The sequence below is a fragment of the Daucus carota genome, chromosome 5 (genome assembly GCF_001625215.2).
Source record: "Daucus carota subsp. sativus chromosome 5, DH1 v3.0, whole genome shotgun sequence".
NCBI classification, from domain to species: domain Eukaryota; kingdom Viridiplantae; phylum Streptophyta; class Magnoliopsida; order Apiales; family Apiaceae; genus Daucus; species Daucus carota.
Genome location: NC_030385.2, coordinates 21,368,994 through 21,441,082, shown reverse-complemented (window position 1 = coordinate 21,441,082; position 72,089 = coordinate 21,368,994). Strand labels below are relative to the sequence as shown.

General features: G+C 37.9%; 4 protein-coding genes and 1 long non-coding RNA gene across 5 annotated transcripts; 3 read left to right on the top strand and 2 right to left on the bottom strand.

Annotated features, from left to right (window-relative positions):
* The first annotated feature begins 33,291 nt into the window (after positions 1-33,291).
* Positions 33,292-35,286, top strand: LOC135152800 (uncharacterized). Its single transcript, XM_064093909.1, has 3 exons — positions 33,292-33,519; positions 33,805-34,493; positions 34,605-35,286. Exons 1-3 carry the CDS (start codon positions 33,292-33,294, stop codon positions 35,284-35,286), a joined length of 1,599 nt encoding a protein of 532 aa, XP_063949979.1.
* An 8,081-nt stretch (positions 35,287-43,367) lies between these two features.
* LOC135152975 (uncharacterized) lies at positions 43,368-49,168 on the top strand. The gene is made up of 15 exons (XM_064094443.1): positions 43,368-43,590; positions 44,183-44,511; positions 44,606-45,397; positions 45,476-45,643; positions 45,724-45,852; positions 45,936-46,064; positions 46,595-46,759; positions 46,843-46,956; positions 47,057-47,137; positions 47,238-47,746; positions 47,820-47,997; positions 48,089-48,235; positions 48,326-48,463; positions 48,543-48,740; positions 48,816-49,168. Exons 1-15 carry the CDS (start codon positions 43,581-43,583, stop codon positions 48,960-48,962), a joined length of 3,234 nt encoding a protein of 1,077 aa, XP_063950513.1. The 5' UTR covers positions 43,368-43,580; the 3' UTR covers positions 48,963-49,168.
* Positions 49,169-50,023: 855 nt separating this feature from the next.
* LOC108203278 (protein FAR1-RELATED SEQUENCE 5-like) lies at positions 50,024-53,267 on the bottom strand. The gene is made up of 5 exons (XM_017372076.2): positions 53,246-53,267; positions 52,071-52,977; positions 51,713-51,971; positions 51,062-51,619; positions 50,024-50,716 (listed from the first exon to the last, which is right to left on the bottom strand). Exons 1-5 carry the CDS (start codon positions 53,265-53,267, stop codon positions 50,123-50,125), a joined length of 2,340 nt encoding a protein of 779 aa, XP_017227565.1. The 3' UTR covers positions 50,024-50,122.
* A 426-nt stretch (positions 53,268-53,693) lies between these two features.
* LOC135152623 (uncharacterized) lies at positions 53,694-57,046 on the top strand. Its single transcript, XR_010291981.1, has 3 exons — positions 53,694-54,045; positions 55,668-55,851; positions 56,762-57,046. It is a non-coding gene; the product is annotated as an uncharacterized LOC135152623 (long non-coding RNA).
* Positions 57,047-69,872: 12,826 nt separating this feature from the next.
* On the bottom strand, positions 69,873-71,237 carry LOC135152799 (uncharacterized). Its single transcript, XM_064093908.1, has one exon. The coding sequence runs from the start codon at positions 71,235-71,237 to the stop codon at positions 69,873-69,875; it is 1,365 nt and encodes a 454-aa protein (XP_063949978.1).
* Between the last annotated feature and the right edge of the window lie 852 nt (positions 71,238-72,089).

The window sequence follows — 72,089 nt, the reverse complement described above, 5'->3', positions numbered from 1 at the left end:
GTAGCTTCATTTTCGGTTGTTTAAAATTAGAATCAAGTTTTAGTTTCATTCTTGACTCGTTTAAGCATGTAAACAACTTGTTGCTTCATTCTTGGCTAGATTGAAATTGGAAACAACTTGTAGCTTCATTCCAGTCTCGTTTGAAGTTCAAAACAACTTGTAGCTTCATTTTCGGTTGTTTAAAATTTGAACCAACTTGTAGTTTCATTCTTGTCTCGTTTGAGCTTGTAAACAACTTGTTGCTTAATTATTGGCTAGATTGAAGTTGAAAACAAATTGTACCTTCATTCCCAACTCGTTTGAAGTTGAAAACAACTCTTAGCTTCATTTCCGGTTGTTTCAAATTTTCAACTTGTAGTTTCATTCTTGACTCGTTTAAGCATGTAAACAACTTGTTGCTTCATTCTTGGCTAGATTGAAATTGGAAACAACTTGTAGCTTCATTTTCAGTTTTTTAAAATTAGAATCAACTTGTAGTTTCATTTTTGACTCGTTTAAGCATGTAAACAACTTGTTGCTTCATTATTGGCTAGATTGAAATTGGAAACAACTTGTAGCTTCATTTTCGGTTGTTTAAAATTAGATACAACTTGTAGTTTCATTCTTTACTCGTTTGAGCCCGGAAACAACTTGTTGCTTCATTATTGGCTAGATTGAAGTTGGAAACAACTTGTAGCTTCATTCTAGACTCGTTTAAAGTTGAAAACAACTTGTAGCTTCATTTTCGTTTGTTTAAAATTAGAATCAACTTTTTGTTTCATTCTTGACTCGTTTAAGCATGTAAACAACTTGTTGCTTCATTATTGGCTATATTTAAATTGGAAACAACTTGTAGCTTCATTCCAGACTCGTTTGAAGTTGAAAACAACTTGTAGCTTCATTTTCGGTTGTTTAAAATTAGAATCAAGTTTTAGTTTCATTCTTGACTCGTTTAAGCATGTAAACAACTTGTTGCTTCATTCTTGGCTAGATTGAAATTGGAAACAACTTGTAGCTTCGTTCCAGTCTCGTTTGATGTTCAAAACAACTTGTAGCTTCATTTTCGGTTGTTTAAAATTTGAACCAACTTGTAGTTTCATTCTTGTCTCGTTTGAGCTTGTAAACAACTTGTTGCTTCATTATTGGCTAGATTGAAATTGGAAACAACTTGTAGCTTCATTCCAGACTCGTTTGAAGTTGAAAACAACTTGTAGCTTCATTTTCGGTTGTTTAAAATTAGATACAACGTTTTGTTTTCATTCTTGACTCGTTTAAGCATGTAAACAACTTGTTGCTTCATTATTGGCTAGATTGAAGTTGGAAATAAATTGTACCTTCATTCCCAACTCGTTTGAAGTTGAAAACAACTCTTAGCTTCACTTCCGGTTGTTTCAAATTTTCAACTTGTAGTTTCATTCTTGACTCGTTTAAGCATGTAAATAACTCGTTGCTTCATTCTTGGCTAGATTGAAATTGGAAACAACTTGTAGCTTCATTTTCAGTTTTTTAAAATTAGAATCAACTTGTAGTTTCATTTTTGACTCGTTTAAGCATGTAAACAACTTGTTGCTTCATTATTGGCTAGATTGAAATTGGAAACAACTTGTAGCTTCATTTTCGGTTGTTTAAAATTAGATACAACTTGTAGTTTCATTCTTGACTCGTTTGGGCCCGGAAACAACTTGTTGTTTCATAATTGGCTAGATTGAAGTTGGAAACAACTTGTAGCTTCATTCTAGACTCGTTTGAAGTTGAAAACAACTTGTAGCTTCATTTTCGTTTGTTTAAAATTAGAATCAACTTTTTGTTTCATTCTTCACTCGTTTAAGCATGTAAATAACTTGTTGCTTCATTATTGGCTAGGTTTAAATTGGAAACAACTTGTAGCTTCATTCCAGACTCGTTTGAAGTTGAAAACAACTTGTAGCTTCATTTTCGGTTGTTTAAAATTAGAATCAAGTTTTAGTTTCATTCTTGACTCGTTTAAGCATGTAAACAACTTGTTGCTTCATTCTTGGCTAGATTGAAATTGGAAACAACTTGTAGCTTCATTCCAGTCTCGTTTGAAGTTCAAAACAACTTGTAGCTTCATTTTCGGTTGTTTAAAATTTGAACCAACTTGTAGTTTCATTCTTGTCTCGTTTGAGCTTGTAAACAACTTGTTGCTTCATTATTGGCTAGATTGAAGTTGAAAACAAATTGTACCTTCATTCCCAACTCGTTTGAAGTTGAAAACAACTCTTAGCTTCATTTCCGGTTGTTTCAAATTTTCAACTTGTAGTTTCATTCTTGACTCGTTTAAGCATGTAAACAACTTGTTGCTTCATTCTTGGCTAGATTGAAATTGGAAACAACTTGTAGCTTCATTTTCAGTTTTTTAAAATTAGAATCAACTTGTAGGTTCATTTTTGACTCGTTTAAGCATGTAAACAACTTGTTGCTTCATTATTGGCTAGATTGAAATTGGAAACAACTTGTAGCTTCATTTTCAGTTTTTTAAAATTAGAATCAACTTGTAGTTTCATTTTTGACTCGTTTAAGCATGTAAACAACTTGTTGCTTCATTATTGGCTAGATTGAAATTGGAAACAACTTGTAGCTTCATTTTCGGTTGTTTAAAATTAGATACAACTTGTAGTTTCATTCTTTACTCGTTTGAGCCCGGAAACAACTTGTTGCTTCATTATTGGCTAGATTGAAGTTGGAAACAACTTGTAGCTTCATTCTAGACTCGTTTAAAGTTGAAAACAACTTGTAGCTTCATTTTCGTTTGTTTAAAATTAGAATCAACTTGTAGTTTCATTCTTGACTCGTTTAAGCATGTAAACAACTTGTTGCTTCATTCTTGGCTAGATTGAAATTGGAAACAACTTGTAGCTTCATTTTCAGTTTTTTAAAATTAGAATCAACTTGTAGTTTCATTTTTGACTCGTTTAAGCATGTAAACAACTTGTTGCTTCATTATTGGCTAGATTGAAATTGGAAACAACTTGTAGCTTCATTTTCGGTTGTTTAAAATTAGATACAACTTGTAGTTTCATTCTTTACTCGTTTGAGCCCGGAAACAACTTGTTGCTTCATTATTGGCTAGATTGAAGTTGGAAACAACTTGTAGCTTCATTCTAGACTCGTTTAAAGTTGAAAACAACTTGTAGCTTCATTTTCGTTTGTTTAAAATTAGAATCAACTTTTTGTTTCATTCTTGACTCGTTTAAGCATGTAAACAACTTGTTGCTTCATTATTGGCTATATTTAAATTGGAAACAACTTGTAGCTTCATTCCAGACTCGTTTGAAGTTGAAAACAACTTGTAGCTTCATTTTCGGTTGTTTAAAATTAGAATCAAGTTTTAGTTTCATTCTTGACTCGTTTAAGCATGTAAACAACTTGTTGCTTCATTCTTGGCTAGATTGAAATTGGAAACAACTTGTAGCTTCGTTCCAGTCTCGTTTGATGTTCAAAACAACTTGTAGCTTCATTTTCGGTTGTTTAAAATTTGAACCAACTTGTACTTTCATTCTTGTCTCGTTTGAGCTTGTAAACAACTTGTTGCTTCATTATTGGCTAGATTGAAATTGGAAACAACTTGTAGCTTCATTCCAGACTCGTTTGAAGTTGAAAACAACTTGTAGCTTCATTTTCGGTTGTTTAAAATTAGATACAACTTTTTGTTTTCATTCTTGACTCGTTTAAGCATGTAAACAACTTGTTGCTTCATTATTGGCTAGATTGAAGTTGGAAATAAATTGTACCTTCATTCCCAACTCGTTTGAAGTTGAAAACAACTCTTAGCTTCACTTCCGGTTGTTTCAAATTTTCAACTTGTAGTTTCATTCTTGACTCGTTTAAGCATGTAAATAACTCGTTGCTTCATTCTTGGCTAGATTGAAATTGGAAACAACTTGTAGCTTCATTTTCAGTTTTTTAAAATTAGAATCAACTTGTAGTTTCATTTTTGACTCGTTTAAGCATGTAAACAACTTGTTGCTTCATTATTGGCTAGATTGAAATTGGAAACAACTTGTAGCTTCATTTTCGGTTGTTTAAAATTAGATACAACTTGTAGTTTCATTCTTGACTCGTTTGGGCCCGGAAACAACTTGTTGCTTCATTATTGGCTAGATTGAAGTTGGAAACAACTTGTAGCTTCATTCTAGACTCGTTTGAAGTTGAAAACAACTTGTAGCTTCATTTTCGTTTGTTTAAAATTAGAATCAACTTTTTGTTTCATTCTTCACTCGTTTAAGCATGTAAACAACTTGTTGCTTCATTATTGGCTAGATTTAAATTGGAAACAACTTGTAGCTTCATTCCAGACTCGTTTGAAGTTGAAAACAACTTGTAGCTTCATTTTCGGTTGTTTAAAATTAGAATCAAGTTTTAGTTTCATTCTTGACTCGTTTAAGCATGTAAACAACTTGTTGCTTCATTCTTGGCTAGATTGAAGTTGGAAATAAATTGTACCTTCATTCCCAACTCGTTTAAAGTTGAAAACAACTCTTAGCTTCATTTCCGGTTGTTTCAAATTTTCAACTTGTAGTTTCATTCTTGACTCGTTTAAGCATGTAAATAACTCGTTGCTTCATTCTTGGCTAGATTGAAATTGGAAACAACTTGTAGCTTCATTTTCAGTTTTTTAAAATTAGAATCAACTTGTAGTTTCATTTTTGACTCGTTTAAGCATGTAAACAACTTGTTGCTTCATTATTGGCTAGATTGAAATGGGAAACAACTTGTAGCTTCATTTTTGGTTGTTTAAAATTAGATACAACTTGTAGTTTCATTCTTGACTCGTTTGGGCACGGAAACAACTTGGTGCTTCATTATTGGCTAGATTGAAGTTGGAAACAACTTGTAGCTTCATTCTAGACTCGTTTGAAGTTGAAAACAAATTGTAGCTTCATTTTCGTTTTTTTAAAATTAGAATCAACTTTTTGTTTCATTCTTCACTCGTTTAAGCATGTAAACAACTTGTTGCTTCATTCTTGGCTAGATTGAAATTGGAAACAACTTGTAGCTTCATTCCAGTCTCGTTTAAAGTTCAAAACAACTTGTATCTTCATTTTCGTTTGTTTAAAATCAGAATCAACTTTTAGTTTCATTCTTGACTCGTTTAAGCATGTAAACAACTTGTTGCTTCATTATTCGCTAGATTGAAATTGGAAACAACTTGTAGCTTCATTCCAGACTCGTTTGAAGTTGAAAACAAATTTTAGCTTCATTTTCGGTTGTTTAAAATTAGATACAACTTGTAGTTTCATTCTTGACTCGTTTGAGCCCGGAAACAACTTCTCGCTTCATTATCGGCTAGATTGAAGTTGGAAACAACTTGTAGCGTCATTCCAGACTCGTTTGAAGTTGAAAACAACTTGTAGCCTCATTTTCGGTTGTTTAAAATTAGAATCAACTTTTTGTTTCATTCTTTACTCGTTTAAGCATGTAAACAACTTGTTGCTTCATTATTGGCTAGATTGAAGTTGGAAACAACTTGTAGCTTCATTCCAGACTCGTTTGAAGTTGAAAACAAATTATAGCTTCATTTTTGGTTGTTTGAAATTGAATCAACTTGTAGTTTCATTCTTGACTCGTTTGAGCCAGTATAAAACTTGTAGTTTCACTATTCACTCGATTGAGCCCGAAAACAACTTGTAGCTTCATTATTGACTCGATTGAAGTTGGAAACAAATTGTAGCTTCATTCTAGACTAGTTTGAAGTTTTTTTTGTTAAATGACTCGTTTGAAGTTGAAAACAACTTGTAGCTTCATTTTCGGTTGTTTAAAATTAGAATCAACTTTTGGTTTCATTCTTGACTCGTTTAAGCATGTAAACAACTTGTTGCTTCATTATTGGCTAGATTTAAATTAGAAACAACTTGTAGCTTCATTCCAGACTCGTTTGAAGTTGAAAACAACTTGTAGCTTCATTTTCGGTTGTTTAAAATTAGAATCAAGTTTTAGTTTCATTCTTGACTCGTTTAAGCATGTAAACAACTTGTTGCTTCATTCTTGGCTAGATTGAAATCGGAAACAACTTGTAGCTTCATTCTAGACTCGTTTGAACTTCAAAACAACTTGTAGCTTCATTTTCAGTTTTTTAAAATTAGAATCAACTTTTAGTTTCATTCTTGACTCGTTTAAGCATGTAACAACTTGTTGCTTCATTATTAGCTAGATTGAAATTGGAAACAACTTGTAGCTTCATTTTCGGTTGTTTAAAATTTGATACAACTTGCAGTTTCATTCTTGACTCGTTTGAGCCCGGAAACAACTTGTTGCTTCATTATTGGCTAGATTAAAGTTGGAAACAACTTGTAGTTTCATTCCAGACTATTTTGAAGTTGAAAACAACTTGTAGCTTCATTTTCGGTTGTTTAAAATTAGAATGAACTTTTTGTTTCATTCTTGACTCGTTTAAGCATGTAAACAACTTGTCGCTTCATTATTGGCTAGATTGAAGTTGGAAACAACTTGTAGCTTCATTCCAGACTCGTTTGAAGTTGAAAACAAATTGTAGCTTCATTTTTGGTTGTTTAAAATTGAATCAACTTGTAGTTTCATTCTTGACTCGTTTGAGCCTGTATAAAACTTGTAGCTTCATTATTCACTCCATTGAGCCTGAAAACAACTTGTAGCTTCATTATTGACTCGATTGAAGTTGGAAACAAATTGTAGCTTCATTCCAGACTCGTTTGAAGTTTTTTTTTGCTAAATGACTCGTTTGAAGTTGAAAACCACTTGTAGCTTCATTTTCGGTTGTTTAAAACTAGAATCAACTTGTAGTTTCATTCTTGACTTGTTTGACCCTGTAAACAACTTGTTGCTTCATTATTGGCTAGATTGAAGTTGGAAACAACTTGTAGCTTCATATCAGACTCGTTTGAAGTTCAAAACAACTTGTAGCTTCATTTTCGGTTGTTTAAAATTAGAATCAACTTGTAGTTTCATTCTTGACTCGTTTAAGCCTGTAAACAACTTGTTGCTTCATTATTGGCTACATTGAAGTGGGAAACAACTTGTAGTTTCATTCCAGAGTCGTTTGAAGTTGAAAAACAACTTGTAGCTTCATTTTCGGTTATTTGAAATTAGAATCAACTTGTAGTTTCATTCTTGTCTCGTTTGAGCCTGTAAACAACTTGTTGCTTTATTATTGGCTAGATTGAAGTCAAAGACAAATTGTAACTTCATTCCAAACTCATTTGAAGTTGAAAACAACTTGTAGTTTCATTTTCGATTGTTTAAAATTAGAATCTACTTTTAGTTTCATTCTTGACTCGTTTAAGCATGTAAACAACTTGTTGCTTCATTATTGGGTAGATTGAAATTGGAACAACTTGTAGCTTCATTCCAGACTCGTTTGAAGTTGAAAACAACTTGTAGCTTCATTTTCGGTTGTTTAAAATTAGATACCACTTGTAGTTTCATTCTTGACTCGTTTGAGCCCGGAAACAACTTGTCGCTTCATTATTGGCTAGATTGAAGTTGGAAACAACTTGTAGCGTCATTCCAGACTCGTTTGAAGTTGAAAACAACTTGTAGCTTCATTTTCGGTTGTTTAAAATTTGATACAACTTGTAGTTTCATTCTTGACTCGTTTGAGCCCGGAAACAACTTGTTACTTCATTATTGGCTAGATTAAAGTTGGAAACAACTTGTAGCTTCGTTCCAGACTCGTTTGAAGTTGAAAACAACTTGTAGCTTCATTTTTGGTTGTTTGAAATTGAATCATGTTAGGTCCAAAGTATCGTAGAAGGGGGGGTTGAATACGATACTTACTACAATTTAAAATTCTTTCGAATCTTGCGGATAAACAAATTGCAGTTCTGTAATGGGTTTCGTGTTCCGGATATTTATTGGGTCGATTTCTGAGGATATGAAAATATTAAACCAACACACAATATTTTCCAAGGTATATCTGTATATTGATAAATACCTCGAAGGGTGCTATAAATCCAAACCCGAAGGTTGGCTACAATGGCTACTACTACTTACACTCACAAACCCTAGCTTCTAAATATATATATAAGACAAAACTAAGCTAGAGTTTATCTGTGTGTAGTAGTGTGCAAGGCACAAAGCCATTCCACCATAAAGGTGGTGAAGAGTGTTACAAATGATAACAAAATCCATGGGTATTTATAGACTTGTCATTAACTAACCCTGGTTAAGTCTTGAAATGGCGCCACTTGAATTTGCGCCAACTTTATCCACTGAACTTGCGCCTACAGTGGTGAAGTTGCGCCAGTGTCTTCATGCATGCCAAAAATAGAGATTTCTTACTTAGATTATATACATATAAATCAAGTTGGCGCCTCAAGAGAGAGGATGGCGCAACTTGATTATACATATATATAACCTAGGGTTTGTATCACTAGTTGGCGCTTGGGAGGGAGTTTGCGCCCCCTGTACACTCATACAAGGGACTTAGAATTTCTAAGTTGTTTTAAACTTGCGCCAAGTGTGTCTCAGTCAAAACCTGCGCCTTGACTTGTGGTCAATTGTTGCGCCATATTGGGCATCAGGTTGTACTGATAGTTTTACTTAGAATAAAACTATCTTAACCAAACTTGAGCCCCAACAGTGGTGACTCCCCACTGTTATCACTCATTGGACTTCTTCTAGGTCAAACCTTGCGCTTCCAAAGCTTCTCTGTATGTGTACTGGAGGTGTTGTACATCTGCCTTAGCCGATTTTCATCACAGTCGATACATATATATATGCAAAGCCATGCAAACCCTAGAGTGCCCTAGACACCTGACATCATCATATGCATGCATAATATATATAATATAATATATTATGTTGTTATTTTATTAATAAATAAAAGTATATATAAATATATACACATATATATATTTTATTTATATGAACATATAATAATATATGTACATATATTTAAATATATTCTCATATATTTAAATATATATAATATATAATTATATGTAAATACAAATGTAAATATATATATATATATATATATATATATATAGAGAGAGAGAGAGAGAGAGAGAGATATAGTTATTTATAAATATAAATATAAACATAAATATATATAAAGAAAAGTATATATAAATATATACATATATATAATATTTATATAAACATATAGTAACATATATACACATATATTTAAATATATTTTCATATATTTAAATATATATAATATACATATAACTATGTGTAAATATAAATATATAAATATATATATAAAGATATATATAACTCTCTCTAAATATACATATATTTATGCACATAATATAATATATATATATATATATACACTTAATTATATAATTGCTTATGTAAAATATAAATACATATATTATATACATATATATTTATTTAAATATATATACATATAAATATACATATACATATGTTTAAAAACATATATACATATATAGTATGTATACTATATTTAATTAAATATACATATATACAAATATATAAATATATTTATACATATATAAATATATAAGTGCACACATATAAAAATGTCACTTCCTGATATGGCTTTTTGTGGAAGCTTGACATATGGCATTTGAGTAGTAAGCTTTGGTATAGCTTGCAGAGGCAGAGCATTTGGCTTGGCTTGGCTTTGGAACAAATGACTTGATAACTTGATCAATTTCTTCGATTGATAAATACTTTGCAAAGCTCCGTACGTGCTGACGCTTAGTGCACTGGTCTGGTTCACAAGCGACTAACACTGAAGTCACACATTGTACCTTCTTTGTCAACAAACATTGATCAGTCGGTTCCGGGTTAGTTTATGCTTCAGTTTGTTGATTGTAAATAACCAACCAAGATATATAAAAATATCTTGCTTCAGGAGTGGCACTGAAATCTTTCGAGTACTTGAACAACATCTTCATTGCTTCCACAATCTTGAATACTTCAATCTTTATTCTTCACTGAGGCATGAACATATTAATGAACTTCTTCCAGTGAACTTATTCCTTCAAGACTGTAGATGGCTTCTTCAACCTTTGTCTTCGTATCTTCCGATTCCGGTGCAGGTGTAGTGTTATTTACTTGTCCTGTTCTATTGTTGAGTTATCATCCCTATGTAACAGATAGGGTTGTCTTTACATTTAGACTTACAAATCAACTTGTAGTTTCATTCTTGACTCGTTTGAGCCTGTATAAAACTTGTAGCTTCATTATTCACTCGATTGAGCCCGAAAACAACTTGTAGCTTCATTATTGACTCGATTGAAGTTGGAAACAAATTGTAGCTTCATTCCAGACTAGTTTGAAGTTTTTTTTTGTTAAATGACTCGTTTGAAGTTGAAAACAACTTGTAGCTTCATTTTCGGTTGTTTAAAATTAGAATTAACTTTTGGTTTCATTCTTGACTCGTTTATGCATGTAAACAACTTGTTGCTTCATTATTGGCTAGATTTAAATTAGAAACAACTTGTAGCTTCATTCCAAACTCGTTTGAAGTTGAAAACAACTTGTAGCTTCATTTTCGGTTGTTTAAAATTAGAATCAAGTTTTAGTTTCATTCTTGACTCGTTTAAGCATGTAAACAACTTGTTGCTTCATTCTTGGCTATATTGAAATCGGAAACAATTTGTAGCTTCATTCTAGACTCGTTTGAAGTTCAAAACAACTTGTAGCTTCGTTTTCAGTTTTTTAAAATTAGAATCAACTTTTAGTTTCATTCTTGACTCGTTTAAGCATGTAACAACTTGTTGCTTCATTATTGGCTAGATTGAAATTGGAAACAACTTGTAGCTTCATTTTCGGTTGTTTAAAATTTGATACAACTTGTAGTTTCATTCTTGACTCGTTTGAGCCCGGAAACAACTTGTTGCTTCATTATTGGCTAGATTAAAGTTGGAAACAACTTGTAGCTTCATTCCAGACTCGTTTGAAGTTGAAAACAACTTGTAGCTTTATTTTCGGTTGTTTAAAATTAGAATCAACTTTTTGTTTCATTCTTGACTCGTTTAAGCATGTAAACAACTTGTCGCTTCATTATTGGCTAGATTGAAGTTGGAAACAACTTGTAGCTTCATTCCATACTCGTTTGAAGTTGAAAACAAATTGTAGCTTAATTTTTGGTTGTTTGAAATTGAATCAACTTGTAGTTTCATCCTTGACTCGTTTGAGCCTGTATAAAACTTGTAGCTTCTTTATTCACTCGACTGAGCCTGAAAACAACTTGTAGCTTCATTATTGACTCGATTGAAGTTGGAAACAAATTGTAGCTTCATTCCAGACTCGTTTGAAGTTTTTTTTTTTGCTAAATTACTCGTTTGAAGTTGAAAACCACTTGTAGCTTCATTTTCGGTTGTTTAAAACTAGAATCAACTTGTAGTTTCATTCTTGACTTGTTTGACCCTGTAAACAACTTGTTGCTTCATTATTGGCTAGATTGAAGTTGGAAACAACTTGTAGCTTCATATCAGACTCGTTTGAAGTTGAAAACAACTTGTAGCTTCATTTTCGGTTGTTTAAAATTAGAATCAACTTGTAGTTTCATTCTTGACTCGTTTAAGCCTGTAAACAACTTGTTGCTTCATTATTGGCTACATTGAAGTGGGAAACAACTTGTAGTTTCATTCCAGAGTCGTCTGAAGTTGAAAACAACTTGTAGCTTCGTTTTCGGTTGTTTGAAATTAGAATCAACTTGTAGTTTCATTCTTGTCTTGTTTGAGCCTGTAAATAACTTGTTGCTTTATTATTGGCTAGATTGAAGTCAAAGACAAATTGTAACTTCATTCTTGGTTGTTTCGACACTCGTTTGAAGTTGAAAACAACTTGTAGCTTCATTTCGACACTCGTTTGAAGTTGAAAACAACTTGTAGCTTCATTTTCGGTTGTTTAAAATTAGATTGAACTTATAGTTTCATTGTTGACTCGTTTAAACCTGTAAACAACTTGTTGCTTCATTATTGGCTAGATTGAAGTTGGAAACAACTTCTAGCTTCATTCCAGACTTGTTTGAAGTTGAAAACAACTTGTAGCTTCATTTTTGGTTGTTTGAAATTGAATCAACTTGTAGTTTAATTCTTGACTCGTTTGAGCCTGTATAAAACTTGTAGCTTCATTATTGAGTCGATTGAGCCCGAAAACAACTTGTAGCTTCATTATTGACTCGATTGAAGTTGGAAACAAATCGCAGCTTCATTCCAGACTCGTTTGAAGTTGAAAACAACTTGTAGTTTCATTTTCAGTTGTTTGAATTTGGAATCAACTTGTAGTTTCATTCTTGACTCGTTTGAGCCCGGAGACAACTTATAGCTTCATTATTGATCTGATTGAAGTTGAAAACAACTTGTAGCTTCATTCCAGACTCGTTTGAAGTTGGAAACAACTTGTAGCTTCATTTTCGGTTGTTTAAAATTAGAATCAACTTGTAGTTTAATTCTTGACTCGTTTGAGCCTGTAAAACTCTTGTTACTCCATTATTGGCTAGATTGAAGTTGGAAACAACTTATAGTTTCATTCCAGAGTCGTTTGAAGTTGAAAACAACTTGTATCTTCATTTTCGGTTGTTTAAAATTAGAATCAAGTTGTAGTTTCATTCTTGACTCGTTTAAGCCCGTAATCAACTTGTTGCTTCATTATTGGCTAGATTGAAGTGGGAAACAACTTATAGTTTCATTCGAGAGACGTTTGAAGTTGAAAACAACTTGTAGCTTCGTTTTCGGTTGTTTAAAATTTGAACCAACTTGTAGTTTCATTCTTGTCTCGTTTGAGCCTGTAAACAACTTGTTGCTTCATTATTGGCTAGATTGAAGTTGAAAACAAATTCTAACTTCATTCCCAACTCGTTTGAAGTTAAAAACATCTCTTAGCTTCATTTCCGGTTGTTTAAAATTTTTAACTTGTAGTTTCATTCTTGACTCGTTTAAGCATGTAAATAACTTGTTGCTTCATTCTTGGCTAGATTGAAATTGGAAACAACTTGTATCTTCATTTTCAGTTTTTTAAAATTAGAATCAACTTGTAGTTTCATTTTTGACTCGTTTAAGCATGTAAACAACTGGTTGCTTCATTATTGGCTAGATTGAAATTGGAAATAACTTGTAGCTTCATTTTCGGTTGTTTAAAATTAGATACAACTTGTAGTTTCATTCTTTACTCGTTTGAGCCCGGAAACAACTTGTTGCTTCATTATTGGCTAGATTGAAGTTGGAAACAACTTGTAGCTTCATTCTAGACTCGTTTGAAGTTGAAAACAACTTGTAGCTTCATTTTCGTTTGTTTAAAATTAGAATCAACTTTTTGTTTCATTCTTGACTCGTTTAAGCATGTAAACTACTTGTTGCTTCATTATTGGCTAGATTTAAATTGGAAACAACTTGTAGCTTCATTCCAGACATGTTTGAAGTTGAAAACAACTTGTAGCTTCATTTTCGGTTGTTTAAAATTAGAATCAAGTTTTAGTTTCATTCTTGACTCGTTTAAGCATGTAAACAACTTGTTGCTTCATTCTTGGCTAGATTGAAATTGGAAACAACTTGTAGCTTCATTCCAGTCTCGTTTGAAGTTCAAAACAACTTGTAGCTTCATTTTCGGTTGTTTAAAATTAGAATAAACTTTTTGTTTCATTCTTGACTCGTTTAAGCATCTAAACAACTTGTCGCTTCATTATTGGCTAGATTGAAGTTGGAAACAAGTTGTAGCTTCATTCCAGACTCGTTTGAAGTTGAAAACAAATTGTAGCTTCATTTTTGGTTGTTTGAAATTGAATCAACTTGTAGTTTCATTCTTGACTCGTTTGAGCCTGTATAAAATTGTAGCTTCATTATTCACTCGACTGAGCCTGAAAACAACTTGTAGCTTCATTATTGACTCGATTGAAGTTGGAAACAAATTGTAGCTTCATTCCAGACTCGTTTGAAGTTTTTTTTTTTGCTAAATAACTCGTTTGAAGTTGAAAACAACTTGTAGCTTCATTTTCGGTTGTTTAAAATTAGAATCAACTTGTAGTTTCATTCTTGACTTGTTTGTGCCGGTAAACAACTTGTTGCTTCATTATTGGCTAGATTGAAGTTGGTAACAACTTGTAGCTTCATTCCAGACTCGTTTGAAGTTGAAAACAACTTGTAGCTTCATTTTCGGTTGTTTAAAATTAGAATCAACTTGTAGTTTCATTCTTGACTCGTTTAAGCCTGTAAACAACTTGTTGCTTCATTATTGGCTACATTGAAGTGGGAAATAACTTGTAGTTTCATTCCAGAGTCGTTTGAAGTTGAAAACCACTTGTAGCTTCGTATTCGATTGTTTAAAATTAGAATCAACTTGTAGTTTCTTTCTTGTCTCGTTTGAGCCTGTAAACAACTTGTTGCTTCATTATTGGCTAGATTGAAGGTGAAGACAAATTGTAACTTCATTCCAAACTCGTTTGAAGTTGAAAACAACTTGTAGCTTCATTTTCGGTTGTTTAAAATTAGAATCAACTTGTAGTTTCATTCTTGACTCGTTTGAGCCCGGAAACAACTTGTTGCTTTATTACTGGCTAGATTGAAGTTGGAAACAACTTGTAGCTTCATTTCGACACTCGTTTGAAGTTGAAAACAACTTGTAACTTCATTTTCGGTTGTTTAAAATTAGATTCAACTTATAGTTTCATTGTTGACTCGTTTAAACCTGTAAACAACTTGTTGCTTCATTATTGGCTAGATTGAAGTTGGAAACAACTTCCAGCTTCATTCCAGACTCGTTTGAAGTTGAAAACAACTTGTAGGTTCATTTTTGGTTGTTTGAAATTGAATCAACTTGTAGTTTTATTTTTGACTCGTTTGAGCCTGTATAAAACTTGTAGCTTCATTATTGAGTCGATTGAGCCCGAAAACAACTTGAAACTTCTTTATTGACTCGATTGAAGTTGGAAACACATCGCGGCTTCATTCCAGACTTGTTTGAAGTTGAAAACAAATTGTAACTTCATTACAAACTCGTTTGAAGTTGAAAACAACTCTTAGCTTCATTTCCGGTTGTTTAAAATTTGAATCAACTTGTAGTTTCATTCTTGACTCGTTTAAGCATGTAAATAACTTGTTGCTTCATTCTTGGCTAGATTGAAATTGGAAACAACTTGTAGCTTCATTTTCAGTTTTTTAAAATTAGAATCAACTTGTAGTTTCATTCTTGACTCGTTTGAGCCCGGAAACAACTTGTTGCTTCATTATTGGCTAGATTGAAGTTGGAAACAACTTGTAGCTTCATTCTAGACTCGTTTGCAATTGAAAACAACTTGTAGCTTCATTTTCGGTTGTTTAAAATTAGAATCAAGTTTTAGTTTCATTCTTGACTCGTTTAAGCATGTAAACAACTTGTTGCTTCATTCTTGGCTAGATTGAAATTGGAAACAACTTGTAGCTTCATTCCAGACTCGTTTGAAGTTCAAAACAACTTGTAGCTTCATTTTCGGTTGTTTAAAATTAGAATCAACTTTTAGTTTCATTCTTGACTCGTTTAAGCATGTAAAAAACTTGTTGCTTCATTATTGGCTAGATTTAAATTGGAAACAACTTGTAGCTTCATTCCAGACTCGTTTGAAGTTGAAAACAACTTGTAGCTTCATTTTCGGTTGTTTAAAATTAGAATCAAGTTTTAGTTTCATTCTTGACTCGTTTAAGCATGTAAACAACTTGTTGCTTCATTCTTGGCTAGATTGAAATTGGAAACAACTTGTAGCTTCATTCCAGACTCGTTTGAAGTTCAAAACAACTTGTAGCTTCATTATCAGTTTTTTAAAATTAGAATCTACTTTTAGTTTCATTCTTGACTCGTTTAAGCATGTAACAACTTGTTGCTTCATTATTGGCTAGATTGAAATTGGAAACAACTTGTAGCTTCATTTTCGGTTGTTTAAAATTAGATACAACTTGTAGTTTCATTCTTGACTCGTTTGAGCCCGGAAACAACTTGTTGCTTCATTATTGGCTAGATTAAAGTTGGAAACAACTTGTAGCTTCATTCCAGACCCGTTTGAAGTTGAAAACAACTTGTAGCTTCATTTTCGGTTGTTTAAAATTAGAAGCAACTTGTAGTTTCATTCTTGACTCGTTTGAGCCCGGAAACAACTTGTTGCTTTATTATTGGCTAGATTGAAGTTGGAAACAACTTGTAGCTTCATTTCGACACTCGTTTGAAGTTGAAAACAACTTTTAGCTTCATTTTCGGTTGTTTAAAATTAGATTCAACTTATAGTTTCATTGTTGACTCGTTTAAACCTGTAAACAACTTGTTGCTTCATTATTGGCTAGATTGAAGTTGGAAACAACTTCTAGCTTCATTCCAGACTCGTTTGAAGTTGAAAACAACTTGTAGCTTCATTTTTGGTTGTTTGAAATTGAATCAACTTGTAGTTTTATTCTTGATTCGTTTGAGCCTGTATAAAACTTGTAGCTTCATTATTGAGTCGATTGAGCCCGAAAACAACTTGAAGCTTCATTATTGACTCGATTGAAGTTGGAAACAAATCGCAGCTTCATTCCAAACTCGTTTGAAGTTGAAAACAACTTGTAGTTTCATTTTCAGTTGTTTGAATTTGGAATCAACTTGTAGTTTCATTCTTGACTCGTTTGAGCCCGGAGACAACTTATAGCTTCATTATTGATCCGATTGAAGTTGGAAACAACTTGCAGCTTCATTCCAGACTCGTTTGAAGTTGGAAACAACCTGTAGCTTCATTTTCGGTTGTTTAAAATTAGAATCAACTTGTAGTTTAATTCTTGACTCGTTTGAGCCTGTAAAACTCTTGTTGCTTCATTATTGGCTAGATTGAAGTTGGAAACAACTTATAGTTTCATTCTAAAGTTGTTTGAAGTTGAAAACAACATGTAGCTTCATTTTCGGTTCTTTAAAATTAGAATCAACTTGTAGTTTCATTCTTGACTCGTTTAAGCCCGTAATCAACTTGTTGCTTCATTATTGGCTAGATTGAAGTGGGAAACTATAGGAACAATCGGATCTTGGCCCTGCGTTTTATGATACTAATTAAAAGTTCGAACAGAATAGTAACCTTAATCGCTACGGCGCAAGCGATTCAAATCCACATCTTCTACTGTATTCCCTTATACTCCTTGGATGAAGTGCGGCCTTCGATCTCCCAAGGTGTGCCTCTCCTTAAAGATCCGAAAACCAAAACCCTAGTTGTCTCCTTGAGAAAAACGTCTGCCTCTCTCTGACTCTATGATGAATTCGTTTTGGTGTGTCTTTCAGCTTTAGGAGAACGAGAATATATATAGGCTACAGTAGGGATAATGGACCATTAGGTCAGGCCTTCCAATGACATTCTGGGCCAGGCCCAATGTCATTAAATATTGATTCAATCCACTAAAGAATTAATATTTGCACTACCTTTCCTAATTCCGTAAATTAATTATTTAATTCGGCTCCCATATTAATTGCTTATAAATTCCCCATGTTTAAGATATCGCATGTCCATTAATTAAATTAATTTCTGACAATTAATTTAATCAAGATCTTTTATCCTTGATCATCCCACTCTGTATATAATGTCATTGCCCAATACATAAATTCGTAATTTACAATAAATTACTTAACTTATGAGTCAAGGCATGTGCATTAAATACAAGTGTCAATCACTATATCCGGATTAAGAACTTAAGCATTAATAACATCATAGAATCTTAGTTCTTTATTGTCAGAATTAAGGAAACAATTATTCTACTATTTTGATCCCGTTCAATATACACAAAGTATACAGATATTATTCAATAGTCAAGATAAACTATTTCCAAATAATACTTCAGCCGTTCCAGTGGTTTGTCTAACACCACCTCGACTGTGAACCTTTATTATATTATATAAGGAACTCGACAATCTAATCTTCTGCTATCCCATTTGATACTAGATTGTCTACAATATATAATATACAGACAATGTGAAAACATGCATTCAAGATTCTCAAATAATTGTTATATACTTCAAACGAATATTTCAGTATAACCCTAACAGTCTCTCACTTATACTCAATATATTCTTTGAGTATATCAGTGTTAATTACAAGCAATCCACTACCAACTATAATAACTATGTGACCAAGTATCTGACTCATATCGCTTCCACGTGCTCCCGAAAAGCCTTAGCTGGTAAGCTCTTCGTGAAAGGATCTGCCCGGTTATCCTTCGATGCTATGTCAGCCACAATGATATCTCCTCGCTTAACGAACTGTCGTATGAGGTGATACTTACGCTCTATGTGTTTCGCTGCCTTATGGGCCTGTGGTTCCTTGGTATTCGCCACAGCATCAGTTTTATCACAATAAATCGTGATTTGCTGTGGCAGATTAAGAACCACATCCAAATCCAGCAGGAAGTTTCGGAACCATATAGCCTCTTTGGCTGCCTCAGAGACTGCCACATATTCGGCTTCCATGGTTGAGTCTGCGATGCATTTCTGCTTCACACTCCTCCATATTACGGCTCCACCTCCCAAAGTAAAAACACATCCCGAGTTGGACTTTCTCTTATCCTTATCAGTCTGGAAATCCGAATCGGTATATCCCAAAGGCAATAAATCAGAAGACTTGTAGACCAACATATACTCCTTAGTCCTTCGCAGGTACTTGAGTATTGCTTTTACAGCACTCCAATGTTCCTGTCCTGGGTTTGACTGGTATCTGCTAACCATGCCCACGGCAAAACAGATATCAGGCCTCGTACATAACATTGCATGCATTAGGCTCCCACATGCCGAAGCATAAGGAACTGCCTTCATGTTCTCTATCTCCTTAGGTGTCGAAGGACACTGCCTTTTTGATAGAGTAACTCCATGTCTGAAGGGTAAATTACCCTTCTTGGAGTCCTGCATGTTAAAACGAGCTAATACGTCATCTATGTAGGGCTCCTGAGATAAAGCCAACATCCTTTTCTTGCGATCCCTTATAAGTTTGATCCCAAGGATGTATGCTGCTTCACCTAAGTCCTTCATTTCAAATTGTTTGAACAACCATGCCTTTATTGAAGACAACATCTTAACATTGTTTCCAATGAGTAAAATTTCATCAACATAAAGCACTAGAAAAACCACTGCATTTCCCTCACATCTCTCATACACGCATGCTTCGCTTGGACATTGATCAAATCCGTACGACTGGACTGCCTGATCAAAGCGAATGTTCCAATACCTAGAAGCTTGTTTAAGTCCATAAATAGACCTCTTCAGCTTACACACAAGATGCTCTTGGCCTTCTTTAATGAATCCCTCTGGTTGCTGCATATAGATGGTTTCCTCAAGATTTCCATTAAGCAAAGCTGTCTTGACATCCATTTGCTAAATCTCATAATCGAGATAAGCTGCTATAGATAAAAGAATACGGATTGACTTAAGCATGACTATTGGCGAAAAGGTTTCCTCATAATCGATACCTTCTTTCTGAGTATACCCTTTCGCAACAAGTCTTGCTTTCGAGGCTTTCACCTTTTTGTCTGATCCCCTCTTTTTCTTGTAGACCCACTTACATCCAATAGGTTTTACACCTTTGGGTGGTTCCACGAGCTCCCAGACCTGATTAGAATACATTGATTCCATCTCAGAATCCATTGCCTTTTGCCAAAGACTTGCATCTTTGTCTTGTATTGCCTCTTCGTATGTCCGGGGATCATCATCATGTTCACCAGAGACCAAGTCCGAAGACTCTCCCAAAAATATGAATCTGTCGGGCTGTCGAACAACCCTCCCACTACGACGAGGAACTGGTGCGGTATTAGTGACCGGTTGCACAGTCTGCTGTGGTTGTTCTACTTGTACTACAGGTTCATTATTCGCCCCTCCCACTAGTTCCTCTAAAACGATACTACTCATGGGTTTGTGATTCATTATATAGTCTTCCTCTAAGAATCTTGCATTGGTGCTAACAGTGACATCCCGATCCTTAGGACTATAAAAAAAAACCTTTTGTTCCCATGGGGTAGCCTACAAACAGCTTTACTTCTGTATGAGATTCTAGCTTAGTCGCGTTCTTGTTCAGCACATGTGCTGGACAACCCCCACTACTAGAAAAACTGCCTACAACAACGGCTAAAAACCGATGTCTAAATTTTTTTTGACCGATGTCTACGCGGGGATGTTAAAAGTGTATATTTTAGACATCGTATTTTAACCGATGTCTATGATTCAATTGCACATCATTCATTTTACAAAATCTGATGTCTGTGACTCATTTTTATAAATATATTACATGATAATTTTATTTATATTAATATAATATGAGTTTTAAATACCATATAATATATAACCTATAAGGTAAATTAGACATTTAAATCGATTATCAATCAAAGTTTGATGTTGAATGGTTTATAAGACAACAGTCCATACTCTTATGTGATGTCAAAGATGTTCTATAACAAGGACATTACAAACAAAACGATATTGTTATATATATATAACATCGGCTACTTAGGACCAAATTTTTTTATGATATTTCCACAGTTTTAAGACATCATATATATAAAGAGTTTAGTTGTTGTAAAGCTGTTTCACATCACATTTTTAAAGGTAACTGATGTAATTGTTTTTATTTAACATCAGTTCTGTTTTAAGACTCGACAATGTATGTTCTGTTATACATCAAATTTGTTTAAGGAATTGATTTAGTAGCCTGCTTTGCATATCATTTAGTAATATATCTACTGATGTCTTTCTCATTGAACACATCGGTTTTATATTATTTTTTGATGTTTTTTTTACATATCCAGATCATGGTTTCCTCTGTATTTCAAGCATTACCATCCAAAAGGATCACACAAAATCCACAATAGCTTTGCAATCCACAAAAGTAACAACAACCATCACAAAAGCCACCAAAATAAGGTATATACCAATTACCAAGTCAAATCCACAAAAGCTACAACTAGCTAGAAGCTGACCTTCAATCTTAATTAACGGAGACCATCTAGACCAAAATAAGTACCAAACATTGTACGACGCACGATACCATAACAAATACTGCTGCTATTACCAAACATCTTGCTATGTACCAAAAATCAAAGTTTTGCAGCTTTCAAGTCAGTACATAATAATTCGGAACCAATTACATGAAGTTTTCGATGAATTCAAGGGTCTCCAAGCGCACCTCTTCAAGTACATCCATGGTATACGACCTTCGAGTCTTCGCTGCCCACTGAAATGTAACAGCAACATATATATAATTTATTACAGTTGTGCGCATTACAAAAAAAATGATCACATCATATAAGTTTATATATATATATATATATATATATGTGTGTGTGTGTGTGTGTGTGTGTATTACCTTGCAATGAAAAGCCATTTCCGTATCGGAAATTATATCTCTCATATACCGCATGACAACATAACCACATTCAATGCCCCCGGGCTGTTTAGGGCATCCCTATGCATATATTGTTTGAAATAGAATGTAGTCAGTGCTAAAATGGAAAAAAACTTAACTAGCAAACAAATTAATTGACTAATACTTACGAGAAGATTAACTACTCTAGGGATTCTCTTTTGCCTTCCAGTTTGAGCATTGTAAGATTCTAGCGCGCTGCATAAGAGAATGACACTTAGGACACTCAGATTCATCAGCATATATACCCCTATATAGTATGCAATCATTCGGACAAGAATGAAATTTGATGTATTCGAGGCCTAAGTTGGACGGAATTTTTTTTGCTTCATATGAATTGGCAGGCATCACGTTATCTTTAGGAAGAAAAGAGCCAATGGAAGATAGCAAATCAGAAAATGCAGTGTCGCTAATTCCAAATCTAGCTTTCCAGTTATGTAATTTTAGCATGGACTCTAGTTTGGTGTAGTCACAAACCTCCTAAACTCAAAAGATTCATTGTCGTAATCATATGACTTATATGCTGTTTCACAGACATTAACCGTTTCCGATATATCAACATCAATGTTTGTGTCAAAATTCGGAACTAAAGTAGGCAGAGGTGTACTACCAACGGATGACCTAGTCGTCCCAATATCGTTTTCCCCGTGCCAAATCCAATTGACATACCCTAAACTAAAACCATTTTCGAAGATATGTCCCCTTATAATTTTTACAGAAAACTGTTTGAAGTTAGCACATCGTGCACATGGGCAGGATATTCTCTTGGGATCTTTTGAATTCTCTTGAGCATATATTAAGAACTCTTCTACCCCAATTTTATAATCTAAAGAATCCTTTTCTTTGGAAATCCACGTCTTATCCATGTATATGAATAACCAAAAGCTACCTACCTACATCATTGTAATTAATTTAAACACACAAAATTGAGCAACAAAATAAATAAATTTAACAGAGAAATCATACAAATAACAGAGTAATACAAGAAAATAAACATATCACAGAGCACATAATTAGGACTGATTTCAGGGACTACAAACAACAGAGAACTTTAGGGGTTCTATGGGGACTTTAAACAAACATTTTGAGCATGCAGCCATAGATATACACATATAGAGATATATACACACCAAATAAGTACCAAATTCGAAGCAGCTGCAAATTCAAAGAGAAAGAGAAAGAGAAGAAAACTCGAAATACCTGAGTAGACAATGAGGCTCGAACCAGCTGCAAAAACCCAAACTCGAACCTCGCAAGCCAAATCCGTCGAAACCCACTTTAATTCTCGAAACCCACTTCAAACCCTAAAATCTCAAGCTCCAGATCTATTGAAGATAGAAACAAAAGCAAGTAAAATAGGTTGAATTGAAGTATCAAACAAAGAAACAAGCAAAAAATTAATTGAAAGCCATGGTTCTAGGGTTCATACAAGATAGCTAGGAAGAAAGGGGAGAAGAGCTCACTGTTTGATGTCTGAATTGAGTTATATGTTTTTAGTTATATGTTTTAAGTTATGTTTTTAATTATTTTTGATTTATTTTGTCTGAATGCTGTTATAATGTAAGCGGGAGTCTGAAAAAATGTTAAGGGGGGAATGTTTTTTTAACACAAAAGCGGGAAAAAAAGAGGGAGGCGCGGGGATAAAAATCTGGAAATGAAGATTTCACATCATTTTATAATCGAACCGATGTCGAAAAAACTAAAAGACATCATCTTTACAAGTATTGATGTTAAAACCATTTTTAACATCGGTGTTTTTTGGCCTGATGTCTGAAATATAATGTCTAATGCTATAATTCTAGTAGTGCCCATATCCGAATGTGTCTCAGACTCGGTTTGTCCCCGGTCCACAATTCTAAAGGGGTTTTAGGAACCGACTTAGAAGGTACTAAGTTTAGAAGATAAGATGCTGTCTCTAAGGCATGTCCCCAAAATGACTTGGGTAAATCCGAATAACTCATCATCGATCTAACACTCTCTAAAAGAGTCTGGTTCCTTCTCTCTGCTACACCGTTCTGCTGGGGTGTGCCTGGTGCAGTCAACTGGGATTCAATCCCATTCTCTGATAAATATTTCCTGAATTCCCCAAGCAAGTATTCGCCACCACGATCAGATCGTAGTGACTGGATACTTTTATTACGTCGCTTCTCTGTTTTAGCTTTGTACTCTTTGAATTAATCAAAGCACTCAGACTTACGGCGCAACAAATAAACGTACCCATATCTAGAATAATCGTCAATAAAAGTGACGAAATACTCATAACCACCTCTTGCTTGGATATTCATAGGTCCACATAAATCAGAGTGAACCAATCCTAACACTTCTTTGGCTCTATTCCCCTTTGCCTTGAAAGGCCTATTGGTCATTTTACCTTCCAAGCAGGATTCACAAACTGGAAATGGCTCCACTGCCAATGAGCCTAAAGGCCCGTCTACTACCAGTCTTTGAATCCTCCTCAAGTTAATATGACCTAATCTCAAGTGCCAAAGATATGTTTGGTTCAAACTAGAAGGTTCCTTTCTTTTATTAGAAGTAGAAGATGTGTTGTTCAATACCCTATGTTGTAGTTGCAGTGCGGGTTGACTAGGATTAATTATATACAAATTGTCTTGCAATATACCATAACATATAATCCGTGTATTCATCATAATAGAAACATTAAGATCCAAACAAACATTATAACCATCCATAGCAAGTTTAGAAACCAAAATCAAATTCCTTCTAAAAGAAGGTACATAAAGACAATTGTTCAAAACCAAAATCCTATCAGCATCAAAAGATAAATGAATAACTCCTACTGCAACTACTGCTACTTTCGTAGCATCTCCCATGAACACGTAGATCTCACCATCTCTAAGCATTCTGGATTGCTGGAACCCCTGCATAGAGTTACAAACATGATCAGTGGCTCCAGTATCTACACACCAAGTGCTCGTAGATATAGCTGCTACAAATGTTTCTGTAACTAAAGAAAGAGACATACCAGTTGTAGGAACAATCAGACCTTGGCCTTGCGTTTTATAATACTAATTTAAAGTTCGAACAGAATATTAACCTTAATCGCTATAGCGCAAGCGATTCAAATCCACGTCTTCTACTGTATTCCCTGATTCTCCTTAGACGAAGTGTGGCCTTCGATCCCCCAAGGTGTGGCTCTCCTTAAAGCTCCGAAAACCAAAACCCTAGCTGTCTCCTTGAGAAAAACGTCTGCCTCTCTCTGACTCTAGGATGAATTTGTTTTGGTGTGTCTTTCAGCTTTAGGATAACGAGAATATATATAGGCTACAGTAGGGATCATGGACCATTAGGTCAGGCCTGCCAGTGACATTCCGGTCCAGGCCCAATGTCATTAAATATTAATTCAATCCACTAAAGAATTAATATTTGCACTACCTTTCCTAATTCTGTAAATTAATTATTTAATTCGGCTCCCATATTAATTGCTTATAAATTCCCCATGTTAAAGATATCGTATGTCCATTAATTAAATTAATTTCTAACAATTAATTTAATCAATATCTTTTATCCTTAATCATCCACTCAACCTTATAATTATGCAAGAACAAATCTGCCTGTAGGACTAAAGCATAATTATCTTTATGAGCTTTCAAGAGGACATCATCACCCGAATATATTTTTCGGACACGGTTTCCTTCTATAGTCAATATCCCACTCTGTATATAATGTCATTGCCCAATACATAAATTCGTAATTTAAAATAAATTACTTAACTTATGAGTCAAGGCATGTGCATTAAATACAAGTGTCAATCACTATATCCGGATTAAGAACTTAAGCATTAATAACATCATAGAATCTTAGTTCTTTATTGTCAGAATTAAAGAAACAATTATTCTACTATTTTGATCCCATTCAATATACAATACAAGTATTATTCAATAGTCAAGATAAATTATTTCCAAATAATACTTCAGCCGTTCCAGTGGTTTGTCTAACACCACCTCGACTGTGAACCTTTATTATATTATATAAGGAACTCGACAATCTAATCTTCTGCTATCCCATTTGATACTAGATTGTCTATAATATATAATATACAAACAATGTGAAAACATGCATTCAAGATTCTCAAATAATTGTTATATACTTCAAACGAATATTTCAGTATAACCCTAACACCAGTATCGTTTGTCTTCTTAGGAAGAGGACAATCCTTTTTCCAGTGACCCGACTGCTTGCACCGGTAGCACTTCCCCTTAGGCTTTTTTACACCACCTTGAACTCCCACTGCCTTCATAACTTTCTGTGTCTGAGCCTTTTTCTTCTTCTTATTGCCTTTCGGCTTAGAGGAAGAACCTTTCTCAGCCACATTCACTTGAACACTCTGCTGAAACAAGCCTTCAGCTGCCTGAAGTTCTGTCAGCAGTTCCGCAAGACTATACTGCCTCTTGTTCATGTTGTAATTCAAGTGGAACTGCTCAAAACTCTTGGGCAAGCTCATAAGGATAATGTCAATCTGGGTTTCCCCATCAAGCTCAGCACCAAGGATCTCTATCTCATTCAGATGTGACATCATCTTGAGAACATGATCCCTTACAGGTGTACCTTCGGCCATCTGAGTGTTCATTAAAGCCTTCATGGCCACTTGCCTAGCAGCCCTATTCTGATCTCCAAAAAGTTCCTTGAGATTAAAGAGCATATCCGAAGCAGTGGCCATAGCCTGATGCTGATGCTGCAAAACACCCGACATTGCTGCCAGAATGTAACATCGCGACATCTCATCAGCCTTTATCCACCGCTTATAATACTCTTTCTCCTCATCAGGAGTATCAGCAGCGGGCTGCTCAGGCTTGGGTTCATAAGTGCAGAACTTGTACTCCTCAGCAGTCAACACAATGTCCAAATTACGTTTCCATTCAATATAGTTAGGTCCGGTAAGTTTGCTATCCTTAAGTATGGTAAACAGTGGATTAAAGCCCATTTTATCCTGAGAATCATGCATGAAAAAATCACATTACACATAAAGAAGGGTGCATTAAAAATTAAGACCTATTGGTTCCTCTATCAATTATTAAAATTAAATGCACTAACGTTTAAACACCATAAGTTTCTGGTACGTCACGATGGGTGACATGTATACCACCTAAATTTGTTTAAACGTTACTTCGGTCCTATTACTAAACAATAAGCCACGTTGGCGTGGTCTATATTATTTTTCATAGCTAAGTGTATACCATCATCAAATCTTAAATTATCCGAAACCTATGGAACTTGGTACGCCACGATGGGCGGCATGTATACCTTCCAATATTCTTTGAATAGAATACTTCAATTCAATATTCGTGTCTGGTTTGATTTTTAGGAAGTGGAGGAGTCACATCGGTCTCACTTAATACCCATAAGCCTTAGAAATCGCCCCAAATCAGAGATAAAGAAAATTCGTATCTATTCATATTAATTTAAGAAGTTTGTTCCAGTAATATCTATAACATTCTAGACACCATAAATTACATGTCACGATGGGTGACGTATACATAATTTATATCTGTCTTTATGTTAAATTACTTACAAACAATGATGGAAACCATGGGATTTAATATCATATTATCTCCCTCTCCCACTTAGAATTTACTTTGAGGATTTTAATCTAGATGCATCGCCCTATGTTAGTTCTTCGAAATCCACATGCATACTATCATGGTCATAGCAACACAAAGAACACATAACATGGCAGCATACTATCATGATTAAAGCATTAATGAAAAAACATCCCTATGTCCATGTCATTCTAGCATGCGAAGGGTTAGTATCACATGGCATAACAACACAGACAAGAAACACATAATAACAATAATCAAGGATATGTAAATCATAATTGAACACATCCACTATTATGGCCCCCGGAATAACAGCTTCGAGCTCATCCTTCGAAAGATTCCAGAAAACTTAGAGAGCCCGTTTGGAGGCCTAAACGGCCTCAGAATGCCTCGAAAAATTCTGAAAAACAGCCTCAAAATCATCCCAACCGGACTTGACCGGGTTGTAACTAGGTCCGTCTCGTTCTGCCGTCTCCGAAAAGTGCTCGTTCGCCCAAATCGGACATCGTATGCAAAAGTTATGGCCAAAACAGTGCAGCACCCCCGAAAACAAATCGCAGCAGCGGAAGATCTCTGTTTCTTGCAGCCCCGTTGATCAAAAAATTATATACAAATTGTACAGACGAACCAGCCTATTCTATTACATCAGATCATAATCTAAAACAATTACAAATTGAATAACAAGATTAAACTATCACGATCAACCCTCGTGATTTACAACAGCCACGATAAACCACGTGGAATCCAAACATAACAGAATTAAAACACGGCCATAATAGTGGACAACGACCTGCATCACAGAACCACTACATACATGCATATATAATCATGACATGGACTACATATCATAAAACGCAGAACTGCAACCTGGCTCTGATGCCATTGTAGGAACAATCGGACCTTGGCCCTGCGTTTTATGATACTAATTAAAAGTTCGAACAGAATATTAACCTTAATCGCTACGGCGCAAGTGATTCAAATCCACGTCTTCTACTGTATTCCCTGATTCTCCTTGGACGAAGTGTGGCCTTCGATCTCCCAAGGTGTGCCTCTACTTAAAGCTCCGAAAACCCAAAACCCTAGCTGTCTCCTTGAGAAAAACGTCTGCCTCTCTCAAACTCTAGGATGAATTCGTTTTGGTGTGTCTTTCAGCTTTAGGAGAACGAGAATATATATAGGCTACAGTAGGGATCATGGACCGTTAGGTCAGGCCTTCCAATGACATTCCGGGTGTGACAGCCCTCAAATCCGGGGGTCTGGATTTGGTGCCACTATATGAAAAACAATTTAAAACCTATATATTTGAAAGAGAGTAAAAACAGAAATTTAAAAACCTGGATATTTTAAATATGATTTACAGTTTTGAAAACCTGTATTTTTTAAAAGATGAAAAAAAACAAAGATTTGAAACCTGAAAGGTTTAATAAAAGATTTAAAAAAACAAAGTTTAACCCCCCAAAAACAGGATCTCATACAGGTTACAACATTGAAATCAGAAACTAAAACTATCAAATATAATTACAATTTAAACTACATTATCAGCTAAACCTCGATAAGAAGAGTAACTGATAACCAAAGAAAGAAATCTAGTTTCCAACTGAACTGAATTGCACAACTACAACTGCAACCAGCCTTAAAGACATCTTTCTAGATATTCTACTTTCCTGAAACTCGACCACTTACAATCCTTGCCTATCATTACCCTTACGCGCAGTCTTAAGTGAATCATCTTTATCCCTAGCTGAAATAGTTAGAAAGAATAGCAAGAATGAGCAATAATGCTCAGCAAGTATATAATATCCAAATCAACAATAGTTTATAAGCAATATGTAAAACATGGCACTGATATCAAGATTCTAACATGCTTTGACCGTTAACCAACACAATATGATTTAAACAAAACAGTTTCTCCTTTATGGAATTGGAACCAGATAAGACGCTACGAGCTAAGCTGGGTGATCAGCCCACGACATAGCTCCGAACCCGCATATCCAATACGAGTTCTCAAATATAAAGGATCCTAGGCACACTTTGGCCTTTAATAATTCAATTGGGACCGGCGCCTCGGTCATAAAACATTTTCATCCAATTCCCTTTTTAAAACAGATAAATCAAATGATTTTTCATTTTAAAACCAAGGTTCAAAATCTATAAGAATCAATGATTCTAAACCAAATATTCCTTTAACACCTTAGTATTAGAGTTCTACTAATTAAGTATTCTTTATCAAGGGTATAGGTTACTGAATCAAGTGTATCAATGTATTTTATAATAATGGCAGGGTAGGTTGTGATATGGGTCTGAAATTGGCCCTAAAAGTTATTGGGTTATTTTGAGCCCGGGTCTGATTAAAGGCTAGAATATAAGGCCCGGATTCTGGGTTTATCACCCAAAATTCGTGGCTAGCAGATTGAGGTTATAAAAAGCCCGTTGGGCATCCATGTTTGAGAAACATGGGCTGCCCAAACTCAAGGCACGAGCCCCCAGCCCGGTCAGGGCCCAGGACTCGAATCCTAGTCCTACTAGGAGTCTGACTGACGAGACCAGGACTCCTAGAGTCCTACAAGAACTCTGAATTTCGTGGATAACTATCTAGAGTCCTAGATAACCTCCAGTAGCTCAAGATAAGGATCAGAGATCAGTCCTATCCTATCTCTGACTCAAACACCTATTTCTACTAGGACTCTAACACCAGGGATCCTACTTCTAATCAGTCTCTAACCCTGAGACATCTATATAAAGGGCTCTACCCCTCCAAAATAGAACTACGTTTTTTGACTTGATTCTTCACCCCGCTGAAGATACGTAGGCACCTCGTGAGGACCTGTCTGAGTTCCAACTCGCGAGATCAGTCAAAAAGCACGAAGCTCACCCCTCAATTTTTGATCCATAACATTTGGCGCCGGCTGTGGGAAGAAGACAACAACCATGGTGTCCACCAGATTACGCTCAGAAATTCATGCACCTTCAAACGGAGACAACACCGCAAACCAGGATCCACCCTTGTCTCAGGTCACCGCTGGAACCTCAAATCCCATCACCACCACACCACCAGTCACGTTGACCCTTGCTAGCAGAGGCACAACCACCGCTGCTCAAACCTCGATTCCTATGATTTTTGGCACGCTGCCCCCTATGACTAATGTTGTGGCCACAGCCACTGATCATGGGACTCATTACTCAACCGTTGTGACGACCACAAGAGGACCAACAGATGAGTATGTAGTTTATACGAACGATTTTTTAGAAGATTCAGAGAGGGACTATGATATTCCCCCACGATGGAGGAGAGACGGAAACCAGAGCCGAGGCTCCCAGCACAACACCAGGCCGAATAACCCCGAGTCCCGTCGACCCACGGACCAGGAGTACGAAGCCAGGATTCGAGCTTATGAACAGGAGATAGCTCAGTTGAGAAGAGACAGGGCGGCACACCAGACCAGGCAGCCACCACCCGAACCTCGGCAACAAACTGAAAACCCTCAGAACGCAGGTATGAATAGAATTCACTTGTTGGCTGCAGGTGATCCAGATAACCCGATCCCCCCATTCACCGAGGAGATCATGGCAGCAAGGATTTCTCGAAAGTTCAAGTTGCCCACAATTAAGGCGTATGATGGAACGGGTGACCCCGCGAATCATGTACGAACTTTCATGAATGCATTGCTGTTGCAACCAGTCACGGAGGCCATTAAGTGTCGAGCCTTTCCCCAAACTCTGAGTGGGATGGCACAACACTGGTATAGTCGACTACCCCCTAACTCTATATCCTCGTTTGGAGATTTGAGCTGAGCTTTCATAGGCCAGTTTATTGGGAGCAAGACCCACGCTAAGAGTTCAGCCTCGTTGATGAACCTTCATCAAGGCAGGAACGAATCCCTCAGAGACTATATGAATAGGTTCACTAAGGAGGCGCTCAAGGTCCAGGATTTAGACCAGAAAGTAGCCATGATTGCCCTACAGCAAGGAACCACGGATGATAATTTCCGCCGATCATTAGCCAAGAGGGCCCCTGAAAATATGAATGAGCTCCAGGAGAGGGCCGGGAAGTATATCAAGGCTGAGGAAAGCCTGAAGAAATCTCAGAATAACCAGGGACCGACCCCGAACCCAAAGAAATGTGGAAACGACACCGAGTACAACGCGGATAGTAAGTATTCAAAGACAGGGGATGGTGATAAGTCCCCCACCAAAAAGAAAGCAGGACCGAGGTTCACTGAGTATGCAAGGCTGAATGCCCCTAGGAGTCAGATCCTGATGGAAATTGAGAAAGATGAAAGTGTTCGATGGCCGAAGCCTATCAAGACTGACCCCGAAAAGAGAAACAAGGACTTGTACTGCAGGTTTCATAAGGATACAGGACATAAGACCGATGATTGTCGGCAGTTGAAGGATGAGATCGAGTTTTTGATCCGAAAAGGCAAGCTGTCCAGGTATACTAGGGATACGGACAAGAATCCCCGTGGCAATGACAACCGTGGAAGAGACAACGATGATAGGAATAAGAGAAACCAGCCTAGAGGGCCTGTGATCAATGTAATCTCTGGAGGACCGACCGCAGCAGGCCTATCTAGTAACTCACGAAAAGCTTATGCTCGTGAAGTGATGTACATTGTTGGAGAGCCCCCGAAGAGGGCAAAAATTGAGTTTGCTCTAGCATTCGACAATTTAGATCTTGACAGAGTTAAATTTCCCCATGATGATCCTTTGGTAATCACCCCGGTGATTGGAAACTCTTCTGTAAAAAGGGTACTCGTTGACAATGGAGCCTCAGTAGATATCTTATTTCATGATGCATATGAGAAGATGGGATATTCTGATTTGCAATTGACACCTTCAGATATGCCTATATATGGCTTTAATAACGTGGAGACAAAGATTGAAGGTATGATCCAACTACCCGTGACAATGGGCACCGAGCCTAGAGAGGCCACATGTATGCTAAATTTTTTGGTCGTTAAGGCTTCATCAACCTACAATGCTATCCTTGGGAGGACTGGGATACATGCTTTTAAAGCAATCCCATCCACCTACCACTTGAAGATCAAATTCCCTACCAAGAATGGGGTGGGAGAAGAGATAGGAGATCAAAAAATGGCTAGAAGTTGTTATGTGGGGGCTCTGAAATCTGGAGGGACCGGGGGGCAAGTTCTCCCAATTGAGGACTTGGATGTCCGAGAGGAAGAGGAAAGGAGAGGAAAGCCTGCTGAGGACTTGGTTCCCTTCTCCCTATATCCAGATGAGCCCGAGAAGGTGACCTATGTAGGGGCGTCGCTCCCCGAGGATATGAAATCCGAATTTGTGAAATTCTTGAGGAACAACCGGGATGTGTTTGCTTGGATCGCAGCCGATATGCCAGGGATTGATCCCCTCTTTATGACACACACGCTTAACGTAAGCCCAGATAGAAAACCCGTGAAACAAAAGAAGAGAAGTTTTGCCCCTGAGAGGCAGGAAGCCATAAAACAGGAGGTCGATAAGCTTTTGGAAGCAGGTTTTATAGAGGAAATCCAATTCCCAGAATGGCTAGCCAACCCAGTCATGGTCAAGAAAGCTAATGGAAAGTGGAGGATGTGTGTAGACTTCACAGATTTGAATGATGCTTGTCCTAAGGACTGTTTTCCTCTCCCAAGAATAGATACTCTGATCGATGCTACAGCTGGGCACGAGATGTTGAGCTTTATGGATGGCTTTAGTGGATACAACCAGATCCGAATGAATAAGGACGACATTCCTAAGGTATCATTCATCACTGATTTTGGTATCTTTTGTTATTTGGTTATGGCGTTTGGTTTAAAGAATGCAGGAGCCACATATCAACGCCTGGCAAATAAGATGTTCAAACATCTGATTGGAAAAACCATGGAGGTCTATGTTGATGATATGCTAGTGAAGAGCTTGAACAAAGCTGATCACCTTGAACACCTGAGAGAGGCTTTTGAAGTCCTGAGGACACATAAGATGATGTTGAATCCAGCCAAGTGTGCCTTTGGAGTTGGGTCTGGAAAATTTTTGGGTCTGATGGTCTCAAAACGTGGGATTGAGGCCAACCCCGACAAGATAAAGGCCATCCTTGATATGGAGCCGCCTAAGTCTATAAAGGATGTTCAAAAGCTAACAGGCAGAATCGCGGCACTAGGACGTTTCATCTCGAAGTCCGAGGATAAGTGCTTGCCCTTCTTTAAGGCTTTGAAGAAAGTTAAAGATTTTGAATGAACAAGTGAGAGCCAAGAGGCCTTTGAGCAGTTGAAGAAGTATATGGCAGAGCCACCACTCTTATCAAAGCCCGTGGATGGAGAAACATTATATGTCTACTTGGCTGTCTCTGAGAAAGCACTGAGTGCGGTCTTGGTTCGTGAGGATCGAAAAATCCAGAAACCCGTCTACTATGTTAGTAAGATTTTGCATGGAGCGGAGCTCAACTATTCTGTGATTGAGAAGTTTGCCTTAGCCATGATTACAGCTTCAAGAAAGCTGAGGCCTTACTTCCAGGCTCACAAAATTGAAGTCTTGACAGACCAGCCCCTTAGGAACATAATGCATAGCCTGAAGGCTAGTGGGAGATCAATCAAATGGGCAGTAGAGCTTGGGGAATTTGAAATTCGATACAAACCACGGGTGGCAATCAAGGCTCAAGCTCTAGCTGACTTCCTCGTTGAATGCACCATTGACAACAAGGAAGTCGGGGGGCAGGAGAGTATGGTAGAGGAACCCAAAGAAGAGGAGAAACCTAAAGAGTATTGGTTACTATTTTTTGACGGAGCTTCAAAAACAAAAAAGAGTGGGGCAGGGCTGGTGCTCCGAAGCCCGGATGGCTTCACGGTCGAGTACGCGATCAAGTTAGACTTTCCAACTACCAACAATGAAGCTGAGTATGAGGCCCTTATAGTTGGATTGGGATTGGCGAGAACCCTGAGGGTTAAAAACCTGAAAGTATGTGGGGACTGAAGACTTGTGGTGTCACAGGTTAATGGAGAATTTGAGGCACGAGAAGAAACAATGCTGAAATACTTAAGGATTGTGAAAGCCCAGATGACGCAATTTAAAGAATGTTTGGTAGAACATATACCTAGGGAAGAGAATACAAAGGCTGATGCCTTATCCCAGTTTGCATCCTCAGAGAATGAGGTGTGCTCGGGAAGTGTTTACTATCAGGTTTTGAAAACCCCAAGTATCAATGCCAAGCTGGTAGCCCCAATTGACACGGGGGCCACTTGGATCGATGAGGTCAAAACGTATCTCGAAACTGGACATCTACCACCTGATGCTGGGGAAGCACGAAAACTACAAGTAAGAGCTTTAAAGTATGCACTCATTGAAGGGATTCTCTATAAGAAATCTTTTGTTATACCTTATTTGAAGTGTTTAAGGCCGGATGAGGCCCGGGAAGCCCTGAAAGAGGTCCATGAAGGAATCTGTGGCCAGCACCTAGGCGGGAGAGCCTTGGCTCACAAAATTACTCGCTTTGGGTTCTTTTGGCCAAATATGCTGAAGGATGCGAAGGATTATGTTAAGAGATGCGATCGTTGTCAGAGATTTGCACCTGTTGTGCGCCAGCCCCCAGAGATGCTGACATCCATTAACTCCCCGATTCCCTTTGCTATGTGGGGGATGGACATCCCAGGGCCGTTTCCACTCGCCAGTGCTCAAAGGAAGTTTTTGATAGTGGCTATTGACTAATTTACCAAGTGGATTGAGGCCAAACCCCTGGCCAAGATAACCACCAAGCAAGTTGCTCAGTTCTTCTGGGAAAACGTCATACGCAGGTATGGCATACCCCGAGTCTTGGTTACAGACAATGGAGCCCATGTCAACAATCCAGAGTTTGTGGGATACTGTAACGACTATAGCATTGAGCTACGATTCACTTCGGTTGCCCATCCTCAAGCCAATGGGCAAGCTGAAGTAGCCAACAGGATAATCCTTGATGGGCCAAAGAAAAGAGTCGAGAAAGCGCATGGGTCTTGGGCTGAAGAGATTCTCCCTATACTATGGGCGTATCGAACAACCTGCAAGGTCTCCACAGGAGCAACCCCGTTCCAGTTAGCTTACAGGGCTGAAGCCGTGGTGCCACTTGAGATAACTCATACCTCCCCCAGGGTCCAGCAGTATGAGCCCGAAGCCAATGAGGAAGGAATGAGACTCGCACTCGACATGATCGATGAGGTCCGTGATGAGGCTAACGCCAGGATCGTTGAGAGCCAAAAACGAGCTTCCTATTACTATAATCTCCGAGTCAAGGAACGATTCTTCAGAAAAGGGGATTTAGTCCTAAGGAAAGCTGAGGCCTCAGGAGTTGGTCCCGAGGGAAAGATGGCCCCAAACTGGGAAGGTCCGTATCAGGTGAAGGATGTTATTGGTCGCGGCTCGTACAAGCTTCAGACCCTGGATGGAGTTGAGTTTCCAAGGAGTTGGCATGCCACCAACTTGAAGATTTATTATATTTGATTATGTTAGCAAGTAGATGACCATTGAATAAGGTCAGATAGACCACTGCCAGTTAGTTTATAACTTAGTTGATTTTAGTTGTTTATCTCTTCTACTATAGTTTCAATAAAATTTCTTATGGATTGCTCCATATCTCATGCTTCTAATGTTTTCCTTGAGTTTTTGTTTACTTACCGTGAACGGATCAACCCGGAACATGAATTCAACCATAAATAAGTTACGATTAACATTGATTGAGTGAAAATTACAACCTAAGGCTTGATAAGTCCGATACTACGAGTTAAGGCTAAACAAGTCTAATACTACAAGTTAAGGCTAGATAAGTCTAAATAAGTAGACCACGCAGGGTCCTTAATAAATCCTACTCATCAGACTCGGAATCAGCCTCCGAGCTATCTGCAGACCCGGACTCCCCAGCCGGATGCTTTTCAATGACATCCAAATCTTCGACTTCCTCTTCAACAGGACTAGGAGAGTCAAGAACAATCCTCATGGGACAGAGATAATCCCATTTAGGGTGGAACATGTCTGGATGATCCTCATGAATGGTCTGAACAGCCTCATTCCACCCGTTACTGTAATCCTCTGCAGAGGTGGTCTCATTGTGCTTCTCCATCAGATTCTTGAACTCATCAGAGTCCATATAGTCGTCAATGATAGCATCCTTTCCCTTTCGAGCCTCGACTAGCTCGCTTCGAGCTTCCACTAGCTCCGATTGAGTCTTCGCCACAATCTCGTCTTTTTCCGCATCCTTGATTCGAAGGGCCTCCATGCCCTCCTCCAAGGATTCCTTAGCCTTCTTGTGGCTCTCAGCTTGTTTTTTCCAAGCTTTAGCCTGATGGAGGGCAGCATGGAATTGAGCATTGGCCTGAGACAAGTAGATAAACGGGTTAAGGAAGACTCGGAGAACCTAAACAATAAGTTTGTAAGAACACTCACACTAGCAAGGGCTTGAGAGCCAAAGCCATCAATCCCCTCGATCTCCGACTGTAGCACCACATCCTGGTAGTCGGCAGGGGTAATAGAGTGAAGGGACCAATCAGAAGCATGAACAGTCGATCCCAGCACCGAATCAGTCCTTCGAAAATCCCAGGCCGGTTTAAAGGCTTCAGACTTGGAAGCCCGAGGCTGACTAGATGATCCTCTCTCTGCCGAATGGGGTTGAAGGAAGGCAGGCAACTCCCGAGGGACCCGAGGGTCTTTAGCCAATCTATGCCGCTTCATCCGACCCGTCTCCTCTTGGAGAGGCGCATTCTGCTCATTGATTTTTGTGGTAGCTGCAAAACAAAAACAAGAAATAAGTTAAGTCGTGAATAATGGGGTAGACCCGAGAAAAGTCCTAGGTGTAAAAAAAAAAGGTTTATACCTTCATCACTAACCCTTGAAAGACCAAGCTTTCTAAGATTGAATTCATCAAGGAGATCCCAGCATTTGGATTGGCCATTGTCTTTGACCAATTCAGCATAGGCTGCCTTCTCGACATCCGATAGGTGGATGGAGTCGACACTCCCATCAACGACCTTACAAAACTTGGATCTGAATAGAGTTCCCCAATCACCCCCTCCCTAGTGTAGCTTGAAGAACTCTTTCTTCCAACGAGGGTTGTTATCCGGAATAGAGGAATTGTTAAAAATATGAGGCTGGTCAGGCCGATGACTAATAAGAACCCAACCCGTGGAGCCCACCGGGTAGTTATTGAATTGGAAAATCTTACGAAACAATGAGACAGACATGGAAAGGCCTTTAGATAGGCACTGAACCATGAAACAATGGATTATGCGCCAAGCATTGGGCGTCAATTGGCAAGGATTGAATCCCACATCAGCTAAGAGCTTAGGGATGAAGGGATGCAGGGGAAACCTAAGTCCGGCTAGTAGAGCATGCTTGTATACAAACAAGTGCTTCGGATCCCAATGAAAGGTCCTATCCCCGGGTTCGACAAGGACCAGGGAATAAGCCTTGGGAAAGTTAAGCAATCTATGATAGGCCTTGGCCAACGAAGGCGAACAATCGGCAGCATAGCCACAAGAACCTAGCTCAGCTAGGGAGGGGTATTCATCCCGCTTAATATTGATCAAATCAAGTAAAGATGAACAAGAAGAGTTTATGATTATAGGAGTACCTCTCTTGGACTTGGAGGAGGTGCCCATGGCCTTGGAAATCTTGGCCAAGCGTGATGCTTCCCGATCAGCCATTTGAGCTCGAAAGAACCTTGGTGGTGAAAGCTTGAGGCTTGAGAGAATTCTAGAGAGATGTTGTAAACTTGTAGAGTGAGAAGTGAGAAATGAGGATGCTCACTTATTTATAGGATGGCCAACAGGTCATCTAACAGGTCAACAGGCCAAGTGACCTGCTATCACAGGTCAACTAGCCCAAGCCCAAGAAAAAGCCCATAATCTAGAAGGTTTTAGAAGGATCTAGATTTTCCTAGAGCCTAAAAATAAATGAAAATACAATATTTATACATATTTTCATGTATAAAATATGTATAAAACCTTATAAAACCCTAATGAAGGGATTAGCCTCGAAAAGGCCCCTAAAACCTTGATTAAGGCCTAATCTTATCTCATACCATTAACAAGTCATAATCAAGCATGATTACACTTAATGGTTGCATAATCCATGTTTAAACTATGTATAGTCCCGAAACGCTCGAGAGCGCCCATGAAGCGCCCTGGGAGCGCCCTATGAGCGCCCCAGGAGCGCCAAGAGCGCCCGAGGTGCGCTTGAGGACCTCACCACCGTCGACCTGGGCACCCAAAACGCCCTAAATCGACCTGGGTAAGGTGGACAATTAACTTAGGAGTTAAAAAACACCCAACGCTCGAGAGCGCTCTAGAAGCGCCCCAGGAGCGCCAATAGCGCCCAAGGTGCGCCTGAGGACCTCACCAGCGTCGACCTGGGCACCAAGGATGCCCTAAATCGACCTGGGTGAGGTCGACAATCGACTTAGGTGTTAAAAAACACCCAACGTTCGAGAGCGCCCAAGAAGCGCCCTGGGAGCGCCCTATGAGCGCCCCAGGAGCGCCATGAGCGCCCAAGGTGTGCCTGAGGACCTCACCAGTGTCGACCTGGGCACCAAGGACGCCCTAAATCGACCTGGGTGAGGTCGAAAATTGACTTAGGTGTTAAAAAACACCCAACGCTCAAGAGCGCCCTAGAAGCGCCCTGGGAGCGCCCCAGGAGCGCCAAGAGCGCCTGATGTGCGCTTGAGGACCTCACCACAGTCGACCTGGGCACCAAGGACGCCCTAAATCGACCTGGGTGAGGTCGAAAATCGACTTGGGTGTTAAAAAACACCCGACGCTCGAAAGCGCCCGAGAAGCGCCTTGGGAGCGCCCTATGAGCGCCCCAGGAGCGCCCGAGGTGCGGCTGAGGACCTCACCAGCGTCGACCTGGGCACCAAGGATGCCCTAAATTGACCTGGGTGAGATCGACAACTGACTTGGGTGTCAAAAAACACCTAACGCCCGTGAGCGCTCATAAGCGCCCGAGGTGCGCCCACGGTGCGCGCGAGCGTCGACCTGGGCGAGGTCGAGCGCCCATGAGCGCCCGAGCTGCGCGCCAGCGTCGACCTGGGCGTCCAATCCGCCCTAAATCGACCTGGACGAGGTCGAGCGCCCCTGAACGCCCGAGAGCGCCCGAGAAGCGCCCTGGGAGCGCCGTATGAGCGCCCCAGGAGCGCCATGAGCGCCCGAGGTGCGCTTGAGGACCTCACCACCATCGACCTGCGCACCCAAAACGCCCTAAATCGACCTGGGTGAGGTCGACAACTGATTTGGGTGTCAAAAAACACCTAACGCCCGTGAGCGCCCATAAGCGCCTGAGGTGCGCCCACGGTGCGCGCGAGCGTCGACCTGGGAGAGGTCGAGCGCCCATGAGCGCCCGAGCTGCGCGCCAGCGTCGACCTGGGCGTCCAATCCGCCCTAAATCGACCTGGGCGAGGTCGAGCGCCCCTGAGCGCCCAAGGTGCGCCCGAGTTGCGCGCCAGCGTCGACCTGGACGCCATGAGCGCCCTAAATCGACCTGGGCAAGGTCTAGCGCCTGGAAAACGCTCAAAAAGCGCCCCCGAACACTTGATGTTCCCCAAAATGCCTCGGATCGACTAAGGAAAGTCCAGAATCGGCCCAGGTGGCTGACTTCATTCGTAATAGGCTCGAGAAGTAGTCTAAAATGCTCTAAAACTTTAGAAAAGTTTCTATGAAACTTATCCAAAGTTGGGGGGCAAATGATATGGGTCTGAAATTGGGCCTAAAAGTTATTGGGTTATTTTGAGCCTGGGTCTGATTAAAGGCCAGAATATAAGGCCCGGATTCTGGGTTTATCACCCAAAATTCGTGGCTAGCAGATTGAGGTTATAAAAAGCCCGTTGGGCATCCATGTTTGAGAAACATGGGCTGCCCAAACTCAAGGCACGAGCCCCCAGCCCGGTCAGGGCCCAGGACTCGAATCCTAGTCCTACTAGGAGTCTGACTGACGAGTCCAGGACTCCTAGAGTCCTACAAGAACTCTGAATTTCGTGGATAACTATCTAGAGTCCTAGATAACCTCCAGTAGCTCAAGATAAGGATCAGAGATCAGTCCTATCCTATCTCTGACTCAAACACCTATTTCTACTTGGACTCTAACACCAGGGATCCTACTTCTAATCAGTCTCTAATCCTGAGACATCTATATAAAGGGCTCTACCCCTCCAAAATAGAACTACGTTTTTTGACTTGATTCTTCACCCCGCTGAAGATACGTAGGCACCTCGTGAGGACCCGTCTGAGTTCCGACTCGCGAGATCAGTCAAAAAGCTCGAAGCTCACCCCTCGATTTTTGATCCATAACAGGCTGTATGATGATAACTAAGGTCTTTCAAGAAATGGGGTTTCCTTTATGGGTCAGAAACAAACAAGTGAACTAGTTTATAAGCAAGAACATAATTTGTTGTAGTTAAGAGGGAGGTAAGAAAACAAGGTTCTAAACTCATTATCAAATAACTGGCAGTTACAAAAGATATAAATGATAATTAAGTGGATACATTTGCGAGATATAAGTGACAAAAGGTATTTCATTTCATACTTGGGTAATTCCAGAATACTAGTTAATTAGTAGAAGTCTAATTCTATAAGGAGTTTTGCAATATTCAAAGCATATCAAAAGCATTGCAGGAGCAAAATCTTTTAAAGAGAAAGTTGGTTGGATATATACTTGCCTTAATTCTGGTGTCTAGCTCGGGTTTCGATTAACACTATGTAGTGCCTTATCATTCCTTTCTACTAACTTCTGACAAGATTCCATCTATATAGCAAATCTCTGCGTAACTTCAACTTGCAACACAACTTAGCTATTTCTGAATACCCACTTCAATCACTTCTTGATCAACGTCTCGTTCAATTTTATAGGATGGCAAATAGTATTTCAGTCATCGGATCAGACGGATTAACTAAGCTTGAAAAGCATTAAGACCTATTATCTATCTACCCTTCGCATATACATACCACATAGTCAGATAAACACATAGCACATAGTTGAACAATTAACTTTTATAGATACTAAAAGTCAATATTGATAAGTTAACATATAACAAGTTTCAGTTAACCATATCACTTTATTCTTATCTATTTAATATCCTTTAACAAGTAGAATATATATATAATTTCTAACAAAAATTCGGCATGACCTATTCGTGATATGGACCATACCCTGAGTAACCACACCACAAATACAATCCACAAGTCATTTCAATATTCTTATCCGTCTCAAACTTTTCCATTTAACATGAAAAGAAGTAATTTTGCCTTGACTTGCAGCTATGCTATCGAAATAAACCTGCCTTGACATGTAGTTATTCTAACATGTATTTCGATACACACACCTTTTCTATCACATATACAAATAACAAGTCAATGTACATGTGCACAAGTCAAGTATGTGATCAAGTATGCTAACTTAAATGTGTAATTTAATAAACTAGAAAGCACATATCAAATCACTAACCAACACTATTATACTATAGATTCATATATATAATCTATTAAACTATAACTAGCATTTAGCACGTAACACGTAACAAATGATGATACATTTAACATAGCGAGAATAGTCTAGCCATCACATATTTTAGCACAAAACCTTATGTCAAGTTATAACATACAAAATAGCTACCGAACCTAAAATTTAAGTTAACCAGTCTCGGAAGAATGACATTTTACAACACCTAGATGAACTCGAACAGAAAAGTTTAAGACATAAAAGTTGTAGGATAAATCGATACCTTTCCAAAATGGTAAGGCTCGCTAAAAATGACCAAGTAACGAATTCAGAAACTTTAAAACAAACAGCTGCATAAGCAAATTCAGCCCTGTTTTCGCAAGTAACTTAGTATTTGAGACTGTTAGATCATAGGATTGGTTGATGAACTATAAACAACAATCGTAGATCCTGAATTAAGCTTTCCAAATTGGTAAAGTTTAAAGTCATAGCTAAAATAATGAATTTACTACGAATTTTTGAAGTCAGGTTGTACCAAACTGAAATACCAGGGCAGATTTTAAAAATGCAGATTTTATCATAATTTAAGGCTGAATTTGGAAAAACACAAAGAATAAAAACTGTAGGTAATTCCATTATCTTTCCAGAGAGTGCAAAACCATTATCATATGATGAACGAATCAAGAGATATGAATTTAACAAGGAATCAGCAGTGCATTTGTGCAAGACTCATATCAAACACTTGGTGTGCCATGTGTTTAGATTAAATATAAATGAATTGCAGGACAATATATAACCGCTGAAAACATATATTAAGAACTGAAGCCACATAGCCACGCATACAAACATTAATTTCTATACATACATACCAACAATTATAGACTCAAACCTTAGCAACTAAATCGTATTTATATATATATCAAATTAACATCCTCGTCAAACAAATCCCCCAACTAGTAATCTGATTAAGAAAGTAAAATCATATACATATATATAAACTGATGTATCGGATAAAAGATAGTATACCCACTATAATTGAACATCAAGTGCAGGGTGGAGTCCATCATCGGAGACAGCAAGGCGGTTCCGGCAAGACAAAAGAAATTAATATAATAAAAGTTTTGAGATTTATCACATAATCCTTATAAGGGGGGTAGAATGTAATATCCCAGAATTTTTTTTATTATTTAGTTTGTGATTATTATAAATCTAATTTGTTCAGATATTATCGTTATCTTTAATTGAAAAGTGGATTGATTATGTGAATAGTTCTATGTGCTTATACTTGTTCAGTGGATTAGTATGGATTTTACAAATTATGCGTCCTCTTTCTTTCTTTGATTTCGAGGACGGAATACCTATAAGGAGGGTAGATTGTAATGACCCGGATTTAAAAAAAATATATTATTAATATTATAAATGATTTTCTTAAAAAAAGGAATAAGATTTAATATTTTATTCCAGTTTAATGAGGTTTCAATGTTTTATATATTAAACCCCGGATTCGTGGACCGTCACAGTATAAATTATTTTTCCGGTTCATTAGGGTATCGAATTTTGTTGTCTGTTTTGAATTGAATACCATGTTAAATATGTGTATTACTTGTTCTACGATTTAATCGTATTATCTGGATGTGATTTATGCTTGTGTGCATATTTGTTCAGGATGTGATTTATGCTTGTGTGCATATTTGTTACAAATGCTTTGTTGTTTATAAATATTTATGATTTTCTTTAAAATGGATTATAGTAAAATGAATTTCTAAATATACAAAAATGATTTGTAAAATTCTTTTAATTACTTGAAAATGATAATGAATATTTTAGGAGTTTTTAAAATATTAAAAATATTATTTTGTAAAAATTTGATTTTTAAATATTTTCTAGAACGCAATTAATTTCTAAATTGTGTATAAATTTCATATATACTCGATAAATCTCAAAACTTTTATTATATTAGTTTTACAGAGTTGGGTTCAGCGGGGGACTATTATTTACATAGTCTTCGAAGACCATACAATCCACCATTGGATTAGATACTTGTTGCACGGATCAGATTGTCCTAACAGTTTTTAAAACTAAAATACTTGCATCTATACGCTCTCGAAGTACCGTACTTTTTTCAAACAAACGTACAGTGCGGGATTAGTATCCCGCAACCCACTCACAAAAATCGACAGTTACAAAACACAATTACTATCCATGACGCCGAAGATCATTGTACCACGATTCTTGCAGAACGATTCTCGGAGATAACAGCATATAAACTGGGTCGATAGCAGCAGCACAATACACAAGCAAGAGCGTCCCGCATAATGTTTAGAGGTATGCTGAACAACTTTTCGAGCGTTTCTTTCTTCAGGTTTCTTAGAAGATTTTGCTTTGATTTTAGATTTGTGTTTCAAATTTATAAATGGTAGTGATTTGTTCTTAGTTTTTAATCTTAATTTGCAGAATGCGTGTCTTGTAAACTGTAATGGAAGAAGGGTTTATTCTCTAAAAAGTTATGCATGTCTTTTTTTTAGTTTTTTTTTTCAGTTTGCAGAATGCTAGTCCTGTAATATGTAATGGACAGGTTTATTAGAGAGAAAAAGTAAAATGGAATGCTAAGATGCACCTCGTAATTTAAAGAGAATTAGAGTTTGCATAGTGAATTAAAAATATTTCAGAGGAACTTTTTGAGTTTGGTCTTTAGAGCTATAGATCTTTTATATAATTTCGTTATGTTGGTAACTGAGTTTGTGATACATATCAGATGTTTTATCCAAAGTGCTGCTAAATTAGTTGCCAATTGTATTGCCGTTGGAATATAGATTGTGTTAGAGATGATTGTTATACTTTGGCAAGGTTGAGTGTTTTAAATTGCGGGTTTAACTTATAAACTATCACTCTGATTGCATAGAAATATTTAATGCAGGAGTACGACGAAGTAGTCGGCTTACTAGAAGCAATCAGTCTCGGAGCCCTGCTTCCAAAAGGCGAGCTTTGAGTGGAGGCGCTATGTCAGGGCTTGACGACATTAGAAATGAATGGAAGATTGTAGGAAGTACGCACAACAAGGAATCGAGCGAAGAAGAAAATGACTTTGTCACTCCAGTAGAGTCTTTCTCTAAAACCAGTGAACGATTGAATAAGGGAGAACGCAGTACAACATTTAAAAAAAAAGGGAAGCAAAGGACATTGTTCAGTTCTATGAAAAAAGTACAACATCAAGCGGAAAGTAGCAAGAGATCATGGGAGAATGAGGTAATGTGTTTTCTTGTAATGCCACAAAATTCTTAGATAGTTCGAGAATTCTTATATAAAATATAACTACTGTATTTGCTCTCGTACTTGGCAGGAGTTTGGACAAGAAATAGTACTTGTAAATAGTCCAGCAGTAAATCCAAATATTGCAGTACAAAGATCACAACACCAAAAGGCCAATGACGGAGCAAAGAGGGGTCGCAGGAAAATAACTGTTGAGAAGGGTAGTGGTGGAACTTTAAAAGAAGTAAAGGTCAAGAAGCCAAGAACATATGATAACTATATACAGAAGAAGTTTTCCCCGTCAATAATGTCTGACGTACTTGGAAACTTGTCCGATGAACAAAAAGATTGGGTAACGAATACAGGTTTCGCTGATATTTTGGGTTTTAGGATGGTTTGGTACACACACAAATTGGGATACAATGTGGTTACTGCATTTAACAGCGAGGAATGTTGTCTTGACTTGAAAGCTGGAAAGGTTGCAATTACTGATCAAACAGTGAGGAGTGTGCTAGGTTTGCCAATGGGAAGTGAGGGTATCAAATCCAAGGATGAGAAAGAGAGGCTGATTTTGTGGGGCAAACAATTTCAAGGGTGTGCGGGTTCTGAAATCACCCCTTTGATGTTGAGCAATAGAATTATGGGGAATCGTGAAGCGGACACAGATTTTAAGCTAAACTTCCTAGTTCTGTTGTACAACTTCTTTTTTGAGGGGCAGCAGAACAGGTTTTTAAATCGTGATGTCCTGCGCTATGCATTCGATCTAGACAATTGCGGCAGGTACAACTGGTGTAGACTGCTAATAGAAAGGATGCAGGTAACACATAATTACTGGGCAGCTGAGAAGAAGCGTTACTTTACAGGATCCTTACCATTCCTCATTGTAAGTTGAAAATTCTTTGCTTTCTAATTCATTAAAAGGTTTTAATAGTTTCTGAATTTGTCCAATTATGTCGTGCAGTATCTATATGTTAGCAAAGTGAGGAACCCGGGAACGGTTTATATTCTACCATCGTATCCAGCCTACAAAGGGTGGTCAGACAGGCTTCTTCGTGAGAGGCAGAAATATGATGCGACCCACGATTGCTTTGGAGTTGGTAATTTAGTAACACTGAAGGACAAGCCAGATGTAAGGATTCATGTGGTTATTATAAAATATTTCACTATGATTTCTAAGCATAACGTGTATATCAACTGTAACATGTTCAGGGAAGTGCAAAGTCCACAAATGCAGCTCCTGCAGACGAAAAATTGAAGAATGCAGTTGCTGAACAGATGGAAGTTATACTCTTAACGGACAAGGGACAGTTGGATGGTTTGGCCGACAATAATGGAAAGGTAGATGTTTAACATTTTAACAGTATTTTCAGTATAAAGGGATTTTCTATTAATTATGCCAACGGGTTCTAAATATTTTAAAGGAAAACTACATCGACCACACTAAGAAAGAAGATGATGTTTTTGTGGAGGATTCTTTTAAACTAGATGATGAGTGTGTGCATGACGGCTGGGAGGACGGGGTGAATCAAGCTGAAGAACACAATTATGCTGTAAGTTTGAGTAGAATTTATACAAATTTACAGTTAAATTAGTGTTTAATCAACTTGCTACAAACTGGAAATGATGACAGACTCCTTGAATATCTTGACCTCGAATTCTTGCTTGATTCACAATTTGAATAATGAATAATAATGTCCACCTTCCTATTGTAGTACACTTATTTAACAAATAGGAAACTAGGAACAGAATGTTAAAATTCTACAACAAAAATACCTAAGATTGCAGGACTTGAAATCCATGTAAAAAGGTTAATATAGGCAGAAAAGTTGACGCTATTTGTTTCTTGACTTATTCACTAGATTATGCCATGAAGTTGCAATAATAAAACTAGTGATGTTCAGCAAACTTCATTTAACCAAAATTTAAGCATGCAAAAATTCCCTTTAATTTGTTTTAAACTCTGTGATTTTGCTGGAAGGTCTGGATTTGTATTCTATCATGAAAATGCGCTGGTATCTATATTTTTAATCTGCAACACTTTTTACTTAATTCGACGAATGTTAATTTATTTAATTTTAAGGAGAAATACATCGAGCACGATAAGAGTTTGGATAGGGTTTTCTTGGAGGATTCATCTAAACCCGATGGTGAGTGTTTAGATAAAGGTTGCGGTGAAAGATTTCTTATTAAAGAGAAACATGAAGAGAATTCCTCGCACAGCCGCATAACTAGTGTCTTTATCCAGGTTTATTATTACTTAATTCCAAGATGTTTATAGTAGTTAATATCTGTATAAGCCTTTAGCTGATCATGTTTCTCTAAAAACAGGATATGCACAAAGGAGCTACCGATAAGGACTCCAAAGCAGGAAGATCACCTGAATTAAATGATGCACAAGGCGTAGTAATGGAAACTCCGATTAATGTTGCGACAAAAACCAAGGTCACTGTAATACTGCTTGAACATAAATGTGGAAATAAAAAGAAATCTAAATTATATTTCATTTAATTGAGTGCCTTAAATCTAAATTCTTCTTGTTTAGACTGCACTCTCCAACAACGAGTTGTTGCAGGGAAGGGAGCCGGTGGCAGACGATGTGATTGAGACTCATTTTGATGAAACTGTAAGTGTTTGTTCATTTTTAGTAAATACAGGGTTCTTAATTAAACCTATTTAAAATCATTGTCATGAAGACGTGCATTTTGTTTTAACTCCTTCTACAGGAGTATGTGAAGCAATTTAAACAAAAAATGGCCGAGTTGTCCAAGCTATACGACACATGCTTGGACAGATATGAAGTATCATATGCTCTGTACCCAGATAATTCGGTCATCCAGGAAATGAAGACAGAATATGCATACTTCTTCAAGTTATTTCACGAGACAACTCCACTTTCCAAAAAACTGTTTACACTTGTAGATAATGGAAAAGACATGGGAAGAAGATCACCTTTGGAGGATTCAGCATTTGTTCCAAGCTTCTCATTAGGAGTGTCACAAGTGACACCAAAGAAACTGGTGAATGACATGGAAGGAATCCAAGTAGCTCGTGAGGGTGACCAACTTAATGTAAGCGGGAATGTTGGATTCATAAGACCACGACGAGAGACTAAAGTGTCTCAGATTTGTCGTTCTCCATTTGTTAGCAGAGTGGTGGATATAAGTACTCATTCAGTAAACGGGGAGGAGAGCAGAGTTTGGGATTGGTTGTTTTCAAACAAAAGAAATAAAAAGTAAGCCGTGTCAAGTTTTATGTACTGAATGATGTAGTTATTTGGCACTGATTTTAACATGTACACTGGACAGGGAACACTTGTTCGAGTGGAATAAAAGGATGTGTACAAAGGCACACTTCCAATCTTTGGAGGACAACAAAATGGTAGAGACCACGGTTATTGATGCTTGGACGTGTCTCCTGAATGAAAATGAGATCCTGAGATCCGATGCATCACCACTGCGTTTGTTTCTGAACACGGAGACCACGGTAAAAAAGAAAATTGGACTTTATATTACAATGTGTACCACTAGGAAAATATGCAAGAGATGTAATTGTTTTATATATTTTTTGTCAACAGTACGGACCAATGAATATGGTTGTTAATGATGGGGATATACATGGCGTTTTAAAGCGCAGGGCTGTTTTCAATGACAATATAGAAGTTGTACTAGAAATGGTAAATGGAATCCACAACCGGATTTATGGCGTTCAAGACTTTGATATGGTAAGCGACATGTCCTGTCAAGTACAAATATTTTGATTTGTAGACAACCTGTTGAGAGTTTATATTACTAGTTTTTGTTTTTATTTGCAGTTTGTGTTCCCAATATATAATGCAACACATCATTATATAATCTGTTATAACATGAAGAAGCCAAGTTGGGAAATTATAGATAATAGGGTGCAAACGACTAGTTTTGCTGATATGTTTGGAGATCTACCGTTTCGTTTGGTAAGCAATAATAACTAGTTTTAATAGCTATGTTGTAATTATAAATGTACTCAGTTCATTATTGGCTTTAACGTGACAGCATGACTGCTTTTGTGATTGGATTTCAATATACAATCTGCCAAAAGGAGAGGAGATTGCAAAGACAAATCCAAGAGTTGTGAGGTTGGGATGGCAGACGACTGAAAACTGGATAGATTGTGGCGTCTATGTGATGCGCCACATGGAGACATATATGGGAAGCTTGTATAGATGGAGTGCGGGACTACGCGCTGAAGATGTACAGTTATATCTAAACTAATTCTTTTAACGAAAATGAATAAGTGTACATGTTATCTAATTAGATATTCTACAGGGAAAAGCAAGAGATTTGCTAAAGAAGCTGAGAATGATCTACTGCCACAAAATACTGACGTGGAGCGGAAACAAGTATAGGCAAATGATAATGCGCAATGTTGCAAGCTTTATCAAGGACAAGAAGGCTGCATTAAGACAGCTTTAGAATTTGTTATCTGTAGAAGAAAACAAAAGCCAAAATAAGATTATAAATGTTTGAGCTATGGTCTGGATCCTTGCAATCTGTTTATATTTTAAACTTGTTGATGCTCTCTAGTACTTTGCTATGAACCCAATATTAGTGTTTGGACCAATTATCTGGATGTTATTGTCTTTGAGTTTTTAATGCAAAGGATCTGTTGGTTTGCATAAGTGTGGCTTGTTATTTTTCTAGTGATAAAACTGAGAAACAAGCCTCGATTTCAACTGCTGATTCTGATGCCAATTTTTCACCAAGCATAAAAGATCTTCACTCCCCCAAGGATCCAGAACATTTAGAGGTTTGCCACATATCTCAGTTTTACAAAAATGGTTAGCAAGTGGATGCATTTTCTTTAAAACATGGTCAGGATGCGGCCAAAAATCATATTTTACACATTGCAGCCTCCAAACTCTAAAGATGTGAAGCACAGAGCAAATAACAAAAATTGTTTGTATTGTACTCTGTAACTCTAGGTTTACTAAACAAGCTTGTCCAAACAACTCATTTAATAATCAATTCCTCAAAATTTGAGAAAATATAAGATAACTCACAATACAGGCTTAAACAAAAGTGACAGACATTCCAAACACACATTTTGGTCCAACTGTAAAGAATGTCCAGACTTCAGTTTTCAATATAGATCCTGTAGACGCCACGCCATCTTACAACAACAGCTAACTCCAGTGTCATGTAAGATCCCTCAGAATATATGTACCAAGTCAAAAGCAAATCTTTCCATTTAAAGGAAAGTAAATAAAATATAACACTTCAAATAAATATCAAGTAATGCTAAACTTGGCCGTATGTAATTATCAAGTAATCTAGTTATGCAGTTATCTAAATTAGTATACCAGAAGAAAATACTCTGCAGTACTGATCTTTCCACAAATCCATTTCAGAAATTCTTAGCTATATACATCAACCAACACTTGATTCATAATTTAATAAAAACACTTTGCACATATAAAAAAGCATGATCAAATAAATTAATAAACACAATTAATTCTGTTCACACTCAAGTCCAATCAAGTGACAATGTTCACACAAAGATCAGCGACAAATAACGTAATTAGATAGAGCATTCATATACTTGTAAGCAGCAGCCCATGTGGAAAACATCTTTATTAGTTTCCGGGGTCCTTTGGGGGTTCAGGACAGGTTCGTGCATTGTGCCGTACCATCTGGTTACAGTTCCCACATTTCCTTTTCTTCCTGTCCTGCGCAGAGAGTTCCCGGCTACTTTTTAATCGACTACCACAACCTTTGTTCCTGCTAACTCCTGGATTATGAACATTTATTTCACCATCAGGCACTGGACCAAAAAACCTATCAGCCCTGTGCGTGGAATCGTTATTATCATCTGACACCATTTTCTCAGTGAACGAAGAACTGATGGCCTGTAACCCTGTAAATATAGAATCAATCTTGTCCATATCATCACCAGCGAGATTGATGCAGTTATTAAATTCAAACCAAGCCCTGGTGCGCTTAAACTTTTTTATGTCCTTATTGTGCCTGCCATGAGGTGAGTCAGAAGAGAACAAAAACGAGTGCTTTTGAATTGCGTCCTTGGTCCAGCGTGGCTTCACAAGATCAGGAGGGATTACTTTTACCCCACAATGGTGCAAGGCAGCAAAGGCGTGGCTGCAAAGATATCCTTTTCGGAAAAAAAACTTGCAACTACACTCAACATAATTATCACAGTGTCGCACAGTCACCTAAGGCATAAAATATAATGATTAGCCCGTAAAAATAAAATCCTTCAGGCAAATATGGAATCCTCATTCATTAATACAAAAACTCATTTATCATCAATATTATGTGAGTGTGCTGCATTACAATCTTTCAAAACCAGTATGGACTACTAAAAAACAGGGCAGAACTTAGAATTATATGTACTGACCACGCGAGGAAACAATTAAAGAAAAAAAAGAATGACAACCAGTAGATATACTAATGTGAACGCACCATTTATATCGAAAGAACGACATATGCAAGTAATATTCTTGTTCTTAATGAAAGCAATTAACAAACTTTATCCACCAGGAAATAAAAGTATGTACCTCAAAAATCTTGTTGTTCAGTAGCTCATCTTTAAATTTAAAGGTTGAGGAATCGATGCCTATCATTCTATCATCAAGAATATTATGATAGCATCCTGACTTAATTTCCTCCCTCACAAGATAGTAAATTTCCAATGTATACACCTTAGAAGCCTCTAACTCTATACGCATTGACGTCTCCATATGTGGTGTCTCCTGAGATCTCTTGTCATCAGTGTCATTTCTAAGGCGCTGCTTGTCCATAGCACTTTCAAAACGAGAGTAGAATTCAACGAGATTGTTCCCGCTCTCATGGAAATGCTGGAAAAAAGAGTTTGAACTCTCAGACCGTGAGGTTGTTCTGAGAAGTCCAGCCATTTCAATATTAGAGAAATAGGCAGGAATCCATTGATCACGTATGTCATACATCTCATTCAACCAATCATTATCCTCTAATTTGAATTCTACCATCACACCTTTCCAATCGTTCTCAAACTCTATGGGTGTAAGATGATCAGAGTACACAACCGACTTCAATCTATCTACAAACTTTTTGTTTGAGGCTAGTTTAGGACCAACCTGTGGAAAATAAATATATAATCATTTACAACTGGAGGGGAAAAAGAGGAACAATAATACAAAATGAAATAATGCAATGATACAGATTCTAACCTTCATTGGAAGCTTGTTCATAATGTGCCACATACAAAGGCGATGAGTGGTAGAAGGCCACCATTTATCCAGAGACTTCTTTATAGCTTTACATTGATCTGTTATAACTGTTTTGGGAGCACGACCCATTGCATCCTCGAAGGTATTGATTATCCACTTAAAATTTTTGTAATCTTCTTTCTCTAAAAGTCCAGCAGCAAAAGTAACATTTTTCCAATGATTATTGACACCGGTGAAGGGTACAAAAACCATGTTGTACCTAACACAGAGAGAAAAACTTAAATCATTACCGAGAAAATAAATAAATACAAGAGCACAAAAAACAAGCAGCCAAACATTCTTCTTAGCATGTAGTTACCTGTTTGTGCGGAATGTCGGATCAAAGGACACGATGTCGCCAAACACATCATAATTGGCTTGCCCAACAACATCTGTCCAGAAAAGGCCAGTCAGACGCCCTTCACTATCAACTTTGTAATCATAATAAAAGCTGCTTTTGGAGGCTTCTTTGATCGACTTAAATTTAGACAATAGCATATCAGCGTCGTGAGCACCAATACGACTTTTGATATCTCTGGAAAAATTTTTAAAATCGTCAACAGTTGCACCGATGTCATCAAAAGAACCAGTCATCTCCTTCACTAAACTATGCGCACGTGTGGGACCTATGTTGGCTCTGGAGCAATCCATTATAAAATTCTGATAAGCAAGTGACAGATTTCTATTACATCGCAAAAACATCCTCCCCGCTCCCTTTGCCAGAGGGTGATTATGTTCCTCCACGAAACCACTTAGGACAAAACCTCTCAGACCAGCAGGTTTTATGATAATATGAGCTTTGCACTCGCATCTTTTGGAAGTTGTTCTTTTACGTGGTCCCTGGACAGGATTGTCGAATGAGCTTGTATAATTTTTTGTATCGGGTTTGCCTCCACGACTGCATTCATAATACTTTGCAGATAAATTGCCACGTCTGTCAGTTTTTTCGGTTGATTTCTTCACATCAAATCCACAAAGCCTTCCATATTCACTATAGAATCGATATGCTTGTTCCAAAGTCGGGAAATGTTGATTTAACTGTGGTTTCTGCTCTTCATCACATTTAGGCGTCCAGTACTTAATACCATCTAACCCCACTTTACATGTATACTCTTCAGTATTATCATCAGTAGAATCATCTGCAAAACTATCTGAATCAGAACCTTCACTCAGCGAGTCCTCTATCAAAGCTTCGGAATCAGAACTCTCAACATGGGGCAGCATATCTGCATATTCCTCCGAAAATTTTAGTGTCCACAAAAAAAATATATGTACATAACTGGTTGAGACAATTAGAAGGACAAATACAATACTGGTTGAGACATATAGTCGAACATGAGAAGAACAAAAAATATATGCTAAAGAAACAACATCAACTCTGTAACGGAACAAGGACACTGAAAATGAGTACTGATAAACAATCAAAAGTGTAACAAATAAATGTGAATAAAATCTTATGGACACTACAAATCGAGATAAGAAATATTTACATACCTGCCTCTCGAGCATTAGCCATGATAACTATACACCAAAATGAATTTAGCAGCAAAACAAGCCTTTTCGATATAATTTGGTTGAAGAATCTGATGTCTATGATTACAGAAGATAGCGGTGTTGCACGATGATAGAACACAAAAAACTGCCATAACTTCGTAGCATAAGTTAAGCGAAATGAGTAACCGTCCCTAACAAGCCGTCAGCACCGTATATATCAAGCGTATTCTTGTATGTAATTGTTAATAAATAAATATTTTTTTTAAATAAACAGAAATATGATCACCGTTGGATTATATTAAATAGATGGCTGTGATGTGGGTCTCCGATCCTCCGATATTTTTGTGGTCTACAAAGAACTTGTTTCTAGTTTTACAATATTTTGATATTTATAAAAATATTTTGGTGTTTTTCGGGAATATTTTATTACAAGTGATATCTGTAAATAAGCTAGTTGCGGGTATTAGCTTAGTGATTATTCTACAAAATAAGACACGTAGCCGCACCAAAGTGTGCCACGTGCCCTCAATATTCCACCGCCTCTTCTTTTCTTGGCTCCCCCGTCTCTTTTCCTTCTTTTAAATCTGCATAATTCTCAGTCCCTCTCCCTCAAATATCTCTCGCCTCTCTCAGTCTCTTCCCATTTTGTCAACCTTAATCTTTCCCTTCGCTTCTCTTCCCTCTCTTCCTTTGTTTTTATCTTTTACTCCCCAGCTGCCATTGTTCTTTTGTCTAGCCGGAACCGCCTTGCTGTCTCTGATGATGGACTCCACCCTGCACTTGATGTTCGATTACAGTGGGTATACTATCTTTTATCCGATACATCAGTTTATATGTATGTATATGATTTTACTTTCTTAATCAGATTACTAGTTGGGGGATTTGTTTGACGAGGATGTTAATTTGATATATATAAATACGATTTAGTTGCAAAGGTTTGAGTCTATAATTGTTGGTATGTATGTATAGAAATTAATGTTTGTATGCGTGGCCATGTGGCTTCAGTTCTTAATATATGTTTTCAGCGGTTATATATTGTCCTGCAATTCATTTATATTTAATCTAAACACATGGCACACCAAGTGTTTGATATGAGTCTTGCACAAATGCACTGCTGATTCCTTGTTAAATTCATATCTCTTGATTCGTTCATCGTATGATAATGGTTTTGCACTCTCTGGAAAGATAATGGAATTACCTACAGTTTTTATTCTTTGTGTTTTTCCAAATTCAGCCTTAAATTATGATAAAATCTGCCTTTTTAAAATCTGCCCTGGTATTTCAGTTTGGTACAACCTGACTTCAAAAATTCGTAGTAAATTCATTATTTTAGCTATGACTTTAAACTTTACCAATTTGGAAAGCTTAATTCAGGATCTACGATTGTTGTTTATAGTTCATCAACCAATCCTATGATCTAACAGTCTCAAACACTAAGTTACTTGCGAAAACAGGGCTGAATCTGCTTATGCAGCTGTTTGTTTTAAAGTTTCTGAATTCGTTACTTGGTCATTTTTAGCGAGCCTTACCATTTTGGAAAGGTATCGATATATCCTACAACTTTTATGTCTTAAACTTTTCTGTTCGAGTTCATCTAGGTGTTGTAAAATGTCATTCTTCCAAGAGTGGTTAACTTAAATTTTAGGTTCGGTAGCTATTTTATATGTTATAACTTGACATATGGTTTTGTGCTAAAATATGTGATGGCTAGACTATTCTCGCTATGTTAAATGTATCATCATTTGTTACGTGTTACGTGCTAAATGCTAGTTATAGTTTAATAGATTATATATATGAATCTATAGTCTAATAGTGTTGGTTAGTGATTTGATATGTGCTTTCTAGTTTATTAAATTACACATTTAAGTTAGCATACTTGATCACATACTTGACTTGTGCACATGTACATTGACTTGTTATTTGTATATGTGATAGAAAAGGTGTGTGTATCGAAATACGTGTTAGAATAACTACATGTCAAGGCAGGTTTATTTCGATAGCATAGCTGCAAGTCAAGGCAAAATTACTTCTTTTCATGTTAAATGGAAAAGTTTGAGACGGATAAGAATATTGAAATGACTTGTGGATTGTATTTGTGGTGTGGTTACTCAGGGTATGGTCCATATTACGAATAGGACATGCCGAATTTTTGTTAGAAATTATATATATATATTCTACTTGTTAAAGGATATTAAATAGATAAGAATAAGGTGATATGGTTAACTGAAACTTGTTATATGTTAACTTATCAATATTGACTTTTAGTAGCTATAAAAGTTAATTGTTCAACTATGTGCTATGTGTTTATCTGACTATGTGGTATGTATATGCGAAGGGTAGATAGATAATAGGTCTTAATGCTTTTCAAGCTTAGTTAATCCGTCTGATCCGATGATTGAAATACTATTTTTCCATCCTATAGAATTGAACGAGACGTTGATCAAGAAGTGATTGAAGTGGGTATTCAGAAATAGCTAAGTTGTGTTGCAAGTTGAAGTTACGCAGAGATTTGCTATATAGATGGAATCTTGTCAGAAGTTAGTAGAAAGGAATGATAAGGCACTACATAGTGTTAATCGAAACCCGAGCTAGACACCAGAATTAAGGCAAGTATATATCCAACCTACCTTCTCTTTAAAAGATTTTGCTCCTGCAATGCTTTTGATATGCTTTGAATATTGCAAAACTCCTTATAGAATTAGACTTCTACTAATTAACTAGTATTCTGGAATTACCCAAGTATGAAATGGAATACCTTTTGTCACTTATATCTCGCAAATGTATCCACTTAATTATCATTTATATCTTTTGCAACTGCCAGTTATTTGATAATGAGTTTAGAACCTTGTTTTCTTACCTCCCTCTTAACTACAACAAATTGTGTTCTTGCTTATAAACTAGTTCACTTGTTTGTTTCTGACCCATAAAGGAAACCCCATTTCTTGAAAGACCTTAGTTATCATCATACAACCTACCCTGCCATTATTATAAAATACATTGATACACTTGATTCAGTAACCTATACCCTTGATAAAGAATACTTAATTAGTAGAACTCTAATACTAAGGTGTTAAAGGAATATTTGGTTTAGAATCATTGATTCTTATAGATTTTGAACCTTGGTTTTAAAATGAAAAATGATTTGATTTATCTGTTTTAAAAAGGGAATTGGATGAAAATGTTTTATGACCGAGGCGCCGGTCCCAATTGAATTATTAAAGGCCAAAGTGTGCCTAGGATCCTTTATATTTGAGAACTCGTATTGGATATGCGGGTTCGGAGCTATGTCGTGGGCTGATCACCCAGCTTAGCTCCTAGCGTCTTATATGGTTCCAATTCCATAAAGGAGAAACTGTTTTGTTTAAATCATATTGTGTTGGTTAACGTTCTAAGCATGTTAGAATCTTGATATCAGTGCCATGTTTTACATATTGTTTATAAACTATTGTTGATTTGGATATTATATACTTGCTGAGCATTATTGCTCATTCTTGCTATTCATTCTAACTATTTCAGCTAGGGATAAAGATGATTCACTTAAGACTGCGCGTAAGGGTAATGATAGGCAAGGATTGTAAGTGGTCGAGTTTCAGGCAAGTAGAATATCCAGAAAGATGTCTTTAAGGCTGGTTGTAGTTGGAGTTGTGCAATTCAGTTCAGTTGGAAACTAGATTTCTTTCTTTGGTTATCAGTTACTCTTCTTATCGAGGTTTAGCTGATAATGTAGTTTAAATTGTAATTATATTTGATAGTTTTAGTTTCTGATTTCAATGCTGTAACCTGTATGAGATCCTGTTTTTAGGGGGGTTAAACTTTGTTCTTTTAAATCTTTTATTAAACCTTTTAGGTTTCAAATCTTTGTGTTTTTTCAGCTTTTCAAAAATACAGGTTTTCAAAACTGTAAATCATATTTAAAATATCCAGGTTTTGAAATTTCTGTTTTTACTCTCTTTCAAATATATAGGTTTTAAATTGTTTTTCATATAGTGGCACCAAATCCAGACCCCCGGATTTGAGGGCTGTCACACCGGGTCAGGCCCAATGTCATTAAATATTAATTCAATCCACTAAAGAATTAATATTTGCACTACCTTTCCTAGTTCCGTAAATTAATTATTTAATTCGGCTCCCATATTAATGCTTATAAATTCCCTATGTTTAAGATATCGCATGTCCATTAATTAAATTAATTTCTGACAATTAATTTAATCAATATCTTTTATCCTTGATCATCCACTCAACCTTATAATTATGCAAGAACAAATCTGCCTGCAGGACTAAAGCATAATTATCTTTATGAGCTTTCAAGAGGACATCATCACCCGAATATATTTTTCGGACATGGTTTCCTCTTATAGGCAATATCCTACTCTGTATATAATGTCATTGCCCAATACATAAATTCGTAATTTAAAATAAATTACTTAATTTATGAGTCAAGGCATGTGCATTAAATACAAGTGACAATCACTATATCCGGATTAAGAACTTAAGCATTAATAACATCATAGAATCTTAGTTCTTTATTGTCAGGATTAAAGAAACAATTATTCTACTATTTTGATCCCGTTCAGTATACACAAAGTATACAAGTATTATTCAATAGTCAAGATAAACTATTTCCAAATAATACTTCAGCCGTTCCAGTGGTTTGTCTAACACCACCTCGACTGTGAACCTTTATTATATTATATAAGGAGTCTGACAATCTAATCTTCTGCTATCCCATTTGATACTAGATTGTCTACAATATATAATATACAGACAATGTGAAAACATGCATTCAAGATTCTCAAATAATTGTCATATACTTCAAACGAATATTTCAGTATAACCCTAACACCTAAGCCCTTATATATAATCAATTTATATGATTAAAATTCATAATTTGTAGTATTAAGCCCCCTCCCCCAAACCTCATGATTTTGTAGCATTTTGTCCTTAAAATTTTTTTAGTAAAATTTCACCCCCCGGGAAAATATTTCTGGTTCCGTCCGTGGGAACCTGGCTTGGTTTCTGTAAACAGAGCTTGTTGCGTCAATATTAGTCGCCGCTCATTTCAATCTTTCAGGCTCATCTGCTATTTACCGATTGAAAATATTGACAAAGCTTTGATGTATATATCTATTTAGTAGGCTATGTCTTGAAAAATAGTCATGAAGTATGCATATTTCAGACTTAAGCACAAGATTTTCACATTTTCAAATGTTTTTTCTTTAAATTTGGATTTGTAAATTCGGTTTTCGGTAATAACCGAAATTAAAATTTTAGTTCGGTTATAAACTGAAATTAATTCGGTTCGGTAGAAGATTTTGGTAAATTTCGGTTTCGGTTAACCGGAAAAAAATTCGGTTTCGGCTAACCGAATCCACACCCCTAGCCCTAATTGCCACCCCCGCTATTCTAAAGTACTAAGGACTTGTGCCCGCGCTACGCGTGCTCTAACGTTGTCCGTGGAACAAAAATCTTATTTTATATTTTTTTAATCATATATTTTTATATTGTTCCACTATTATTGTTATATCTTTACTCATTTAATTTATATACTATTTTATAATGGATATTTGTTATTTTATTTTAATTCTTTAAAATGATATATATATATATATATATATATATATATATATATATATATATATATATATATATTCATAGTTAATTTAAATACTACTAGATTTTTAAATAAAGTTTTATATGTCTAAAATTTATCATGAATCTTTATGTTATTTTGTTACTAACGTAATATATATAGCACAAATATTTGTTTGTAATTTATGAAATTTATATTAAAATTCTCGTTTTAAGTTTTAAATCATATGATTAGCGAGTGTATACTATAATACTCTAATATATAAAAAAGATGTTACATTTTGTATTACACTTGAGACTCCAAACCTCCTTAAGTAATATAAATCTTTTATATTTAAACATGTTTTACACAATGCTTAGTCTCATAAATGAAAAATAAATGAAAATGGTTTCTATAAAATATAAAAATTATTCTAGTTGCATCAACTATGTCCACATCCTATTTTTCCAACATCCTACTTTTCCACCGAGCTATGCACCAAGCTTGCTAATTACAGCACATAAACTGCAAGTTGCTACCAAAATAATTTTTCTTAGAATTCATGGAAAGCAAAAAAAATCAAAGAACTCAATTATCACCACATCAAAATATGTAGAGAGTATACAATCTATATGAAAAGAAAATATTTTTCATACTTGCTTCTTTTTTTGTTTATTTGGACACGCGTTAATAAAATTCATTAGAATTCATTGGAATAACTTTGAATAACTTAACACATACGCGAACACCTAGATTCAGAGAAAGAGCAGGTAAGTATAATATTATAAGCATGTAGTTAGATTTATATAAATATTTTTAAATAATATTTTGTTTGTCATATAAATTTTAAGGGATATATGTATTGTACTTTTTGTGTGTTATCTAATATTTTAATTTTCTGTCTTTTTTGGAAAGTCGGTTATAAAATCGTGTATATTTTATGTTTTAAAAAGTTATATTCATTTATGTGTTCGATATATTTTACATGTTTTTGAAAAAAGATCTTTATATTTTGGAAAAGAGAGAAGATATTTTATTAATTTTACAAATCGAAGACAATAAAAAAGGAGACGTGTTTAATTGTTCTCGATATTTTCTCGATCCCATATCAACCATAACTTCAAGAACAGATCATCGTAATAAATATACTTGCAATTTTTTGAATTTTTTCTCAATTTTACAGAGTCGTGATTTAGGTCCGCTTTTCTTCATTCCAAAATATGGACATGAATATGTACAAATATAGGTGTACATAATATAAAAAGTCATTCCAGGAATAACAAAAATAGTATTCAAGCAAATCTGTTTTTTCTAGACTAAAGGATATGGTAGAACTATAGCATGATATCTTTTAAGGAGAGTTCAATCATATGAACAAAAAGATATTTCGACACAAACTCAAATGTTTAGGATCTTGACTGAATATATACTACCATAAAGAATGAAACATTTATAAAAGAAACTTCTGAATTGACACATAAAGTTATCCCTAATATCTCACTCATGGGCCATGGCCATTTCACCTCACTAAATATATATCTTCATCTTTCGTCGTGATAAGACCTAAGTTAATATCTTAGCTTTTGTCCTTTTGATATTCAAGGTTTTCCATTGAGTTTTAGGCGCTAAACATCTCCCAAGCAATAAGTCCACAATACCATCAACCGCACTATTTAGGATGTCTTTTGCATAAACACCATATAATAATATATTAAAATGATAAACAATAAATCATATACCTATACACATGTAGTTAATATATAACTTTTAGCTTCCACTCTTTGTCTTGACGATCCTCAGAAAAAGTAATAATTACAAATTTCAAATACTGTAAGTAAAAAGAATCTATATATAGCAAGCAACATTCCTTTGGCCAGAGGGAACAAAAAAGCCTTGAAGCAAGAACGGAAGCTACCAACTTTTCACATACGAATCTCAAATATTAACCTGATCAAAGAGAAACTTAAGCCTGACACATATTGAACCAACCTAAAGAAAGATTGTGTTACTCTTACAGTGCCTTGGCTTGCTTCTCTACGCCACATGATCATTTAGGGCCGCGTAAGCATAACAAAGCTGCAAAACTATTCAAAAAAAAATTGAAAATGTACATTAACAGAGAATCAAATTTATAGATATAACACATTTATTTTCAGATTAGCACGGAAAATGGGAGGCTGCAGAGTACTCATTATAGATTTGGTCTCATATTGGAACCTAGATCATAGTTCATGTAGAATACTTTAATCTGGTCTTTAAAAAAACAAAGATCTTTAACAATTGTTCATTTCAACTTGTGATTGCGATTTTAATGCGAGTGTAAATTTTTAATTGCTTAAATAGATAGATATTTAATGCTTTTGTATAACTTTGTTCTTACACTAAGTTCACTTTGCTTCTCAAATCATGAAACATGAAAATTTCTCCTCAACTATGTATCTCAAAAATTGACTACGTATAAAATATTAATTATTAATGCAAATATATCTACCTCAAATAAAATGAGAGTTAAAAGGATTTTTAAAACGTGTTTGTCTTCCAAGTTGCATGACACTGATGGCCAAGCCATGATGGAGCAGTGCAACATACTCTAGTATCTCAAATCAAGAAAAGTTATACAAATGAAGCATGGAGTACTGAAATATATACATTATAATAAAAGATGAGTGGAATAAACCTAAATAAAAATGTGTGAATCTTACCTGATACTTTGAATGGTAACTTTGAGCAGCATAGACATGACATTAAATCACATTATGTGCTATAGATAACGCTCTATAGCAGAATTCCTAGTAGTGTAGATTTTGCATGTTTCAGAACATCTTCCCGGTGTAAAAAATCCAGAATCATATCTTAGAGCAGCTATGACTCTAGATTGGCTCAATGTTATCCACTTCTTCACTCTATCGCCAAACATCTTTCCTTTGCCAATAAAGTTTGGTTTGTTGTGTGTGGATCATTTGTATGGGAACATGAAATCATGCTGCAAGAAGAGTCAAAACAAATATTATTCTTAAATAAGAACACTCACTTAAAAAATGAAGAAACATACCTAATATATAGACCATCAAGCCACTATACTGATTAGAGAGAATTGTAAAATGTCTCAACACAAAAGCGCTGACATGAACCAAAAAAAAGAATCATATCTATAACCCAAGAACTGCCGCTAAAAAAACACAAACAAAAAAGACGCGTTTGAAATATTGGCCAAGGGTCTGCGTTCCTGAACACGACCATAGATCCTGGAACCATCAACACCCACGTGAACAGTAGAGTGATTGACGGTGGCTGCGAATCCGCATCATCGGTCATCCAGACTCATGTGACATCTAATATATACACAAATTACTTGTCATGTAACCTTGAACAAACTTGTGCTATATTTGGACGGAGACAATTGAATTGTTCAAACCGAAAATGTTTTCGCCTGCAGTTTGTTTGGAGAGGAAAATGGAGACGATGCAAAATGCTTGATGTTGTGAGAGGAATTGATACAACACCCCCAGAACCGTATAGCACAATTATATGGATATTTATTACAACTACGAAAATGACGGCTAGCTCTTAGGGGCTACCGTTAACATAAACTAAAGAAAAACAAATGGAAAACAACTGTGTTTAAGGGCTGAGCTTGCAAAGAACCAAACAACGAGGCCAGAATTGTGGAATTCCTTCCTGCAATTGCCCGGAAATATACGTCACAAAGGTTACACGTGCCTCTCTTTAGAGTGTAGAACTCGTGAGTTTATGAATCCGAATCCGTCCCTTTGCAAGGTGCCTACATACCCTATTTATAGGGATCAAGCCCATGTAGTTCTCGATTTAGGACTCTGGAGAGATAAGCTCTTATCCTCTCTAGTTTAGGATAAAACAACTTCCTCTTGTAGTTATCTAGCGGCATCCCACTCCAAGTAGGCCACTTGAAGCCTTCATCTTACATAATTATCCGAATATTTGCATTAGATACGTACATATATCGTAGTTATCTCCAAATAAGCATGATTATCTTCTAATTCGTGGATAAATAATAGCTGATATACTCCCAATCCACCTCCAATTCGTCCTCCTAGAAACAAGAAAGAAGAGTCCTGGGCAGGCGGAAGCCCTTCCAGCGGCATCCCCTAACTGCAACCCTGTAGCTGCAAGCCATGATGCACTTAGTGGTAACCCTGAGCAGCGGTAACCCCTAAAGCGCTTTCAGGTGCAACCCCATTCTAACGGCAACCTCCATTACGCTTCCAATGCAGGTCCATATACCTCCTTGTATGCCTCCAATGATTCACCCAGCCATGGTGAAGCCCATTATCCCTTACCGGATGATTCCAGTAAACCCAAATAATATGATGGGCTATAAAATAAGCCCAGGGAGATTTTATGGCACAACAACCACCCTCCGGTTCCTTGAAGTATTAAATACGAGAGGAACCTGAGAACGGTAACCCTCAATCATCCAGCTGCAAGCCCTTAAATTATGTTAGAGGTTAATCGCAAATTATTTCTAAGCTTACGTGGGCGCAGCCCGGTGTAAGAAACAAGAAATAATTTAGATATACTTCCCACACATAATTATAAAACCAATTATATTAATCTTACGGCAACCACCACAAGCCCTGAATATTTGTTCCCAAAAATAATTAAAATTATTCCCCAAATGTCGCTGAAATTCCATGACTTTCTTGCTTCAACTTTACAGCTTCCCGCGTGTATCTCAGCATTTTGAGATAAGGCTGATCCCAATTATCTAGGAGTTTAATTTGAATTCAAATTAATTTAAAACCTAACTGAACTCCTAATAATGTGGCTAGTTGTAGAGTTCCAGCCAAACTCTCCCTCTTCACCTGCCTAGCTTCACCTCGGGAAGCGGTGCACCATCAAGGCTATCTTCACGCCTTTCCAATCCAATCACGCCACCTGGCGCGTGTGTCTCCCACTCACCACTGCTATAAATTCACACCTCCGAAGCCTTGTTACGCTTTTTATTTTTAACTCCCAAATCTTCCCTCTTACACTTCTCTCGCACTCGAAGCACTCCAGACGCTAGCTTACTCCTTCTTCCGGCGACCCTTCGGCTTTTCACCTTCTTCCGACCAAAGGTATGTTTTTTAACCTCCGGCTTTCCTTTTCATTACATTCATCCATGTTTGTGGTTAAATGCTTATATGATCCATGCTTGTTTGTTTGTTCTCTGCTTTTGAATTGTTTACCTCGGTATGCGTGCACACACCCACATTTGTCCATTTAAGATCACTACAGTAGATTGGGCTGCCAATCTGCTCTGTATGCTAGTATAGTTAAATATGTACACTTGCTCTCTTAATGCGCACACACCACATGCTTTGATTCGGACCTGATTATGTTATGCGTATTCCATGACCTGACTACCACTCCCAGCGTTGTCGCGTCGCTATGTCGACTCGAAGCCCCAATCACAACTTCAGGCCATAAACCCTAGGTTCCTAATCAGCCTCCGGAGGAAACCCCTCTTTTGCGATCGAAACCCCTTTTTGTGTCTTTATTTGTCTTGGATGTTTTGTTGTGTGATTTGCTGTATTGTACCTGCTTAGCTTGTAGCCTAGGGTAATTATTGGGCGTTGACCGTTGTGGTTGAAGTTAGGGTTAGGATCAGACTTCCCGCCCCGGGTCCCTTGTTGGGCTTCCCGGAGAAGACGAACCGTCATCCGTGGCCTGTGCCACTTCCTTTGAGGGATGTAGCCCCCTCATACCTTAGGGCTCCAGCCGAAGCCTTTCCATTCCTTACTCACACCCGTAGGGCTCCACTCTTGCAGCCCAGCCTTCCACGGAGCCTTTTCCTTCGTTTTTCTTTTTCTTTCGGCCTTTTCACCTCTTGTTGTGTCCTTTGTTAACCCATCCTTTCCTCTTGTAGATGTCTCAAGGATCTATGTCCTCACACTCTTCCCAGTCTGCCACGAGCAAGGTTCCCGTTGTCGTTGTTGACACAGGATCCTCTCCTAGCCTGGGCCTTCAGCCTGCTCAGCCGAGCTTAGGGGTTAGCTCCAGGACCCGCTCCAGGCGCAACTTAGTGGTGAAGGCGCTCAACTGGACCACCTCCGAGTCCAGCCAGGCGGATGTGACCCCGGGTCTCCCGCTGGACCCTGCTGCTGAAGCCCTCGAGGGGAACCCTGAGGAGGATGAACAGGAGGCCGATGCTTCCGTGGAGGTTATCGAGCCTCTAGCTGTAGTCCTGGCCTGTGAGTACATGGACTCCATCATGACTCCTGCTAGGCTGCAGTCTCTCTTGGAGTCCTGCAACCCTGGTTGCACTCTGGGGATTCCGAAGCCAGGAGAGAGGTGTCACCGCTTCGACACCCTTAAGCCGGGCACTGACTACCCCAAGGCCGTGCTCTCCGCCCAGTTCTTTAGGCTGGGCTTGTCTCTCCCCCTCCATCCTTTCATCCTGGAGGTCTTGGACTTCTATGAGGTCTCCCCCATGCAGTTTACCCCCAACTCCTACCGCATGGCGGTCTGCCTCTAAATCCACTATGACATCCACCATGGGGTGAGGATGTCCGCTTTGGAGCTGGGCTGGTTCTTCCAGCTGAAACTCACTGGGAGGTTCCCAGGGTTCTTCTACCTCACTGCTTGGAACACCCACCATAAAAAGGGTATCAAGGGCAACCGTCAATCAATGCCGGATTGGCAGAAGCTCTTCCTTTACTGCTACGACTGCCCGGTCTACAGGAAGGACTTCAATCTCTCCCCCAGTAAGCTAGTTTTCCCCTAATCCATTGTCTGGTTTAGCCTTTTAGGGTTCCCGTTTAGTTTCCTTATTTTTGTGTTTGTTGTAGACATGCCAGTGCAAACTCCTTTGGCGGGAGAGTCCCTTGAGAGGGCCAAGCATGTGCTGGGGCTTTCCACCAAATTGGGTGATGGCTCCAGCCTGCTAACTCCAGAGAACCTGGAGAGGCTCGGTTTTTCCACCACGGTGGTTGATGCATCCCCCGTTGATGACGGGGGTGCAGATGTTGAAGGGAATGAAAGCCCAGGTTTCCTCTTAGCTTGTAATATTGAGCTTGTTTGTTTTACATGATATGCGTCTCACGTACTTCCCGATATATGCCATGCATTTTGTATAACTTTCATGTTATTCGCCATGTTAGCATCCTGTTGTATTATCAATTGCATAGTTTTTGATCGTTTTCCTTTGTCTTCTTCTGCAGATATGGCTTCCAACATTCCCCGGTTCGTTAAGCGCTCCACCAAATATGAGGACCTCTTCGGAGAGGCCTCCGGCTCCCTGGCTCCTATCGCTACTCCTCCTCTCTCCTATGCTCCCGCTACCTCCATGGAGCAGAAAAGAACTTCCTCGGGGTTCCCGCAAGAGGGAATCCTCTCGGGCTGCTGCAGCGGGAACCCTGGTCGATGTCCGTTCCGGCAAGAAGCTCAAGTTGGAGGCGACTCGCGACACCCCTGCTTCTTCTTCCCTCTAGAAGACCCAATTATTCCACCGCATGGTCGAGAGCCAAATTCCTGAAGCGGTGGTCAAGGAGTGGGACAGGCTTACGTTAGTTGAGGCTGCTCATGATAAGGTCGTGGCTACTGCTAAGAGCCTGTTCCTTGACTTGAAGTTTGGTGAGGATGCCGCCGACGCCGCAAGGGTGAATGAAACCATGCGGACGGATCTGAAGCAGGCCAAGGCCGATTTGGCCTATGCTATTAAGGAGAGGGACGCCTTTCAAAAGGCTAACCTAAAGTTCAAGGAAGCAGAGACTAAGGCCTTGGGGGAGAAGAAGGAGGAGTTTGTGAGGCGTGGCCTCGAGGAGGAGGTGGATGGCCTGCGCAGGCAGGTTAGGGAGCTGGAACTGCAGGTGAAGGGTCTTCAGGACGCGGCCGCCATCTTGAAAGCTGGAAGGAAGGAGCGGGAGGCCACGATATTCGAGGCCGGGGTCGCCGCAGGGGTGAAAGACTGCGTCAAGTCGGCCTACCGCTTCTTCCCTGACAAGGACTGGGTGAAACTAGGTCCCGATGCTGCCGGTGCCCTGGAGGAGGTCAAAGCTGAGGATGCCCTTACAATGGAGAAAGTCGAGGCAGGGATTGAGGGCCTTTCTGGGGATCCCGTTGCGGGAAAGGTTGCGACTGATGACAAGCAGAAGGCTGTCGAGGCACTCTCTGAGAACCCTCCCGTGGTGGCCTCGGTGGAGGCCCTAATTGCGACTTCTTCACGGGACCCCGTCTCTCCAGATGCTCCGGCCGCCAGTGAAACCCAGAAGGCCTCCACTCCTCCAGCTGCTTCTTGATCCTTCCATCCCGGTTCTTTAATCAAACTTTTAATTTTAACTACGTAATTGTGCATGGCGCTTGTCGTCACGAATTGAATATTTTTGAATGAGCGTGCGGGCACCTCCGAATGCCCCGCGAGATATTTGCTGCTTAAATAGGGACCTCCCCCTGTTGGTGTGGGGAGGAATTTTCCCTTTTTAGTTATGCCAACTGCTTTATTTTACTTCAATCTTTTGTCTTGTATTATTTTTCTTGCATTCCCTTTGATATTACTGTGTTCGTCGCTTAACCCTTCCATGTAGGTAGAAAAAACGAATACAGGGGTAACCCTTGTATCGAAAATGTATACATCGTTCAATCTCTGGGGGTCGCGACCCTTGAGACTTTGTTCTTCGGGGTTGTCTCCTTTGAGAATGCATGTTGATGTAACTATGCTAACTCCCCGATAGTGTAAAAGTACTTAATCTTTAATAATCCATCCAAGAATAAATAAGCTCGACCTTATGCAAAGGCTTTGTGTCGGGGCTTCACCCGTAAGCCCCAACTGTGAGCCTCGAAAGATATCCTTGGGCATTAACCTTAAAGTGATCCCCGGATGTAAGCTTTTAGAACAATCTCCAAGTGTAAGCTTCGAGCTAATTTCACAAAGTAAGCCTTGTAGTAACTCCACCAAGTGAGCTTTGTAATAACTCCACAAAGTAAGCCTTGAGGGCCTGGATAGGCTTTAAACCTTGAAAGCTTGAAAAGCTTTAAACCTTGAAAGCTTGAAAAGCTTTAAACCTTGAAAGCTTGAAAAGCTTTAGCCTTGAAAGCCTTGATAGGCTTTAAACCTTGAAAGCTTGAAAAGCTTTAAACCTTGAAAGCTTGAAAAGCTTTAGCCTTGAAAGCCTTGATAGGCTTTAAACCTTGAAAGCTTGAAAAGCTTTGAACCTTGAAAGCTTGAAAAGCTTTGAACCTTGAAAGCTTGAAAAGCTTTAGCCTTGAAACCCTTGATAGGCTTTAAACCTTGAAAGCTTGAAAAGCTTTAGCCTTGAAAGCCTTGATAGGCTGAAAAGCTTTAGCCTTGAAAGCTTGAAAAGCTTTAAACCTTGAAAGCTTGAAAAGCTTTAGCCTTGAAAGCTTTGATAGGCTTTAAACCTTGAAAGCTTGAAAAGCTTTGAACCTTGAAAGCTTGAAAAGCTTTAGCCTTGAAAGCCTTGATAGGCTTTCCTTCCAATCAGTGCAGCCGAGTTGTTGAGTTTTGATGTTTTCGATTTCCAATTCCAAGCTTAAGCCAAGTAATGTTTAATGGTATGCCTACTACCCCCCGAGTTCTTTAGCATTATTACAATTATGGTGGAGAACTAGATGCAATTGAAACCCTAAATACTTTTTAAAGCATACATGAAGTATTCAATTAACAATCATGGTAAGAAAGCAAGCATATACAACATTTTTGTAACGGAAAATTGCGAAATTTCATTGAATCACGTGGTAAAAAGTTGACATAGCATAATTTTGGGGGGTGTGAAGACACCACCCCCCGAGCATCCTAGCAAATAAAACAAATAATAGCCTGATAATTTTCCTAAAAGCATAGCGATTACAAATAATAAACCGCCTTTATTGTCCTGACCCTTAAGCCGAAGCCTCCAGAAATACTACCCGGGTGAAGCTACTGGTAACACCTCTTTAATTGTTGGGCGTTCCATGCCCGTGGTATGAGTCTTCCATCCATGTCTGTAAGGTGGTAGGTACCCTCCCAAAGCACTGTCTTGATGATGTATGGGCCTTCCCATTTTGCACCGAAGTCTCCATGAGCGGGAACCCTCATGTTAGGCATCATTTTTCTGAGAACCAGGTCTCCCGTTTTGAGGGGTCGAGCCCTCACTTTCTTATCAAAATATTTACGGGTCCTCTGTTGATACGCAGCAAGTTTCAACTGGGTTGTATCCCTTACTTCTTCAATCAGGTCCAGGTAGAGCCTGTGGTTAACTTCATTATTCTCAGGGTCATAGTTATCCCTTCGAAAGGACCCTGCTCCAACCTCTACGGGAACCATGGCTTCACACCCCTATGTTAGGGTGAACGGGGTTTCGCCAGTGGTAGACCTTGGAGTGGTATTGTAAGACCACAACACCATAGGAAGTTCTTCTGGCCAACATCCCTTTTTCTCTTCCAGTTTGGCTTTCAGGGTGTGCTTAATAATTTTGTTGACGGCTTCCGTCTGACCGTTACTCTGAGGGTGGCACACCGCGGAAAAGCCTTTCTTTATGCCAAGGTGTTCACAGAAATTCATCATTTCATTGCTGTCAAACTGCTTCCCATTTTAAGATATGAGCTTGTAGGGAACCCCGTATCGACAGACGATTGCACGATAAACGAAGTCTACCAGCTTCCTTGCAGTGATGGAAGCCAGGGGTTCAGCCTCAGCCCATTTAGTAAAGTAGTCTACAGCCACGACTGCATATTTCACTCCTCCTTTCCCTTTGGGTAATTCACCAATCAGATCTATGCCCCAAACAGCAAACGGCCAGGGGCTCGTCAGGGTCTTTAGAGGTACCGCTGGGTTCTTATTTGTGTTAGAGAACCTTTGGCAGCTGTCACAGGCCTTGGCGAAGGCATGAGCATCCTTGTAGAGGGTAGGCCAGTAATAGCCTTGACGGAGGATTTTGTGAGCGAGGGAGGCACCCCCCGAGTGATTCCCACAAATTCCTTCATGCACCTCGCGCATAATATATTCACATCTTATTCCAGCAACACACCTAAGGAGGGGTCGGTTGAACCCCCTTTTGTAAAGGATTCCATCATAGATTACATACTGGGCTGCCTTGTATCTTAATTTTTTGGCCTCGTCTTTGTCTGCGGCAGGGTTCCGTTGGCTATGTATTCCTGGATTGGGGTTGTCCAAAGGTTAGACTCATCGACCTCAACATCCAGGACTTCAATCTTGGGGATGCTAGGCTGATACTGGATTTCGAGGGGGATCACCCCAAGCATGTGTGCATCCTTCTGAGAGCCTAACTTGGCCAGGGCGTCTGCATCTGCATTTTCAGATCTTGGTATTTGCTCTAGCTTGATTTCCCTGAATTTCCCAATCAGTTCCTGGGCATATCGCATGTAGAGATCAGTACGGGGACCCCTAGCTTGGAATCCTCCTCGGATGTGCCAGACTACCAACATAGAATCACTGTAAACATTCATATTTTCTACTCTCATCTCCAAGGCTAGCTTCAGCCCCGCTATTAGGGCTTCATACTCCGCGTCATTGTTGGTGGCTTTAAAGTCGAAGTGAATGGAGTTTTGCAGCTTATGGCCTTCCGGACTGACTAGCACGATGCCAGCCCCGACCCCATTTCCATTGACAGCCCCATCGACGTACAAGTTCCACCAAGGGGAACAATTCTCGGGTATGGCTATTGGAGACTGAGGTTCTGGTACACATTCCATCCCTTCAACTTCGAAAGTGGGTGAAAACTCTAGGATGAAGTCGGCTAGTGCTTGCCCCTTAATGGAGGTCCTTGGCTTGTACTCTATATCGAATTGGCCTAGCTCAACCGCCCATTTCATAATTCTGCCAGAGGCTTCCGGCCTGTGTAAAACTTGTCTGAGAGGGAAGGATGTTCGCACTTCAATCTTGTGAGCCTGGAAGTAGGGCCTTAGTTTACGGGAAACCAAAATTAGTGCATAGGCCAACTTCTCCATGTTTGAGTAACGGGTTTCAGCATCAAGTAACCTTTTGCTCACATAATACACCGGCTGCTGGGTTTGCTCTTCCTCCTTGATCAGGACAGCGCTAATTGAGAACTCAGAAACCCCTAGGTAAAGGATTAAAGCTTCACCCTTCGTTGGTTTTGCCAACAGTGGCGGGCTTCCAAGTTGCTCCTTCAGCTTCAGGAAGGCAGCCTCGCATTCTGTCGTCCATTCAAATTTTTGCCCCTTTTTTATGGCTGCAAAGAATTCTCTACATTTATCTGAGGACTTCGAGATGAACCGGTTTAGGGCGGGAATTCGGCCTGTAAGGCATTGCACCTCTTTTACATTCCTAGGTGACCTCATTTCAATTAAGGCCTTGATCTTTGCAGGGTTAGCTTCGATTCCCCTGTGATTGACAATGAAGCCCAGGAACTTGCCAGATTCAACCCCGAATACGCACTTTTGGGGATTCAACTTCATCCTGTAATCCCTTAGTATGTCGAACATCTCTGATAAGTGTGTCACATGATCATAAGCTTCCTTTGATTTGACTAGCATGTCATCCACATAAACTTCTGAAAGGCATATGTTTAGCCTATTTGTATTTAAGAGTATCAACTCAACTCTGATAAGAAAGAAAGTAAAATAGCAAGCTCTATTGAAGGAATCTGTATGAAAAATGTCAAGTGATTTATTAAAATCATATGTCTGAAGAATTTCAGGATGCTGCTGCACACCACTGAAAGAAGTTCATTAATATGTTCAAGCCTCAGTGTACAAATAATATTTTGTAGCACGTCCAGAAGTCCAGAAGGTATAAAGTTTTAATACTTTATGTATTCAGAAGATTCCAACCTATTTCTAGTTATGAAGAAGAACTACGAAGACAAAGACTCGATGAACAAGCCACTTCTCAAATGTTTATTTGATAAAGAATATTTGATTCAGCTAGATACAGATGAACCAGACAGTACATTTGTGTGTCAGCTACTCAGATTAAATATTCTGCATCAACAATAGGTGGTCGTTCAATCAAGACAAAGAATCAGATCTTTTAAAGGAAGTCAGAAGACCTGCTGCTGAAGAAAGTGCTCAATATAATTATTCTTTTAATTTATTCACATCTCAAAATAATTATATAAGTTATGTAATTTATTTATTAAATTGATTCACACTCGAATTAATTTAATTTATGAATTTATATAATTAATATAGTTAAGTGGATAATTATTGGATTAATCATAGAATGAAAATACAATTTATATTGTTTTTGGGCACGGTCTGACAATCTAATAGATTGTCATACCACGCCCTGTTGAGTGCTTATGACAGAAGGCATGACAATGTCTTGGTTTGTCA

What these genes read in the sequence shown, in the direction of transcription:
- LOC135152799 (XM_064093908.1), bottom strand. Translation starts at nt 71,237, where the DNA reads ATGTTCGACATACTAAGGGATTACAGGATGAAGTTGAATCCCCAAAAG.
- LOC135152975 (XM_064094443.1), top strand. An exon ending in CTGAAGAACACAATTATGCT is followed by an intron (nt 46,065 to 46,594) that starts GTAAGTTTGAGT and finishes TTTAATTTTAAG; the next exon opens with GAGAAATACATCGAGCACGA. An exon ending in TTCTGAACACGGAGACCACG is followed by an intron (nt 47,998 to 48,088) that starts GTAAAAAAGAAA and finishes TTTTGTCAACAG; the next exon opens with TACGGACCAATGAATATGGT.
- LOC108203278 (XM_017372076.2), bottom strand. Translation starts at nt 53,267, where the DNA reads ATGGCTAATGCTCGAGAGGCAG. An exon ending in TGAACAAGCTTCCAATGAAG is followed by an intron (nt 51,620 to 51,712) that starts GTTAGAATCTGT and finishes TATTTTCCACAG; the next exon opens with GTTGGTCCTAAACTAGCCTC. An exon ending in TGAACAACAAGATTTTTGAG is followed by an intron (nt 50,717 to 51,061) that starts GTACATACTTTT and finishes TTTATGCCTTAG; the next exon opens with GTGACTGTGCGACACTGTGA.
- LOC135152800 (XM_064093909.1), top strand. Translation starts at nt 33,292, where the DNA reads ATGATTACAGCTTCAAGAAAGCTGAGGCCTTACTTCCAGGCTCACAAA. An exon ending in GCACCATTGACAACAAGGAA is followed by an intron (nt 33,520 to 33,804) that starts GTCGGGGGGCAG and finishes GTGGTGTCACAG; the next exon opens with GTTAATGGAGAATTTGAGGC. An exon ending in CTCGCCAGTGCTCAAAGGAA is followed by an intron (nt 34,494 to 34,604) that starts GTTTTTGATAGT and finishes CGTCATACGCAG; the next exon opens with GTATGGCATACCCCGAGTCT.